Source organism: Triturus cristatus, chromosome 4_1 (genome assembly GCF_964204655.1).
Source record: "Triturus cristatus chromosome 4_1, aTriCri1.1, whole genome shotgun sequence".
NCBI classification, from domain to species: Eukaryota; Metazoa; Chordata; class Amphibia; order Caudata; family Salamandridae; genus Triturus; species Triturus cristatus.
The window spans coordinates 1,273,083,274-1,273,155,362 of NC_140585.1; positions in this window are offsets into that span (position 1 = coordinate 1,273,083,274).

Consider the following 72,089-nt stretch of genomic DNA (forward strand, 5'->3'; position numbering starts at 1 on the left):
GGTGTGCAGTTTTAATGTATACTCGTGCCACTCCACTTTTGATATGAATTCATCAACCTTTTAAAGATATGTTTTATTTTTTCATTGCCAAGGGGTGCTTGAGAGTCTCACTTTTTTCTGAAGAACAATTGTTCTCGGATGGGTGACTCTCCTGGATGGTGGATGTGTCACACCCGTGACACATGTTTGAGCAAGCCACTTGTTTGAATTAAATTGTTGTAAAGGGATTTTGTCTCCTTTGCCTCCCCTGCCAGGAAAGCACATTCTTGGGGCACCTCCATAGAAATAGAAAATAGAGAAGACAACTGGAGGAGGATAGAGTGTCCCCTCTCACAAGCACACTCTAGCATTCTTTGAAGCCTTCAAAAACATGTATAGAGACTGCTATGTCCTGTCAGTTGAGTAAAGGCTTTCCACTAGAAAGTATCCAATGCAACAGTCCAAACTCGCCATCACCCACAAAGTAATTTCAGAGTTTCTATCACTCTCAGACGCTCCTAATCTGAGATTTGATTCTAGCCTATTCTAATCTTTGTCCTAGCTTTGTTAGTTGCTGCTGTTTAAGGGACAGTGCATGTAAGATTGCCATACTTCACTCTCCATTTTCCCACCTTAAATAAAGGAAACGTTTGCTATGTTCAGAGACTAAGTGGGCCAGCACACTTTCTTTCAGTGCTTACTACCATGTGCCCCATCCTAAAATTATAACTATCCCAACTAGCTTACTTTTTAGGTCGAGCCTCTGCGAGGCATGCTGTATTGGAGTATGGACTTGCAGCCCCGCCCACTCTCTACCCATGTTTGTCATTGGCTTGTGTCATTGTTCTTCGTAAATGCTGGCCTCTGATTCGTTAATAGGCTTGTTAATCCCTCCTTAGTACCACCTTGTCTTAATTTTTAACCTCCCATGAGGGCTGGCCCTTTTAATTTGATTGTTGCACGGTATGTCTTATTTAGTCTGTAATTACTATTTTCTTTAATGAGTTTCTCCTACTGCAATCAGAACATGCTTTCCTGCAACATTCAATGCACCATTCATGCTTTCACAGGGCACATTTGCAAAAAAAGCTTTTGTTTGTCAACTTGACAAACCAATGCTTTTTCTGGTAAGAGCGCACCATACAGCGCTTTCACTTTAATAGCGTCCGCGGACCTTTCTTTAGACACAGCTCGTCTAAAGAAAGGGGCATACCAAATGAAGGGGACGCATGATCTAAATGAATACTAGGACAAGGCCGTATTGCATAGAGGGTATGGAAGCCCTGGCAATCATGATGTACAATGGATAATATAGAAACTGGATGGGGAGGTAAGGTCCCCCCGTCATGAATTCCCCCCATATAAGTGCCCGTTCCTAGTTGGCACAACCAAACACAAATAGTCATTATCAGACACTGAGTAGCAAAAGAGCACCACCCACTACCCCTACATCAACTGCACAAATTTGGTCAACGATTTGCAGAGTGGAGGAGCTCCATCCCAATTGCCCGGCAAGGATTAACCAAGTTCCAATATAAAAAATGTTTTTTTTTTTTTTTAAATGGATAGTTGAGAGGGACAGATGCTGGGGACGGTACAGGGCACTTCACTTGGGGAAATTCATCAAAGGAAAACAAAACCAGAGCTATCACACGTGCAAACAAATAAGTCAATCAATCACATTCCAGTCTTGTTATCCCAGCATTAAAACTGGTTGATGGCAGGAGAAGGGCATGTCGGGTTTTTGGCATGGACTTTACTGCCCAGTCGTCAAGGGAAGGTTGTAGGGAGTCACTCACCATGTTTAAGAAGCTGATGTCGAGGGGCTGGCCCAGTCCAGCCTTGCCCTACCGCAGACGGGTGCAGACAGGCCTGCCCTGTGCCCGGGCTTGGCCTGCGTGCGCCATGCACAGCGGAGCACAGCAACGCACCTTATATCGCCGGCAGTTGAGGGAGTCTGCAGAGACCACCTCCTGGGGACCTGATGCTCCTGGTCTTTGAAGTCCCCACGAGTTCAGCAGCAGTTCATCCCCTAGCGCTGAATGCAAACAGCTGAGGTTGTTGTCCATGGGCCTCCTCTGCTGGATACAAGATGTTCTTGGATATAGAGTTCCACACAATACCGCTACCACTGATAAGATACTCCCACACAGCAGGACTGCCAAATGCGCTTTTTAGCGCTGAGTGCGAACAGATGAGGAGGGAGTCCACGGGCCTCCACTGTCGGCCCCAAGATGTTCTAGGATATCGAGTCCCACACGATAGTGCTACCAATGATGAGATGCTCCCACCAGTGGCAACAAAACCTGCCTAATTCCCTCTAGGACTAATAGGCTTAAAACAAGCAAAAACGTATGGGAGCTCTATGGTCATTTACTACAATAGGGTGAGTTAGTGGGAAAGAGCAAGGTCAGGCAGATATTCAGATCATTGCTGTGCTACAAGCACCCAGAGGGCAGACTTCATTAACATACAAACCTCTAAGTCAGCCGATCTCGTTCATTCTGTGATGGGAGAAGGAGGAGAGGAGAATAAGAGGCAAAAGGAGACAAACAACAAGCAATGGCATAGACAATAGGTCTCACCTGTAGAATCTTAGAAGTCCTACACCAGAGTTATTTGCTTTGCCAATGTTTTTAAGCTATGTTGGCCGATGCTGTAAATGGAAGGTCCCCTGCATGGACTATAGTCGCTTTACCCTGCCTTGAATGTAAGGTTTACAGAAGCAGCAATGTAGCAAGCATGTCCCACAGTGATAAACAGCCAAAAGGAAATTGTGCAGCGTGATGTGTAGGTGTTGATGCAACAGCAAATGTTGTGTAGTTAAAATGATAATGCCTGCTTTGCCCTTCCAAACACCCCAGATGAATAATGTTAATTTTTTGCTGGAAGTGAGGGAAGATACATCTGTTGTCAAGTGTCTTTTCCAGCTAGATCATGCATTTACTATAAAGACAGATGACTGGACAGCGACCCAGCTCTGACCTTCAGGCCGCTGTGGAGGAACACAAGGTTAAACTTAGCACCAACTCCCAGTATTTGTGTTAGTTGTGTCATACAGCAGAGCCAAGGCAGACCTAAGGCTGAGTCCAGCTCCCTCTGAAGCGGCCAGTTATGCTCACAGGTTTTGGAAATAACATGCCCCTGCTGCACTCTGCTACATGTAGTCATCAAATGAGCATTTGCACCGTTAATCACAGTGATTGTCGACAATACAAATCCAGCAGGTGTGTGTGAATCGATTGGTGATTAGGCCATTACAGGTATTTATCAAAACAGGGGCAGGCTGTGCTCTATCTAATCTGTGCGAACAGGCTGGAAGGGGTCTGACAGGAACGAGCTGCAGGGGCATTGGAGGAATGGACCCTTGTGCAGGAAAATAAATGGGGGGGGGGGGCAGGTGTCCGACACCGGAACCAGATGAGGGAGTGGGACGGCTCCAGTAGATGGAGACCAGGGAGATAAGTTTCAGAGGAGGGAGACCTGGGTCAGGGAGAACAGCTCTAGAAGGATATATGAGTTATGAAGAGCAGCTCTAGAGGAGTGAGACCTGGGTCAGGGAGAGCAGCTCTAGAAGGATATATGAGTTATGAAGAGCAGCTCTAGAGGAGTGAGACCTGGATCAGGGAGAGCAGCACTACAGGAGCGAGAGTGAGTAAGTCAAGTGCAGTGTGTATGAGGGTGGGTTCAGTGGGTCCAGAAGTGGGCAACTAGGTCAGGGAAAAGAGCTCCAGAAAAGGGTGACCATAACCAGACCAGGGCGAGCAGGTCCTCCTGAGCAGGGAGATGGCTTCATCCAAAATCAGAATGAGGGAGCCAGAACCAGGCTGCGCAGTCCATCCATGGAACAACACATGCAGAATCAAGGGTCCCCAGGCCAGGATGAGAGGCACACAGCATTGTCAGCAGAGGCTGAACAAGAGGAGGGAAGAGAGAGGAACTGGAGAGTGAGGGGAGAAAGACTTAGCGAGGAGGGGCTAGAAGGAGGGATGGCCTGAGGAGGAGGGAAGAGGGAGAAACCTGAGAGGAGGGCGGGACCTGGGAGGGAAGAAATACTGAGCGAGACGTGTCTAGAAGGAGTGACCATGTGAGGAGGACAAAAGAGGGAAGAACAAGAGAGGAGAGAGCAGAGGTCGGACGTGGCGTAAAAGCCAAATCAGATAACTTTGAAGCTGGGGAACCAGGTTCGAGTCTTGGCTTCGGCTCGAGCATCCTGTGATTCTGCACAAATCACTTAATCTCCCCTGCTTGAAAATTGAATGTGTCAGCCTGTAATGCAACTGGTGGTCATGTAAAGTGCTCTGATACCTTTGAGTCAAGTTCGCGCTATATAAAACTTCCCCAAAAATGTAAAAAGCAGTGTTGTGTCAGGGGGTGGTTGGGTGGAACATAGAAACAATAGACAGGCCCACTGCAAGCAATGTACGGTTCGGATATTGTCTCTTAAACACGAACACTGTGTCCTTGAAGCCATCTGGTAACCGTATTTAATACTACTCCTGTAGAATGCGTTGCGATGGCTGACCAGAAACAGCAAATGTGTTGCAATGGCCTACAGGAAAAAAACAGTGAGTGAAATCCGGTGGGAGGGAACCAAGCACCCAAAGGAGGCACAATTACAATTAATGTACCAATCAAAAGCCAGCATTTGTGAATGGCACAATAAAGGACAAATGGAAATCGATGGGCGTGCTTGAAGTCCAAAGAGGAGTTTCGGCATGTCTTGCAAACAGCACATGGGCGTTGCCTTGGCTCAACCTACAAAGGGCTTTAATTGTTAACAACTAAAAAAATAAATGAGATGAAAATCTTCTCAAGTGTACCATAGGTTGTGGAAATGTAAGCAGTGTATAACAAGCAAATGTGATGTTATTGTAAGTACCTTGGAAATGGTTCTCTTCAAGGGACACATACCCATGAAACTCAATGAATGTTATGTAAAACTTAAAACCGATCCTCTCTCCTTATCAATACTGTACTTAGTATAAGATCACCTAATTTGTAGCTGATTGTAGGCCAGCATAAACAACCCCTTGCCCTAGAGTTTATGCACCTGCTGCTATTGGCATTTTTCAATGGGACTGCACTGTACCAACTGAAATAACAAATGCAGTGGCTCAACCTATTGTACTATCGAAAACTTGTAGGAGAAGTTATCTGATTACTGTGGTGTTTCCCATGGAAAGCAGGCGACACAGCTACTGCATTCCATATTACAGAAAATGTCACATCACTCTTTACTCAGCATTTGCTACTTGTATGCATTCTTGGCAGGGTGGAAACACTGTGCTACGTTTCAGATCATGTTTCGGCAAGGGAAACAGGTTCTGTCTGCAGCATGGAAGAGAGGGGAGAGATTGACTTCCCTGAGTTTAAAAATAAAATAAAAACATTGAGTTGCTTTTCATTGTTTGCACTGTTGAAATAAGAACAATGATACGGAGTGTCAGTGATGTTTGGTGATTATAAATGTAATCAAGCATGATGAATTGCAAGAAATGTATGTTTTAATCTTTGTATATCACTTGGTGTACAAACAGCAGATTTCACAGCATTTTATTTAAAAAGAAATAATAAATATGACTGACTTTTTATAAAACTGAGACAGAGTTGTAAATGTTTTTATTGTAGTAGAAGCGTTCACTGTATGTTATTGTTTAGTGCATCCTAATTGAGCCTAGGGCAGACAATACTGGGGTACATACAAAAGTAAGGTTGCACAAAAAGGAGCTTCTTTTGATTGTGGGATCCTGTGTCCCCACCATAAGACAACAAGAAGCAACAAGTGAAGACAAACACAACGTTGGACTGTGAGTGGACATCAGTTAGTCAGCCACTGTCCTTCTCAGTAATCCTTGATTCAACTGGCTCCAAAGGCTGAGGGGAAGCACCCCACAACCTACTATGGAAGCAACACCAACCAAAGTGTATGATGGTGAAAACTTGGGTAGGCTCAAAGCACTACAACAGGTGTGTTCCAGCCTAAGTATTCCCGATACACAATGTGCAACAGACAATAATAAAAGTTAATGTGTCAGGGACATTGGCTCTTTTTAAAAAATGTTTCCTGTTTGGGAATGCAAATTCAAAGATGTGGTACTGCTCTCCCTTGCAGGCCTCCATCCCTTCTTTTGCAGCCAATCACACAGGGTTGCATATTGCAACATGCTTAGTTAATATTCATTAGGCCAGTCATTTTGCAATCCCCCTATGAATGGACAAATTGTGCTCAAGCTATTTGTACATAGGTCACATTGTAGATTGCAAATTGATTGTGCAAACCAGCCGGTGTGCAAATTAAGAATTCTGTTATGTGAATGGGTGTTTGTACTTCTGGCCCTATGTTCATCCCCATTGCCCCATAGCATCCTCCATTCCACCGTTTGTGCACACCTTAAATCCCAACATATTGTGATTTTCCTGAAAAATGAATATCCTGATACTCAACAATAGCACTGCCTTCTCTCCTTTACAAATGACCAGATCGCTAATAATTTGAGTCCAATCAAAACAACACATTTTCCCCTAATAACACTGCCCCTAAGATTTGATGTATTGCATCAATTCCACTTTGTTGCAGTAAGCTTCCAAATATCATAAATGTACATTGTGCCCTCTTGCACAAGACTACAGCAATATCCTCTCCACCACTTCCAACTCCACTTCCCGACCACTTATATCTTCCCGGCTTCATGGGCACTGTAGGAACCTAGGATCTGCTTTCATGGTTACCCCCACTTCTTGTTGGTGTCATTCTGTTTTCTGACTAGTCTGACTGGGAATCTGCTAATCAGGACGCCAGTCTCTGTGCTTCTTACCTAAACTGGACCATGTTGAGTACTTAGGTACCCCCCCAGATTGGCTACTGGTGTACCCTTGTAAGTCCCTAGTAAATGGTACTAAGGTACACAGGGCATAGGCAAACCAGGCGTCCCCCATGGACTGAAGCATGTATTATGCCACCCGAGGGAGACCATACAAAGTGTGACTACAGGCCTGCCATTACAGCCTGTGAAGGCTGGTGCTAGCGCCACTTACAACAGAAATACGTTTTCTTATATCTGCGGTCACTACACTTAAATCCTATAAGTCACCCCTATGGCAGGCCTTTTAATACTGAAGACAGGGTGCTTGGTATAAGGGTGAGGGTGCTCCTACATGAGCAGGAAACCCCTACAAATGCCAGAGTCCATTCTACAGGCCTTGTAAGTGCATCTGCCATAACAATACATAGAGTGGCCATGTGCCATTACACGATGGCTAATTCTAGACTGGCTGTAATGAACCCTGGCATGTTTGGTAGCAAACATGTTAGAATCATACCCCAACACAGTAAACAGTGTTGGAGGTATGATTCCATGCACTATGGGGCTCCTACGGGAAGCCCTCCGTGCTCCTGGTACCAGTCTTCCAGATTCCTACAGCAAGCTATGGCTGCTGCCGACCACATAAACGATTTTGCCCACCTGCTGCTGAGCCAAGCTCAAGCAGGGGTAGGTAGGACAATAGGTTTCCTGTCAGAGGGAGGTGTGACTACCTCCCAGACAGGGCTTAGGGCCAGATGTAGGTAATCCTGAAATATCGATTCCTTAATACCGAATTTTACCGATTCGTTATTAAGAACTTGGTATTCCAGATGTACGTAAAGAATCGGTAAAAATTACCGATTCTGTAAAAATCGCTAAAAAATAGCGATTCGGAATGAATCGGTGAAAAAAAAAAAAACGAATCCCCATTACCGATTCGTTATTACCGAATCCCCAATACCGAATCGGTAAATACTGAAGCGGTAATTTAAAACAATCGGTATATGTGGGATCAGCTAATCCTGTGCATCCTTATTAACTCCCAAACAGGAAATGGCCACACCCATGCAGCTGCACTGAACCTGGAGCTGACTGTGAGGCAGGGAGCAGAGCAGAGAAGCCAGGAGCAAACCAACTGAATTTTGCAACCAATACTCAGCAAAATGGCCAACCAGGAGAGGGAGAAGGAGTCTGCAGAAAGAAAAAGGAAGCACAAATTCAGTGACAGTGAGCTCGAGGTCCTCATTGAGGATGTGAATAAGGACCACGATAAATTATTTGGAAAACAGTCCCTGCACGTGCCAGAGTCACAAAAAAGGCAGATCTGGCTTGCAATTCAGGGAAAGATCAATGCCATCGGAGTCACCCAGCGCTCCATTGAGGACCTTAAAAAAAGATGGTATGATTTAAGGAAGACAGCGAAGGCGAGGATGGCAGAGAGGCAGAAGCAGGCCGATCGTACAGGTAGAGGGAGGAGCACAGCACCAACTGCTCTGGAACTCCTAGTTGAGTCCACCCTCCAGCCGGAGAGTGTGAGTGGGATTGGTGATGCAGACAGCTCAGCCAGAGCTGCCAACAAACAAGGTAAGATGAATTCACAGCATGCCAGAACAGTCAGTCCAGTGTACCCAAAGGCATGTGACACCAATTAGCAATTAGCAAGCAGAGGGTACTCAGTGTGATTGTCAGGCATGAAATTTATTACAATGCAAATGCTGCCAGATAAGTACATTCTGTCTTCACAGGCGAGCCATCTCGCAGGGCAGCAGAGGGGAGCAAAGTAAAGGCACCCAGGACAGAGAGGAGACAAGAGGAGGAGGTCCAGCCACCTGCAGAGCACACCACCTCACCACCACCACCACCACCGCCACCATCACCATCACCACCACCACCACCATCACCATGACCACCACCACCACCATCACCATCACCATCACCACCGCCACCATCAACGCCACCAGCACCGAGAGGCAGGAGGCATCGGGTGGCCACCCTCCAGCAGATGGAGGTGTCCAAGGAGGACAGCACAGGAGGACAGCAGTCCCAGGTGGCTGAGGATGCCAACGGGGCAGGGTCACAGTCCCCCACAGAGCACGCCCACACACATTCCAGACGCCGCACGGCAGCCAGTCCTCATTCTCAGAGCGAAGACGAGAGTGTGTTCACTGGCCTTGAAGGGAACATGTTGAACGTCCAGCGCCTACAAGGAAGAGCAATTAGGCCAGTGCCGCGGGAGATGGCACACATGAATGCCCACATGCACCGTATTGAGAAGGGCATCAGTTCCATCAACACTACCATGGCTGAGGGCATGAGGGACATGTCCGAGGCTGTGAGGCTGCTGTGCAGCAAATTAGATGAGGACCGTCTGTCATGGCGCAGGGAGAGGCAGAAACTTGATAATTACACCAAGGCGGTGAACCGCCTCTCCACTGCCACCTCTCTGCTGTGCAGGCGCTCGGTGGCCATGCAGGAGGAGATGGCACACTGCAGCTGTGATGTGGCAAGTGACAAGGTGGCCACTACAGGTGATGGGGGTGAAAGTGAAGAGGCTACTAGCCGCAGTAGCATCACGCCCCCTCCCACAGAGTTCAGAAGGTGCAGCGAACGCCACAGCGCTGCCACTGGACAGACTGGCAGTGCAGACAGTGGGGCGAAGGAACGCGGCAGTGCAGCGTGTGTGCGCAGGAAGTAGAGCCAGCCATAACATGGTTTTACTCAATTGGGTGATGTAACTCATTTTTTTGCATGGACACTGCATTTGATTTAGGCCTAACATGTTACGCACTTCAAGTTGTGGTGGTGTGCTATGATCATTAAACACCATCACTCACATACAGTAACTGGCTCTGTCTCCTTACTTACTCAGAAATAGTTGCATGTTATCTCAGCCCCTCTGTGTCTCCCATCTGGTGCTGCTGCCACACCTGCTGCACTGTGCTCTGGCTGTGGACAGTCCTCACCCTCGTCCTCAGAGTCAGTTAGATCCACGGCTGTTCCTTTCTTTGTGGCAAGGTTATGCAGCATTGCACATGTTTCTATTCTTTTGCAGCAGATGATGGGGAGGTACTGACGTGCACCTCCACTTTTGTGGAGGCAACGGAACCTGCTTTTTAGTAGTCCAAAGGTGCGCTCCACAACGTTGCGTGTGCTTTTATGTGCCACATTGTATCTCCTCTCACTTGGGGTGGAAGGGTTGAGGTATGGAGTTAGGATAAATGACCGCACAGCATATGCGCTGTCACCTAAATGGGAAAGAAAGTGCCATTAATTGGAGTCACCAATACATTCATCCACGGTATACATCAGGGTGTGTCACATTGATTTACCTAGCAGGTATCCTTCTCTGAATTCACCAACAGCCAGACGTGTGTAGATCCCACTGTTCCTGAATATGTAGGAGTCATGGGTACTCCCTGGAAATTTGGCCACGATGTCAGTGATGATGTTGTCTGCATCACATATCACCTGCACGTTGATGGAATGCGTGGATTTGCGGTTGCGGTATATGTATTCTGTAGCAGCAGGTGGGCAGATTGGTATGTGGGTCCCATCAATGGACCCTATTACATGTGGGAACTGTGCCTTTTGGTAGAAATCCAGCTTTGTCTTCTGCAGTTCCGCCTGTGTGCTGGGAAAGCGTATGTAGTGATGCATTCTCTGCATCATGGCATCCAAGAAGGAGTTGATGAAACGGGACAGGCAACTCTGTGACACACCACCTGCTACAGCTATCACACCCTGGTAACTACCTGATGCAAGTAGGTGCAGGCTACAGAGCACCTGCACATGTGTTGGCATGGCGTGCGCCCTCGGTGTCTGATGCTCCAGGAATGGGTGCAGGTCCCGTATCAGGTCTAGGATGGTTTGTGGGTGTAGCCTGTACCTCTCATGTATTTCTGCCTCAGTCATTTGGAACAGTGTGACACGCAGTCTGTACACATGCTCTTCCCGTCTCCAGACCCTCAGTCCTGCTGCTCGCAAACGTAGCCTCCTTGCTATAACGTAGAGGGCCGCCATTGTGTTCACACTTGCATTTTGGGGCTGATTTTATGCAGTGCACCTGATTACCACCTGCTTTGATTCTGTGGTAATTACCGATTCTTAAATACCGATTTTTAGCAAATTCGGTATTACCGACTTTTGGTACATCACATTTGCGATTTATTACCGATTTCTTATTTACCGATTCGGTATTTTAGTGTTTCGGTGTCTGTCGATCGGTAAATAAGGAATCGGTAACTGGTTTCCCTTATTTTTACCGATTCGTTATTACCGATGGCGTTCGGTAATACCTACCTCGCACATGGCTAAATACCGGTCGGTAACGCTGAAATTTACCGAATTTTGGCGTTACCGACCGGTATTGAGCCACCTACATCTGGCCCTTAGTGTATTGGGCCAGGGTGGGGGTGCTTGCCAGCAACTTTAGACTGCTTTGAAGGGCACATTTGGTGCCCTCCTTGCATACTCCAGTGGGAACAAGTTCTGGGAGCAGTTTGCTCCTGCTCTGGCACAAAACTGGACAAAGGACATGGGAGTATGTCCAGCCCCTCCTCTGGAAGTGACCCCTGAAATATCTCAACCCTTTCTTTAGGGTACGTAAGGGCCTACCTGTGGGTGGTTCTTTAGCTTCATGGGGGACATGAATCAGATCCGAAACCACTTCATCTTCAACTGTCTGAGCACTTTGGACCTTGTTGGACTTCGCTTTGGGAACCAAGATTGCACTGGGAAAACTCGAGCTGCTCCTGGTCTCGTCGTCCTGTCAGTCTTCAGCATTGTCTGTGCCTGTGCTCCATATAGGTTCTTCTCCCGGCCTATGGGCATCCAAGACACCCAAAGGAGTGAAGGAGTCACTCCCCTGCATCTGCAGGCCCCTCAATGAAGCTGACCAGTCTGCTGTTCCTTCCCACAGACTCCGAAAGGTACAGCAACACAGGTGGTGGTTCTGCAACTCCCTCAAAGCCTGCACTGTCTTCACAGCACGTTTAAAGCCAGTATCCCTCGTCGGAACCGCTAAAGCAGTACACCTGTGCACAGCATCGACTTGCTGTTCTCCAGAGATCTTTGGACTCCAAGAAGGTCCAGCCCATGGGTCCTCTTAAGGATCTTGTTTGGCTCCAGTGGGCTCCCCTGTTTTCTCGGGCCTGCTCTGACTTACCTGCACTTGGCGAGTCTTTTGGACCTTGCTGGGCACGACACTGCACCATTTTTGTCTGCTACGTTTGTTTCCACTGCCAAGGCTTGTTGGTGCTCCTGTCGGACACCAACCCCCTGGCTCTTGACATCCGATGTGGGACAGCTTGTGAATGGCTCCTGGACTTCCACAGCATCGCCTGGTTCGCACAGTTACAACGCCAAGGTCACCATCAACTCTCCTGCATCTTCTGACATTGGTGGGCATTCCTCTTCCGTGCCTTCTGTTCATTCCTGAGTGGCATAGACTTTGTATCTCTCATCCTGAATCCACCCTTGGATTCCACTGGACTCTTTCAGCTTCTTCGCCAGCTGCATCTTTACTGAAGCCCTCCATTGTGGTCTACGGTGATTTGCGACTTCACTTCGCAACTACGCACCGGACTTCCCTGTTGTAGGCATCCTGGTTCCCAGGGTATCCACGAGTGGGGTGACTCTCCAACCTTTCATCTTCCATGGGGTTTGTTGAGGGTCCTCTGGGAAGGGTTCTTCTTCTTTAAAACTGGAACTGCAACTTACCCATTGACTTGTATTGAGTACATAGTCGTGTTTCCACTCTGCACACAGCCTCCGTGGGGTTACAGGGTACTTACCTTGGGTGGTTTCTTGGGTCCCAGGCTCCTCTAAGTCTTTTGAGTCCAGTGTCGAGTTAGGTTGTGTGCTGCATTCCACTTTATACGTATATAGTTTGATCTTCCCCTGGAGACCACTGTGTATTTATGCTACTTACGTGTTCTATTACTGAAGTATTGTGTATATTGCGATTATATCTCCGGGGAAATAGATATTGCAATGTGTTAGTGAGTGTTTATAATAAATAAATCTCTTTATAACTACACTGTGTGTTTTTTTTCACTTAACCTACACTATATGGGTTAGTACTGGTAAAACAAGCTACTTCACACTCACTCTGGACTAAGCCTGAAGGCTGGTCTCCACAGCCACCACTTAGAGAGCTTTCTAAGACTGTCTAAGACCACTAAAATCACCATAAGGGTTGTCTGGATTAGTGCAGGGTGATACACTTGAATGAGTGTGCACCATTTACTGAGCCAGCCTCCTACAAGCACCCTGTAGTATTACCCTAAAAGAGTTCTTCCTTAACAAAGAACAGGAACGGAGAGGGACCAAAACAGGACTTAGTAAGTGGGCAGAGCAAAAGGATGTCACCTTTTTCTGCACCTACAAACATGCTAGCCCACGGCTGTCACTGATTGGTTCCCTCCTTTAGCTTGATTCACAGTTACACGTATGGCAAGAAAAGTGGGGCTGCTGAGCAAAATCTATCACCAGTAATACATCAACCATATTTTTTGGCCTGATAATTCCTTCAGCCAACAAAGCATGTGAATGGATTCTGGCCTGTGCAGTAAGTTAGTGAACTCCAAGTGGCTCCCCCAATTAACACTCTATTTCTGATTACATTTGCAAGATCAAAATGAACAGTTAACACATATATCCTCAACAGCAAATCCAAAGTTGTAGTTAAAAGGGTGATCTCGAAAGGTTTTGTGCAGATTGGTCTACGATATTGAGATATGTTTTCCATAACAGAATTCTAATTCATTTACAACATCAAATTCAGCCCCAAACCTGATAGGAGATACGCATTTGTTGTGCCATTTAATTTTGTGTAAATCCATTTAACAGTTTTTGAAAAGTCTCAAAGGAACAAAGAGTCAACAAATGGATTGAAAGAGGGTAACTAGTTCCCTATGCTCATGACCCCACCCTTAATTAAACAGAGGAGTCTACAAATTTCTAAATGATATTTCAGGTAAGATCAGATGTCACCTGACGATTATTATTATGAAAGAGAAGAGTATGAATTTAGTATTATTTATTGATTTGTGTATACATTGTTATTTAATTACAGTGCTTTTATGTGTTTTATTTATTGGTATAAATACTTGGAGCTCATAAAGCTTGCATCTGGTGTGCAAGTAATTGATTTTGGAGCTAACAATAAGATGAGAATTTCAATACATTTTTAATTTTAATCTATAACCTTAACTGTACTTTAGCTGTATTTTACAGATTTTTTTACACACAGTTTCAAGTATTAAAATTAATCCTAATCATAACTTCACATTAAATATGTTTTTTTCCCAGTGAATATATGTAAATATACTTATTGATGTTGTATAAAACAGGAGGATTAGCAACAAACTGTTGGGAATAATGTGCTGCACACAAATAGTCAACATTCCTCACGTAAGAATCATCCCATATGGGGAATTGATTGGATCCCTGCATCACTGTAGCACAGAAGGATTATTTCAATAAGAGAAAAACAGTATGATTTGTAAATTTAAAGCTGGAGGATATCCTGATAAAATGTAAAGAGACAAGCGTAAATGCTGAAATGGGTTATTATTTTATAAGGTAATCACAAAAGCAGATAGGGAAAACATTGATGCTCGTTTCTTCACCACATTTAACTTACAAGCACCTAAATTGAGGGATATTTTGAATAAACTTTTGAAAGTTTTATAGATAGGTACTTTCTTTGGGTCTATCATGTCTGATTATCCTCTCATTACTTCCCGTAAATCAGTATCCGTCAGCGGTTGCCTGATACAAAGTTTGACAGGGAAGGCTAAAGGCGATACCTGCCTTGATGAATAATACTGCGTTAGGAAATGTGCTTTCAGTTTAGTACATAACCACAGCAACAATGTGGAGTCTTACCATGTTCCATATCAAGAAGGAAAACATAAAATTAATATGTGTATCAAGCTCTAGTTTTATTTTACAGGGTACATGTTAGACAGGGCATGTCCAAAGCGATATATAGGCTGTGGCATGTTTCCAGTGACGAAAGTAATACTATAACTATATATAATTATTATTATTATAATACTGTGGTTATATTCCTACTACTGAGATTAAAGTAACGTTATAGATAGCTGAATTTGTCCATGACAACATTAACATTTTAAACAACAAAAAACCCACAAAAATTCACTGGTTATAGTTAGCAATACTAACTGTAACTTAAGCCCCTGCCATGCACTGCTTGTGACCTCACATTTGACATCACTCATGACATGCTCTATGACATCATTAATGAATATCTCAAATGACATTATGGATGACACCACGATGACATCATCCAAACTTCGTTTTCCCATACATTGTTCTATAAATTAATATGACAGTAGAGGCTGGACAGTAATTACAAAATAGCTCAGGAGAATATCAGTGATCATTAGTGCCGTCACAGATGGAACTCCCTTGGGTGTTGAAAACAAGCCTTATGTGCAACATTAACCCTATGCCACACAGTTTACAACTAGCATAGTTCATACTAACAATTTACCACAGATATATAGAAAACCCTCATTGAGTACAGTGTTCAGTGTGTATACAACTGTCCACAGAAAGCCAAATTCCTATAAATAGAGCAAGTCAGTTCCAAAACAAATGACCTACTATGGACAGCTGTTCTCTGTCTCAAATACCTGGATTTCACCAAACCCAAATTGAGAAATTAGGTTGACATCAGTAGAAAACTGGATACTTTAAACAGTGCTGTCTCTATGGAGAGTTTGTTCTATACCACACTGTTTGCAAAAAATATAAACTTTCCTGAGAAATACACCACAGAGTAATAAAAAGTATCTACTGAGAAAAGTGTACACCCTATGCAACACTTGTCAGAACATCCACTATTTGCTACAAATAACCAAGATCTGAAGGTGCTAAACATCATTCCTATCTGCACCTTTCAAACTGTGATGAGAACTGTACAGGTAACCCATCTTCTCAAATAAATCACGCTTATGTACATAGGTTAGTACCTGGTGCACACAGTCTTCTGTGCTAAGTAGAAACTGTTATGCTGACACGCTTCTGTCTAATAACTCCAAGCTACTTACGAAACTTAGTATCTACTATGTAGAATCTTACTCCTGTTGAAACATTTTCTGCAAAACCAACACATTTGTGTGGAACATAATGAACACAAGGCAACTCTCATCTGCACACAGAGGTACTCTTGAATACATTTATAAAGTGTTCAATACAAGCCTATGGTGCATTGGGAACATTTGTTTCCTAAACACTTTCATCCATTAGCTGGGCTCAGGCTGTACAAAATTTCGTAGACAAGTAATATAGTACGTACTATGTAAACTATTAAACAAGCTCACTCATTGGATGACCTCACCAGTGATGTCATAAATAATGTCATTTGAGATGGCATCAGTGATGTCATAAAGGATGTCAGCGGCAGGGTATCGATATTCAAGACTGAATGGACAGGGCCGGACTGGCCATAGCGGGCACCGGGCTTTTCCTCAGTAGCCCGCTAGGGTGGGGGCCAGTTTTAGGCCCCTGGGGGCCGTTTTTGTTACCGGGGGTCGGCAATCGTAGCCCCGGTAACAAAATCGTCCGAAACCGGCCCTTGCAAACTGCTCAGCTGCACTCCCCCTCACCCCAGAGAGGGGGCGGCTGAGCAGTTTGCCAGGGCCGGTTTCTATTCCCAGTCCGGCCATGGGAGGTTTCGCCTCTCATGAGTCATGACCCCGCTCTCCACTGAACAATGGCAATAAATAGTATAATATACTTTGCACTTCCACATATATACTATATATCCTGAAGAGTGTGCACGTCAAGTAACTAGTCTCGTCCCAAGCGACCTTACAGAGCTGCATTTGAGCTATTTCTAGGGCAATCATTCTTACCCTCACTCTGGCTGCCCGCCTGTTTACTAAAGGGAGGGAACCCGAACAATGATGCAGCCGACTGAATTCGACGAGTAAGAGGACGGAATATAGGTTACAGTACTTGGAATATGTAACTGGCGCTTTTCAGTAAGTCGTGGGTAATCCTGGCAGCTAAACGCAACCTGAGAGGAGTTATCAGTTCAGTACCGCAGAACAACAGGTGATGCTACGCAGAAATAACCACCTACGCAGAGATAACCACCTACTGTTAACAATCAATAGGCAGCTAATGGCTTAATTGCACCCTAGAGCTAAAAACGACATGGGATACCGGATATTGCAAGGAGCATCTCTATAAATGGGTCACATAGTGGTATTGGTAGCTATGGTAACACTGAGTAGAAAAAAAAAGATACATTCTTTAGGAGAACCTACACACAGCCACCTGTAGCCTTTTTCTGTAGCTATTTTAACTCAAAAAAGCCACCCGTAACATTTAAAAGCATTCATTATATTTTCGCATTGCTCACAGACTATAATTAGCAACACATTAGGTCATTTTTAATTTTAACTTGTTTACGCAGGAACACTGGGAGATAATAAAACGGAATGTCTCTGATTTATGGTTGTTCAGGTTCCAACAGCAGCATTAACCAGTTCAACATATATTTACCGTCCAACGCCGCTCCATTTTTATTATATAATCATGTTTTGTGGAGACATTTTTATAATTGTATACGTCATTTGTCTATCGCTTACACGGTGACCTTATAAAACCCCATTTTGTTCCAATTTATTGTAAAATGTTTTGTTTTATACATTTTATTTACTGCACTTGTATTTTTTATTTTTTTGCTGAAAAATAGATGTTTAATGTGCTGTTGAATAGGCCACGAGTTGTTTAAATACGAATTTTAAGTAGAAATGTGTTCCAATTCATGCCCCGGTTCCACACTGAGAATGTTCTTTGTCCCATTCTTTCTTGGTGTAGCCAATTATCTTTAAATTACTTTACGGGATGCACGGTTTATTCACTTTTTGAAGCGTGTGGACCCATGTATGATTTTATGCGTCATGACAGCAGTTTCAGTTTGACTCACATTATAAAATGTAGCTATGATTGATTTCTAAGAATGTGGGAGTACTAGGGAATTTAAGCCTGCGCATTGTTTTCCAATCTACAAAGTGTTGATTTTTTGTAATGGTGAGTGCAATGTTTTAGGAAAACCAAGTTAAACACTGTTTCCACGGCTGATTGTTATTCCTAAAATTGATCGCATGGTCTTTTATTGTGAACGAGGACAATTTGTCGTTTGTGAGGGAGGTTTAAGAAGTAATAGTTGTTTGAGAAACTTGTTTGATAATCTTTTGCAAGTTCAGCTCAGATTTCACCTGTAGTGATTGGCTGTTCCTCTTAATATAGATGGGGTTGAGTCTGCCATAAAGAAGTACAACAGAGTAGCTGAGTGCATGTGCTTTTCTTGATCCAACTAACTTGGGGGCATATCAACAAGGGCTTTATCTCCGCTTTTTTGGCTTTAAAAGCCAAAAAAGCAGAGATAAAACTAGCGCCCTATCAACAACAGGGTGCTAACATGCAAATTTGCATGTTAGCACACTTTTACTCTACGCTTCCTCTTGCATCTCTAATGAGTTGCAAAGGGGGCGTTCCAGAGTAAAATAATAGGAGAAATGTCGCTAAGCGACATTTCTCCTATTATCAAGAATATCGCTAACCCTGTTAGAGACAAAAAAAGCAATGCTAACCGCGGTTAACGCTGCTTTTTTACGTCTGCTAATTTTCAGACTTATCCATGATATCCTATGGAAGGAGGATATCATGGCTAAGTTTGCCTGTCCCTATCAACAAGGTAACGTGTGATTATCGCTGGGTTTCCAGCGATAATCTCACGTTAGCCTGTTAGCGTGTAGATTTTTATCGCTATTGAGATAAGCGTTGCTAATAGCACGCTATCTCAGCGATAAAATTTCACGCTAGCCGGCGATAATTATCCAAGCGCCTAGTGCGCTTTGCGATAATTATCGCCGGTTGTTGTTGATATGCCCCCAAGTTTCTGTTTTGTTGATGTTGAAGACAAACCAAACCCAAGGACCAAAACCTTGTACAAGCAAACAATCACAACAGGGCCACTGCAGGACAATTCATTTGCTCAACAGAAACATGAGTGGAAGCCCTAACCTGAAACACTAACCAGTCTCAGAGCACTCCTTCTCTAATCAGATTAAGACCGCACCCTTAGACCCTCAAAACCTCTTTTGCTTTGCAAACACCCACACCTCATTCAAACAACAAGTACAACACCACATATTCCAAATTCAGAAGATCTTAGCGCCTGAAATGTACAGTACGGCCATATCCAATCGTACTTACATAGCAGATGTTATTCACAGTGACAAATTGCTCCTTCTTACCTTGATCAGACCTGGCTTTTCCATACTCCTCAGAACACATTTTAATTCTGCAAATACAACAAAGGCTCCGGCAGTGACTCACATCGGCATAATTAATCATGGGCTAGACCACATGACAGTTCTTCAACAAAGACTGTGACATGCGAACTTATCGTACAGAGGGCGAGGACATTAATTTTTTGAATAGTAGTCATAAAGCCTTATTAAAATGATCAAACCACAATGTAGCTTAGCCTATTTGTAAGGGCATCCCCTTTCGTGACAAATCAGTTCTTCTATCAGGGAACACTTATCCACTCACCTAAACAACATCCAAAGAAGCTGAAGCTGACCTGAAATAGTTAGTCATATGGTTCTCGGTCAACAAAAAGAGCACCAAACCAATAAGAGAGCGGGCACCTCGAGCCTAAGCCCACCCCTCCTTAATACCCAGAAGGGCAATCTGGGGCACAAGTAAATAGGTCAGCCCAGTGTCTCATACAATGTAAGGAAGACACTTAGCTAGGATTTCCAGATTACCCTACAATCCAAGATAACATGATACAACTCCAGTGTGAGCTTGGTAACAAAAAACATTTGGAGATGACATCCTATCCATAGTACAAAGCTGGTTAGGTGTGTAGACTACTCTATGAAAGTTTTGGATTGGATCAAAAAAAGCTTAGAAAATATTGCTAACTCTTGGGCTGCCATCATAGCCTAATCTTTTGATACCAGATCCTTTCTCAAGTGTGTTGCTACTCTACAAACCTATCCGAGGAAATAGAAGCAAATAAGAAATATACACTGGAGATCTTCTGTACCATCAGTAGACCAGTCACCAGTCTAGTCTCCAGTGTGTTAAAACTCAGGGAGGCAAGTCAAATCAGACTCATTTGCCTGTGATGCATAACATATTTGAAGGAATCAACAGAACTGGCATTTTGTTGAGCCTGTGTCTCACTTAAGGCCTAAAAGGATTTCATAGGATTATGTTCCCAAAAATTTCCAAATTTGGATATGCCTAGGAGGTCTCGCTTTTTGAATTGCAGAAGCCTGGTCATGTGTGCCAGCCACGTCTTGGGGCAGAGTGGTGTCTAGAAGGGCAATCAAAGGTCACAAACTATCCAGCACCGCCCCTTATACCAGCAATCAAGCACTAGCAAAATTAACTTGAGTTGAGATTATCTGGCGACCACACATCATAGAGAACAATTATGTCCCCACAAATTTAGCCACCTATATTTGAAAGACTGGGTCCCCCTTTTGTCCTAAGTGCACTATTGACAACAATAATTTGAGATGCCAAGAAACATAACTGTATGTTCAACATGCCTAGTCACCAATCACACGTGAACCGGACACATTTATCAAAGGTTAGCTGGGAAGTTTATTGCCCAGATGAAAGCCAAGAAACACTGACAAACTTCCTTAAAGAATTAGCCTAGGACTGTTTTGTAGCACAGACAACAATCGTAGGTGGGTCACCATCATGTATATAGAAACTCTGCCGCTAATTAATTGGGTTATTAGTTGAGAGGGGTAGAAACCCTACTCAAGCAACAAACACAATCCATGTCAGGATTAACAACAGAAATTCACTAAATAAACAAACCTTATGGTAGCGTGACACAAAAGTAGTCAAGCTTAACGTAGAAGCAATATATGTCATTGTAATTGTCATTGTATTTATATAGCGCTTACTAAGCCTTACGAGGCATCGAAGTGCTTTTCCGCGAGTAGCATGCTACTCTGGAACACAAAGGTATTAGTGGTGGATTAGTATAGGGAAATATGAGTTAACTTGAGCGGCAGACATGTGAGTCTGTTAGCTAGATTAAATAGGAAAATGGAGATAGAAGAGGGAAGAGTCTAGAAAGTGTTATTTGAGAGATCATAGTAGTAAGATGAGTTTTGGGATGAGTAAAAGGAGAGATCATAGTAGTAAAATGAGGTTTGGGATGAGTCAAAGGAGGGATAAATGAGGGAAGAATTTAGAAAGGGTTGTTTGGGAGATCATAGTAGGTTTGGGATGAGCCAGGAGGTATAGAGGAGAGAATAGTAGTAGAATGCGGTTTGAGATGAATCAGAGAGTGGAGGTAGAGGATACATTGAGAGAGGTATAGGGTGAGACAGAGTAAAGTATTTATGAAGCACACAAACAGTAATTAAGTTAAAGCACAACTCAAGAAAATCCCAAACCATTAAATTGTAATAAATAAAATGACACAAAAAATATAATTCCAATCAGAAAAACTAGAATTAAAAGCACCAATCCCGGGTATCTGGTTGCATGAGACTGGGACAAAGTCTCAAATTCAGGCCAAATAGGATGGAATGCAGATTGGATACAGGTTCCAGGTCCACTCTGGTCAAGTGTTACCTTTGGATTTAGATGACATTCTGAAGATTTCCTGGAGAAGACAGAGTCCTCAGTGGACAAAGTTTCAGTGTAGCCGTCAATGATGTTAGGAAAAGCTCTGAACAGCAAAAGCTGGATTTTCAGGCCGAGGAGGTTGTCAATTGCATGCTTGTTTGCAAATATTTCACAAAGTGGTAGTAGTGGTTCCACAAAAGGAAATTACTGCACAATCAAAAAACAAATGTAATACATCTTCTCCACATAATAAGGTGTGGAATTATTATAGAAAATTGAGGTGCTATATTAGTTTACAACACCCTACTACCAAAGGGTGATATTAGCATATCTTTAGAAAAAATATGCCCAAACCATGAAATAATAGAACCTTGTGTCAGCACTCTCATAAGTGAACCGAATAGACTATGAGGTCCTCGGATAATATCCAAACAGTATATGTAGCTATGTAAATGCTCCAACTCCTCCAAATTTGAAAACATCTCTTCTTCTTAATGAAAATACACAATAAAAAAGGTTCATGGATAATAGTAAATCCACTGTTTTATTGATTTCTTTATGTCCACTGTTGTTTTATTGATTTCTTTTTTCTTTTTTACAACAAACAGCCGACACGTGTTTCGTCTTATCCAAAAAGACTTTTTCAAGGCTGTAATAAATACAAAATGCACATTTGTCTTAATTTGTACACGTTGTGGGACCAGATCAAAACAATAGAAAATGCAGTACTCTAGATTTGATAAGAACAGTACCAATACAAACAAGCGATTTTCACTTATCCAATTAGAGGATATAGATAATAATAAGTATTGAGATACATAAAAGCTCTCATTTGAAGACCCAAAGAAACTATTTCAAGGAAAGTTCCAAAGCAGAAAGAAATCCCGAAAAGGAATAGAAAAAAGTACAAATTAAGACAAATGTGCATTTTGTATTTATTACAGCCTTGAAAAAGTCTTTTTGGGTCTAAGGTGTTCTGTCAGCCTCTGAGGATCCAGCAAAACTGGTGCATCTTCTCTGCTGTGTGGCACAACCACCCCAGTGAAACAGCTGCATCATCGCCCATGCGTGGACCTCCACCATTGCAAAGACTCGCATCACAGCCCACCATCACATCGGAACTGACGCTGCGCGATGTATCTTTGGCATAGTCCCCCACATACCTTGTCGATGGCAGCCTCGATGATGAGGGTGGACTTCGCATCGCAGCAGTGTAGCACTTCAGAACTGACGTAGCACCCTGATTCCGCAACTCACACTACTTAGTTTAGCGGACCTAACTGGGTTCCTGCAGCTGGCCCCCACTCAATCGCTGTCGGCCTCAACTTGTGACTATGTCCTGTTCCGGTGCGACCAGATATCCACAAATGGCGCTTTGTGCTTTTTGGCACTTAAATCTTTAAACTTGCATATCTCCAATTCTACTCATTGTATTTTTACCATTTTGGTCTTGTTTTATTTATTGCCACTCTATTTTTCTAACTTGTTTGTGGGATCTTTTTTGTGTGGTGTTTCTTACTTTATTACTGTTTGAGCAAAAACTTTACACTTTGACTCTAAGTTAAGTCAGACTGTTCTGTGCTAAGCTGCACCTTGCCTGACAAGGATTGTGGAAGCTGCTTGACCAAGACTCACACCCCAGTCAACCAACAATCTAATTTCTTAAGTAGGTTTGCAGCAGGACCTGCATTTTTCCATATCATGTAAATCATGCCTGTTTACTCTTTGTGGCCAATTTTTATTTTTTTGTCAAGCTGGTCCAGTGCAGAATTGCTTTCGCAAGGACATTAGTGAGGGCACTAGCAAGGATTTTGAACTGTACATTGAGAAGGGAAATTGCCAGTAGGAATCACATTTGCTACTGGAGTGGTCTAGTATTGGTATTACCTCTATAATCTCCATATGAAGGTGGCAGGGAAGGGAGATTTCTTGGGATGACTTAATGATTCTGGAGGCCGAACGTGGCCAACAAAGAGTTGCCATACATTTAAAGAGTTCGAGTGAGAAGCCATTAGGTCCCACCTTCTTTGCATTCATGGAAGATAGGGCCTCAGTCAGATCTTCAATCATCAAGAGGGGATCCAACTCTGCACAGGAGTTCTCATTGAGGCATGGGATGAAGAGTTCAGCTCTGTCACTATCCACAGAAATTGCAGAAAGTTGTGCTGCAAAGAGACAGTTGAAGTAGGCCTCAAACATGCTGGCAATATCCACGGGGATGGCAAGCAGGCTATCACATAGATTTCAGATCCCAGTGACCAAGATCAAGGGCTCATCTCTTGAGCAAGCCGGTAGAGCAATTTGCAAGTTTTATAGACAGATTTGTATACCCAGGGCTATGAGTCTATTCAAGCTGTGCATGTAATGTACATGAACGTCTGCTTCAAAGCCAGGCAGGTCATATCTGGATGGTGGATCAGGTATAAGTAGAAACAACCCCCTGTTCCAAATGGCTATTTCAGGACTAATACCAGCAACTGTCTCCCCTTTGGATCTTTTCTTATTCTGGAGATATGCCATTGCCCTGGAGTATTCCATCGCTGCAATCTTATTTTACCACTTGAATTTCCTTAGTTTAAATTGTTGCATGTATTTCATCCAATCCATGCAACACTCAATGCATTCCTCTTGTGGCTATATGCATTTGAATTGACAGTTTATTTTTTATTGTTAGAGGTTGTACTTCGGGCTATTAATTTAAAAATGTTGTTTATAATGCAAAAATCAGCATGTACAAACTAAATCATTCAAAATCTTTTTCATTATACTTTTTTTTTTTTTTTTCAAATTTTTTTATTGAAACAATAAATCAGTTACAAGCATGGGCCTACAACCACCAGGGCCGGCCGCTAGATTCAGAAAGGATCGTACATTAGTTAAAGCAGTAGGCGACACCTGGGGCCCAGCCCCGTAGATGGCTCAGGATAGCTCGAGAGAAGCAGGAGACATACATTTAACATAAATAACAACAAAAAACAAAAGGCGAGGCATACGGGCAAAAAGCGTGGGTCAGGCTACATCCGGGGGACTTTTACTCCAAACCTTCAATTAGCTATCAACAGGAGGGAGTACTGAAAGGTCAGGGGGGGGTAACGGGAAAGGAACATCTATATTCGATTATTACAATCAGTTGCAAGGAACCATCAAGGGTCAGGGGGACAAGGCAATATCGGTGTCCACTAGGGGGGGCGTACAGATACCCCCACGATACACGTTCCATTGCCCCCAAATTCTACCCCATGCCCCGGGTTTACCTCGGGCCACATATACAGTCTTCTCCCTGAACATACACCAGTCCATGTTTTCCTTCCATACTGACACGGTGGGTGGCCGCTGGGAGCCCCAAAGCTGCGTTATATCCCTCTTAGCAATCATGTAGCCCAGGGCCGCCCACCGAGTCTGCGCCGCGTTATAATCATTGGGCTCCCACACATTCAAGACACAGCGACGCACCTCCGGCAGCAGCGCCACCCCGGTGACTTGTCCCATGACCCCATGAACCCGACGCCAGTATTCCGCCACCTCCCGGCACTCCCAAAGGATATGGAGAAAGGTGGCACTGAGCCCACACCCCCGCTTGCAGAGCCCATCTTCCGAGAATCCCATCGAGACCAGACGGGGGCCCGTCACATACACCCGGTGGAGAATCTTTAACTGGACCAGGCGGAGACGGGCTGGAATGGCAACTTCCTTGGGGGACGATAGTGCGGACTGCCAGTCCTCGTCGTCCAATTCCACCCCGTCCCCCGTCCACGTCTCCCGAAGGCGCACCAATAGGTCAGCCCGATTATTAATGAGTTTTTTATAGATTAAGGAGATAGTACTGTCGGGAACATGACCATCAAGTATGCGGTCCTCGAGGGGCGAAGAGGCCGGGATCTTGGTCCCCTCCCCAAAGACAGAGAGCAGGGCATGCCGAACCTGGGCGTATCGGAAGAACTCCTTTTCCGTGAGTTCGTATTCGCTCTGGAGCGCCGCGAAGGTCTTAACCGCGCCCTTCACCCATAAGTCTCCCACTCTACTGATGCCAATCGTGTCCCAACGGTCAAACCCCTTCGTTGTCCAGAGGCTTCCCAGTCGGTCGGAGGCAAATAAAGGAGTAGCGCATGTTAGTCGCTCACTCCAGCCCATGGCTACATTGGCCGCCTTCCAAATCCGTACCGCGATCTTAGTGGGGCCCGTCAGGGTCCGTCCAGCCGAGCGGGAGTAAAGCGCCCTGCTATAGTTGCCGCCGGGAAGCAGGAATTTATCCATCTCATACGCCGGGTTCAAGCCCGGCGCATACGTGGCATGGTTAATGGCTGATAGCTGTGAGGCCCAATAATACCTGCGAATGTCGGGAAGCGCGATGCCCCCGTCGTACCAGGGGAGAGTGAGTTTGGCCAGGGCGATACGCGCCCGTCTGTCCCACACCAGTCTCCTCTGCAGGCTCTCTACTTCCCGAAAGTAGGCCACTGGAATGATGTCGAAGGAGTTCTGAAGTGCATAGAGGAACCTGGGAAGGGACATCATTTTAAACAATGCGGCCCGACCCAGTGGGGACAGGGGCAGCCTACACCACCGAGCCGTGTCTTCCCTCAAACGCCGAAGTGGAAGCAGGAGATTGTGCTCATAGCGAGCTACCGGGTCCAACGAGATGTGTATCCCCAGGTATTTAAAGCCGGACAGAGATATTTGGATCGGAAGCCGAGGCGGCAGGAGAGGGGGGCCGCCGGAAATAGGATAGACACAGGATTTAGACCAGTTAATCGTGAGACCCGAATTTCTCCCGTAGGAAGTCAGAACATCGAAGAGAACGTTAAGCGACTGCCGCGGCGAGGTAAGATACAGGAGGATATCGTCAGCATATAACGAGACCCGATCCTCAAAGCCCGGGGCCCACCGGATCCCCCTGATCGAGGGCTCCCAGCGGAGCCAAGCGGCGAGTGGCTCCAGGGCGAGAGCAAAGAGCAGAGGGGACAACGGGCACCCCTGCCTCGTACCCCTACCGAGAGCGAAGGGCCGAGAGACCCGCCCATTAACCACCACCTGAGCCATGGGTCCCGTGTAGAGAAGCTTCACCCAGCCAAGAAATCCCTCCCCAAAGCCGAATTTGGTCAAGACAGCCCAGAGGAATGGCCACTCGATGGTGTCAAAGGCCATCGTGGCATCTAAAGAAACCAGCACGGCCGGTTCGGAGAGGTACTCTGCCCTGGCGAGGGCGCCATGGAGACGCCGCAAGTTGAGGGCGGTGTTGCGATGTGGGATGAAGCCGCATTGATCAGGATGAATCAGATCGCAGATGACGCTCAACAAACGATTGGCAAGGACTTTAGCCAGGATTTTAGGCTCTGCATTTAGCAGTGAGATAGGCCTGTAAGAGGCACAGCGGTCCCGTGGCTTACCTTCCTTGGGGATCACGACTATCGTGGCCAGTCGCTGGTCGACCGGAAGGGAACCGGCCTCAAGGGACTCCTGAAACATACGACGGAGGAAGGGCGCTAGTTTATCCGGGCGCAACTTATATAATTCGATAGGTAGACCGTTGGGACCCATGGCCTTGCCCGAGCGAAGGGACCGAATCGCAGTCGCGATTTCATCTACCGACAAGGGAGCGTCCAGCTGCTCACGGTCCTCGGCAGAAAGGCCAGGCAAAGCAATGTCCCTCAGGAGAAGGCGAGAATCTTCCTCATCCCTATCAGTCACCGGGGAGTACACAGTCCGGAGGTGGTCGGCAAAACATTCCACAATCTCACCAGGCTCAGTCACACACACTCCATCCGAGACACGCAACTCCGGGACCACGCGATTCACTCTCTCCTTCTTGTCCAGCCACACAATCAGCTTTCCCGCCTTGTCCCCGGCATCATACAACCGACCCTGCTGCTCCCTATACATAGTTTTGGCAGCGTCGGTGACAAGAGATCTGTATTCAAACTGTTTCAGGCTGAGGGCATGGAGCCCGTCCGGAGTGACACCCGCCTCCAAGGCCGACTCCAGCCCCGAGATGTCAGTCTCCAGCTTCACCACCGCCTCACTCCTGAGCTTCTTAGCCACCACTATCTGGGAGAGGGCGTGTCCGCGGATTACGGTTTTAAAGGCTTCCCACAAAGACATTGCAGACAACACAGACCCCTCGTTTTCAAGAAAGTATTGGTCCATAGCCTTAACCAGACTCTCGCGGGTCGTAGGGTCTCGCAGGTACCACGGGTTAATGGGAGCGATCCGCCCTGCAGACCGCGACTCGGTGTCAAAGAGAAGCCACAGCGGGGAATGATCGGAGATACCCCTCGCCAGGTGCCTCACCTCTCGAATTCGACCCGTCTGCGCCGCGGGCATAAGGAAATAGTCTAACCTAGAAAGACTCCCATGTGCCCCAGAGTGAAAGGTGTATTGACATTGGGTCGGATGCATTAATCGCCAACTATCCACCAGGCCGAAGGTCTCCAACAGACCACCTAGCCAAGCCTGGGCAGCGGGGAGGGCCCTGGGTGGGTGACGATCCAGGTCACCCGAAACCACCGAATTAAAATCCCCGCCCATAAGCAAAAGGCCATCCGGAAGTTCAAGCAGCATTCGACCCAAGTCCGCGAAGGTGGAGTTCTGGAGGCCCGGTGGGACGTAAATTGAGACCAGGGCAAGGGGATGCCCCTCCCACCTCCCAGTCAGACAAACATAACGCCCTCTGTCATCTGAGACCACCCTCGTGATCTCCAACGGAAGTGAGGATCGCAGGAGAATGCCCACCCCCCTGGAGCCAGTTGTGAAACCAGAGTGAGCCACGAGGCGGTATCCCCCCCTGTTCATTGCATGGCAGACATTACCAACCAAATGCGTCTCCTGGATAAACACCACATCAGGAGTCAGACGACGCAAATACTGCAGAACTACACCCCGTTTGATACGGTCCCCCAACCCATTGACGTTCCATGACATCAGCTTCAACCCGTCTCCCCCCATCCCCTCCAATAGATCAGAGGTCCCCCCGCAAGTAGCACAAGTCCCAAAGGTGGCAGAAAATCAATACCTCGCCCTGCAAACAAAAACCACACTACAAAACAACCCCTCCTTCCCCCCCACCCCCCCCAACACCCAACTCCCCCCACCCTGCACCCCTGCGGGCCAAAAAAAAACCCCAAATTGCAGTGTGCCTGTCGCCCAACTAACCCCAGTCTACAAAAAGACCCCGGAGGAGGAAAGGGACCCGTCCCCGCCCGCCCCCCATACAGGTACTAACAAAACACACTGAACCAAAGAAGTACAACCCAGCTGAGCCGTGCAAATTGGCAAAATCAAGGACCAAGAGTCACTCCAAAGGGGACCCGTCACCGTTGGCACCTGCAGAGGGCCCGGGACGGCCACCTCTGTCCGGCAGCGAGTCCAACCAGTCACTCACGGCCACAGGAGAGTCAAAGAAGGCAGTCCGATCCTCATGTTCCACTCGGAGTTTGGCAGGGTAGAGCATAGAATACTTTAGGCCCAGCTCACGAAGACGACGTTTCACCCCCTGGAATCCCATCCGCTGTTTCTGGACAAGTTGAGTAAAGTCCGGATAAAAGTTAATGGATGAGTTCTCATGTCGAACCGGGCCATGGACCCGCGAGGCCTGCAGAATAGCATCCCGGTCTCTGTAGTAAAACAGTTTGGCCACGATAGGCCTCGGGGGGGCCCCCGGCCGTGGCCGCCCGCCCGGAACTCGATGAGCCCGTTCAACGGCAAAAAATTTACTCAAGCCCGCAGGGGTCAGCTGTTGGAGGATGAGTTCCTCGACCAGGAGGTCAACCGGGCGGTCGTCGGAGGACTCCGGTACGCCGATGACACGGATGTTGTTGCGTCGGGCCCGTCCCTCGAAGTCCTCCAGCCGCCGGGCCATCTGCTCATTGACCACCTTGATGTCGCCAAGCGCGGCCTGCAGGTCCGACACATCCGCACCCAGGGTGGAGGTCCGCGCATCGAGAGTTTGAACCCTCTCGTTTGTTTTGGAGAGGTCCGCCCGTATTAAGGTGACATCAATCGCCACCGTATCGATCTTGCGGGCCAGGGCCTCGTATTGCGTGGCGATGGTCTCCCTGATGCCATCAATGGCACCCATGATGTCCTGTAGGGAAAGTTCCGAAGAGACGGATGTGCCACCACCGGCGACGTCTGAGGGGGGACCGGCCGTTCCAGGAGAGCCTCTGCCCTGAGTGTAGCGGTCCATGTTGTTGGTCTGGACCGATCCTCCACGGAGGGAGGATTTAGTCTTACGCCCCTCGGGGCCCCCCTTGCCCCCCATGCGGCCACGGACTCCGAGGGGGACCGCCGATCAAAAGTAGTTGGGATACCGGCCCTGGAAACCAGCGCCTCACCCGAGGCCACAATATGGCGGTGCGGGGGGACCCAAGGCGATAGGCACTCTAGTGGCAGGTGGTGACAAAGCTTTGTGCAGAGGTCAGGGAAACACCCCGCCATCTCAATCGCTCCAACGGCCAGCCCCCTGAGGTCTGAAAGTGAAACCGAAAGTGGCCGAGCGGCCCCTGGCACCGCGCCGCAGCCGTTGTTGTTCAACTGCGACACGGCCCCACGGCTCACCTTCGCCCCGGGCACATCCGTCGGGTGGGTCCCAGAAGTTCAAACAACGATAACTCAGGATTCCCGGGTCCGATTAAATTTCTGAAAAGAGATACGTGCTCAGCCGGTCGTCATCTCCCAGATTCCATAAACCAAATCAGGATATTGTCAGGATAAATTCCGAGGAGCAGCGAGGGTCCGGGGAGCCCTGTGCTCACGCGACCATCTTGGATGCGCGCTAGGCTCCTCCCCCCTTCATTATACTTTTTGATTTATTTGAATCATTTCAGCTTTGCAGTTCCTATAAAACATGTATTTTTCCATATAAATAATTTTCAAAGGTACACTATGATGTCAATTCATTTGTAACTCCTTCTTCATGATAGTTATCCCTAATTATGCTTACGGGAGCATGAAAGATCAAATATATTCACTAACTTTATCCATTTCAAAATCTTACTTGTTTACTGTAATAATTCTTTTTTTTTTATTGTTTTCAATGTAATACCTTAAAATCAATCTGATCACAGTATCTAGTTAAATGTCAATCTTTACATTTCCCTACTGTGGTCCCTGGCTAAATAATGTCCTCCTACTCATTCACTGGATTGGGAAGGAAATGTCCCCTACTCGGTCTACAGTCATGTTCCTGTGTGCTGAGTGCCTGACTGAGAGCATCTGGTATCCTGGTTTTTTATTTTGGCCCCAGGTCCCTGATAATCTGGTTTGTGTGTGAAGGCATAAGCTTATTCTTTGACATGAATGAGATTATGGACAGGTACTGTGAGTGACCTGCAGGGGCGCACCAAGAATGCCCTCATCTGACAGTGGGTTTAATATGTCATGGGTTTAACATGTAGAGAGGTTCTTACTACGTAGTGCATTTTGTAAATCAGTAGTTGTGACCAGATATTTTTTTATCTGTGTCACTATAGTGGATACCTAGGGCCCACTTGTGTAAAGTTCTGCTTCTTTGCACTAACCCAGATTCTAGTGCTAACATCCTAAGTGTATTTTATGGGTATTTTGTCTTTATGGTATATACATTGTGTGAATGAGTGAACCAGAGTAATAGAAGCCTGTCGTCACATTTTGGAAACCTCTTGCTTGTTTATGTGCACAAAATGGAAATCATGTTATTTTCCCAGACAGTAGAAGTGTATTGTTCACAATAGGAAAGCTGAAGAGAGGAGACGTAGACTTGGAAGTGGTAAAATAGGAGACAGGTCTTCCTTTAGAAATTCAGTTAAGTCCTTTTGCCAAGAGCATCTGCTGATTAGCCTTCCTGAGCACTGCTATTTGGTAGGTGGTGGGAGTGAAGGGCAGGACTTTAGTCTCGGTTGTTTAGTGTGTGAAGGGTCATGTAGGTGAGACCAGCCTTTTGAAATTCCTGATTGCTGCTCAGTATGGCTGTTGATCACCAGGTGCAGAAAACCCACTCTTTTTAATGTCTCCGTTGTGGGGTCTCAAGGCTGGAGACTACCCTTCTGTAAGGAGCATCTGTGTCCACAAAGGCTATGTCTAAAGAGCAACCTAGAGAGGCCAGAGGAAAGAGGATCTGACCCAAACTAGTTCTAGAAGTGCAGACAGAGAATCTGCATCCCATGTCTGCTGTGTGTTTACAAAAGCGAGAACCACTGACAAATAGAATAGATTAATTAAACACAGTCATTTTTCCCTACAGCTTACGGGAGATAAGGAACTCTTGGTTTCAATAAAACATGGAGACAGGTTTACAATTAGAGATGTTAGAATGTTGTATGGGAAAGTTTAAAGGCATGCTAAATCCAACTGGAAAAAAAGGACTTCTTGAAGCCGTCAAAAACAAAGACTCTAAACCTTTTGTCACATTGTCAGCCAGGGTGGCAAACATTTAACAAAGACCCTTGAGGAAGACATTGAGGTAGACATTCAGCCTCATTCTTCTCTGTGCACTCTTGCATCCAGATTGTTTTGTGCAATGTTAGGAATTGACCAGTTGCCAAGGTATGTCCCCCATTATCTATGTTTTGCGTATGATATTGTTGTGTCCCATAGCTTGGGCATAGCCCTTAAGTTACTCAAGGTCCTTGCTGATATCTTTCACTCTCACCCCGTCATCTCGGTTTCCTATATCAATCTAGTCTCTAAAGTGATAATTGCTTGAGCCCTGATATCCTTGACCTGCAAGGGAGCTGAGATTGTTCCTGTCTTTAAAAAAGCGTTGCGTAACCTTCCCAGTAACTATCGCCTCAACAGTTTTTTTAATAATCTCCAGAAGATGTTTTGTAAACTGGTTCTTACAAAGCCATCTGACTGGATTGTGGACAACGATGCTTTAACTCAGTCACAAGCAGGATTTAGAACAAAAACTGGAACCGTGGACCAGGATTTTCACTTTTTAATGACCAAGTAGAAGATCATTGATATCAGAAGGAGGAGACCTTTTTGTCACCTTCATTGGCCCCTGCCTCTCCTTTGACTTGGTCCAGAGAACTAAACTCTGGGAAGTACTGGCAAACATGGGCATTTCAAGCTGCCTTTTTAATGTCATAATGCATCTCCAAGAGGGTAACTATGTGCAGATCTGATGGGGAACCAGTGGTAAACTCATGGAGAAAAATTATGTTAAGATTGGAGTCCACCAGGGATGCTTTTAGGCCCCAACTCTCTTCCATCTGTTTATTAATAATTGCATTTGTTTTCTGACAGATTGAGCAAATTATTCTTCTATTTTAGATGGTCAGAAGGTGCCTGTGCTACTTTTCGCAGATGCTCTTTTAATTTCAAACACTGTTGTGGTTTTGCAAAATCTTATTAGAAGATTCTCATTATTTTGTCAGTGTCACATCCTAGAAATCAATGCTGTCAAAACTAAATTCATGGCCCATATTAAACTAAAGACCTTCGGGGGAATTATATGATTGGGACCAAATATTTTGAAAAGAGTGCACATATTTGACTAATTAGGGATTAGACTTTCAGATTCAGACTAATGGGCAATCCAAATTACCAAGAGTTGATTGTTGATTAAACACAGGGCTGCGGCCTTAATTAGTTTTGCGAATAGGGCACCGTTCCACCCCATTTGTCCAGCAGAGGAAATTTGAAACACCCAAGTCAGGAGTGCTGCACTGCATGGTGCACATCACTGAGGCCACTGCAACACAACCTCTCTGGGTTTAGATGAAAACAATTTTTGGAAGGACCCTCTTGAATCTTGGTTGAGGTACACCTTTAAAGCCCTGGAGACTCGATCTTGTTCTAAAGATTATCACAGAGCTTGCCGAGTTATGTCCTATTTTATATTGGATCCGAGTATGGAGTACATCTGATTCAAAACCGTATGGAGACTACCTTACAGATATTGTTAGTTGCCACAACACCCAGAGGATCACTTGGCTGCCTTATGTCAAGCAGTCTTTGATTGGCCTGGGACTTAGAGATATTGACACCATCCATCATACACCCATGTGTCTAAATTGTTGTTCTCAAGCATAGATTCTGGGCCAAGTACATCGAACTAAGCAAAGTATCTGATAATGTAGGTAGCTGGTTTAAATCTTTCCTTCTTTACAGACATGTATTCAGGGCTGAAGAGTTTTAGGACTACAATAATTCTGTGCTCGCAGTATCGTATTACTTGTAGTTCAGTTATGGCATTTTACAAATGTTGTTTTTTCTTCATCTTCGCCGGCCCTTATGATTAAATCTGAGTTGTGCCTGGTATGTTCTTACCAGGAGAAAATGGAAGAACACTTGTTGTTCTTCTTTCTGGCTTACTTCAAACTTAGATTTAGATGGATTGTGCCCATGTGCCATTTATTGGGGCTACCAAATTAGGCTATTGCCCTAAGAATTTGTAAAAGCGATACTAACAAGATTGTGGGATTCGCCGTATGCACATTTTTGTACGGGGGCGTTGTGAATGTGGTAGCTCACATTGAATTCATTACCCTAACTGTCCATCCCATTGTCTTAGGATGATTAAGTACAGGCCCGTAGCCAGAAGTATATTTTTAGGAGGCATGGCCCTCAGCTATGACTGAACGTTAAAGCTGTTCTCTATAGGTGCATTATTTCCCAAATACCGGTTGTCCTACTAAATAACGACCCCAGAGTATCATGGTACAAGAATTTTGAGAACAGAAAGGTAAGTGAAAATAGGAAATTATAGATTTGCTATCCTTACTCCACATACACATACCTAGAATATATATATATATATATATATATATATATATATATATATATATATATATATATATATATATACTCTATTGCATAGGTACATATATATAGAGTAAGATATAGAAAAACTACACTTACCTGTCGACATTTTGAATTCAATATTCAGTCTTCATAAGTTTGTGCCATCAATATTCTGGTTTCGCTATTCAGCTGCAGCTATAAGAAGGAATATGTGGATTTGTTAAGGTACATATTAAAGCACCTGATGGCTACATATGGGGCCAAGATTTGGGGTATCACCAAGTGCAATTCAATTCAGGCAGAAGAAAACAGATTTTGTAGAAGAATTTTAGGGGCTCCTGTTTCCACAATCAATTTTATCTGTCACAGTGAACTGAGTGTACTCTTTGTCGAAGACTATATTAGTGGTCGCACTTTTTTATTATGGGTAGCAGTATGGAGAAATACGGAGGCCAGTCTCAAGAGGCATTATTTCAGTTTGCCTCAATTGCGCCAAAGGCAGAAGTATCCCTTGGTTGGCAATGGTGGAATCTCGTTTGCGTAAGGCTGGATATCAGCATTTGTATGAGAATCCTGGTGGTTCTCAAGCCATCAGCAAAAAGCAGTTGCAGCTAGTTTTGTTGAAATCTTTACAGGCTGAAAGATTGGCGATCAAGATCGCAAAGTAGAGTGTGGCGGCCTACATGAATAATGTAGCGAATAGATCGATCGCAAGGGATTTACCAAAACCTATAGGTCGCTGGGAGTGTAGTCTATTTAAATTTAAATACTTTACCATGCCCATGTGGCATTCTTGAGAATCAATGCTGATTTCTTTTTGGGCAGTTTTTACTCATTATACACAAAGCGTATTCTGCTGCCCCTAATTAAGAGGTACAAAATCACTGATTTTAGAGTAGCACACAGTATGCTGCTACAACTTAATGATGATGAGTGTACTTTCCATTCATGCACATTTTTCGAAATTGCTGTTTAGGCTCGCCTCACAATGAAAACTATGTAGAATGATATTATATTTTAACAGCTCCACCTCTGGTGTGTCTATATGCCATAGTTGATATGCTTTGAATAATTCTTATGAAAAGTTTGTTTTAAATGTTTTATTACACACAGATGTGGTTTTTCGTGTGTTTTTAATGGACTTTTATCGATACTTTTGCACCCAAATAAAGAGGAATTTAATTGAATATTAATGCACACTCAATCAACTTTTCACAATCCACCCTTAAATCCTACCAATTAGATGGGATTTAAAAAGAAGGGTGTAAAGTTGTAAAGTAGTTTGTCTGTCTCGCAACTATGTGTATTTCCTAAACTGTTCAAACTTTATCTAATGCAAGTTCTTAAAAAACAAAAAAACAGATGAGCAGAGACTTCCCTCTCACACCTCTTACCTCACGTGGTGGAGCCTCAACACTCAAAATGTTTTTTGCCAGAGGATGTTCGGCCTGGGACAGTATTTATCAGGAAATCATCACACCTGGAAGGCCCGATAGGGTAAATGTTACCTCACGTAAATTAAGGAAACTTTATATGCTTCATAAAGTGTAGAGTTTCATATTTCCGAACCACTTTGGAAGTGGAGTAAACTTGCCACTAATTTAAAATAACTTTACAGAGAGCTTGGAGTATATCCATCAAGAACAATTTGTGAAATTAGTCGTGAATAGTGTGTTTAAACATTTTAGGAATGCAACAATGGTGAAACCCAAATAGAATTTAAATGTCACTTTGCAGGGGAAGTTTCCACAATGAATTTCACTATAAGGTTGTGACAAAAGATGGACAGTTAAATTACATTTCATCAAAAGCTCCAGTCAAAACTGTATGGACTTAAAACAAGCTCAGACATTGGCAGATACCCCTCATAGTTACAGGTAGGTTGTGAAAAAGGTGTTGTACAAAAGGAGACTTTGTTGGACATCGACCAGCAAGACAGATAAGCATGGTAAAGTATAGGAAATTGCGTGAGCCCGGAATCAGTCCATATGAGGCCTGTGGCCTGGCTGAGGACACTAGTTTCATCTCCAGTTAGAAGAGCCAAAGATGGGCAGGCACCAGCGCTGCTTCTAATCCTCTGAGTGGTGGTTTCATGGTTTGCACCCAGGATCTTTTTCTGTGAGAACATCTCTAGTTGATGCTGCTTCTCTGGTACCTCCCATTTGGATACTACAGAGTCATCCGCTTCTAGAATTATGGACATTCTGACTACTTCACAAGCAGTAGACTTGTTGGATAGGACTAAAGGTGGCACCCTATATGTGGCTAATATTGCTTGGATGAGCATTCACTTTTCTGAGTGGTGATTGTAGAAAGCTTGGAAATCTGCAATGCGTACTAGAAATGGAAAATATGTACTAGCTGAGGGAATGTTCATTATTACTTCAGGTGCAGTTAAAAGTCAAGCTTCATGTTATGAAACAGTTAATATACTGTTATTTTTAAGTGTACACTAGAAAGTCAAACCACCTAGCTAATAGAACTTGGTTTTCTCAGCAAGTAGATTGTACTTTCCAGTGACTAAACTAGCAAAGGTAGACATGGCTGATATGCATTAAAAGAAAGAGCATCAGCACATCTCATCAAAGGCAAACAGTAACAATTTACAAGGGGTGTGCTGACACTCTCGTCTGGCAGCACAGCGCTATTTGGGAGATTCCTGTTATTTTATCCCACTGGACATCACTAGAGAACGCTTTTCCTGCCACCCTGACGTTGTTCTAGGCATAGGGGAGAGCCGCTGTGGACTACACATCCTATAACCTCCTCTGAGACAGTCACTTGCACTCCAAATCAAGGTTAGTTAAGTGTTTCACAGCTCCACTGCCCGGGAGCTGCGAGGGCCAAGGGTGAGCCTGTCCACGCCAGTCAGAGCCATAAGGAGGCTGGGCTTGGACCACCCTCTTGGTTCGTACATCTGGACTTACTTGGACTTTGATGTACTGGCAAAATAATCTATAAGTAGCTTGTTTTAATATTGGATTTCTTTTGAGTTTCATCTTTGCAGAATTGGGGATTATAGTGGCACTTCAGATTACTACATGATGGCTTTTGTGATGCACTGCTAGTTACTAAAGCTGTGATTACACTTTAAATATCTCTTCCCTGTGGCCTTACTTATCTATTATGCGTCTCTGCCCTGATGATTCTGAGACAATTGGTAGTACAATGCATTTGTACAGGGTTTTTTCTCACTGAATATTGCCTTAGTCATAAGAAAGTACACATCGGACTTTAATTCAAGGCACAGCAAGCACGCAAAATGAACGTGTAAGTCATCAAGTTGCAAACTTTAAGAGATCGGCCTACTACTAGTGGAGGTTGAGTGTCTTATTAGTACAGACCCACAAGGGCAGACTCAAAATATATGAGTCCATTAAGATCCCAGGAAACTCGGGAGCCATACCCAAGAAAAAACACATTCAGGCCTCACAAGCGACAGCTAAAGTATCATCGAAAGGCAAGAAAGATGCTCCATTCATTTCAAGTTTCTTTAAAGCTCAGCCTAAAAAAGACTCAGCTGTGAATCATCCCCAGCCCCAGATTCTCCTACTGTAGATCTAATTAGTGATTTGTATACACAAAACATGGCCGAGCAGATACAGACCCTTCCACTCTCTGGACCAATGGAGTTTCTGTCTCGGCAAGAACTCCCATGCTTAGCTCCTCTGGTGACACAGTTAATTTTTTGCAGCAAATAGCAATCCTTAGAAATTAGGTGGGGGACACCTTTTTATTTGTTAAACCAACTTAACATGAGCAAAGTCAATTCTGCAGACAAAAGTATTTTCATTACACACGATCGTGTCAAACAGCTTCTGAATAAGGTAATAAGATCCTGTGAACCCCAAAATGTGGTTTTTCCAAAAGAACCCTTACAAGAGATTAAACACATGGAAGTATCCAGAGGGAGTGGGGGAATTGATAATAAGGTCCAGCTAGTGCAAACCGCAAAGCCCAGGCATTTTGCTCCAAGCTCTAGCGAGGAGTTTGGTTCTATTTGACGACCTGTCCCCGTACAGAGATTGATTCTCAACTCGGGCATTCGGTCACAACTCACAGCTGCACTATATTTCAAACAAATGTCTTGATAAGAAGGCATCTGATGATCAATGGAGCGGACGAGGCCCTAATAAATAAATCCATTAATTGGATTTGACAGGTGAGAGGTCGTCGCTGACTTATAAGAGAGGATATTCTAGGAGCCACAAGGCACTTGTAAGCCAGCACCAACTTTGATAGCATTGAGTTAACTCTCGTAAATAGTATATAGTAAATAATGGCCTTTGATATGCGTAATTGTTCACTGTTCAAAACGGATATCCGCATTAAATATAGGCAGCCCAAGCATAATTACTGCAGTGACTGCGCTAATCTGCCCAATCACCTTCACAGAGAATCACCTACTCATATGGTAGATTGACAACCATTTTCTATCATTAATCTTTCACATTCAAGGAATAGTCCTTATCTGGACAACTTAGAACAGGGCATGGTTAAAGTCTCCTCGATTATTTTCAATTATTTTGCCACTGACACTCTTCTAGTTGTCAACTCAATGGATCTATATCAGTTGGATCCACATCCCTACCAACACCCCAACCCCCTCCCCACACACAGTGATTGCACCAATTTTGAAATCATGGACTCTGGCACTCCACTTATGCTCTATATCACTAGCGTGGTTGGAGAAAGGGCCACCATCATCTCCTGGCCTGTTGCAAGCCTTAAATCCAAATTTGTACTTCCTGATTGGAACAATTTTATAGAGCTATATGACATTTGCCTACTCAAGGAAACATGGTGTATGGATCCTGTTTTCAAATCTGGGTACCTAAATTATTCAATTCCCGGACATACACTCTCCTGGTGGGAATCCCTCAAGAGGATTAACGATTTGGATTAGATCAGATTTGGATTGTAAAATCAAAAGGTTGCACATTGATTGCCCCAATATTCTGGCCATTCGGTTAGTGATAGACAATAGGAGAACCACTGTTATTTATAACATCCATGCTAGACCGTTTGGGGGAGAACTGAGGTCTAAGACCATTATGAGTATTTAGAGGTGCATCACAATAATTCACGTTTGATAAAAGCGGGAGACTTCAACACCATGTACGATCCCTTAGACAACAATGATATTATTCAGGTTAGAAGAGGAGGATGAGACGTGGGGTATCCCTCAGCTTGATCTCCCTCATACAAAGTTGAACAGAGGCTGCTCTGCAGTTGAAGGTATTTTCTCTGGATATTGGGATAAGATCCACAAATGGCAGAACTAAATCTGACTGGAAAGGGTCTACCACCTATAGGAGTCCCATACATTGTAGTCAGGTAGATTACATTTTGATGGATTTACAACTATGGCCATCTCTTATGATAGAGATGGTCATAGAAAGAATTGAGAGTGACCATAACCCGCTATGCCTCCTTATGGATTCTTTCTGCCCTAAGCTAGAAAACAAGAACTACATAGCTGTTCACACCTGGGATATGAACCCCACAAATGGCACGCAATTAATTAAATGGCCTCAGGTTGTTGAGTCCCCAGACATTCTTCTGATAAAAAATGGAGACTTGCAAGACTGCCTATCGGCATTGTCTGAAAGTTATTTTTCTGCACCGAGTGAGAAGATCACTGATATTCACGACAAAACTTTAAAGAAAATGTTCTCTGGTTTCACCATTTCCACAGAGAGCTCTAGAAGGCACCTACCTAGAGCTTATAGTTGGTTTAATAAGGATTACAGATTTTTTAATAGACACCTAGGCAAGGTACGGAGAATGAAGGATACCCAGCAAATCTGAAAATGAAGGATACCGAGCAAATCCATTTGGCCAGGAAAATGTACAAACTGGCACAGGTTCAGTCTAAAAACAAATGGGATGATGGAAGGTGGCGGGACCTGTAACTGGTTTGTGCCACTGAGAATTCTAAGAGATCTGTGCCCTAGTCAAGTGGGGAAGGGATGCCTGAGCCCCCATTGCCCAAAATAATATCACTCCTTCAGCTCGGTTCGATCACTTTATGAATCTTTATTCAGTAACTCCCCCTCCTATTAAAATGGATGAAGAACCAAGGACTCTTTGTACAGATTACTTTATTGCCTGATCCAATGTTTAATTTGATTTAGATGATGTTTCCCTTGCTTTGGATGCAACTGTCTGAGATAGGGCGCCATGACCAGATGGTATTCCATCAGATATATTTCTGCAGGATAGAGTGAACTGGTCCTGGTACATTCGTACTCTGTCAAATGCCATTGTTTGTGGAGTCTCAATACTGGACTCTTGGAAGGGAGCTGAGGTCATCCCAATTTATGAAAAAGGTGATAGATTGCTCCAGTGTATTTACAGGCCAATCAGTTTGATTTACTGTATACAAAAAATCTTTGCCTGTCTGGTTTTGGGCATAATACACCTGTGGAGCTGATCCCTGTATCCTTTGCAGATACTCAGTCCTCCATCTCCAGGGAGTCCAAGTTATGCTGCACATGCTGCTGTTGCTCAGGGGATGCTTTGAGGACACTTCCATTTGGCAAGCTCCTTGAGTCTCTACAGGTGGACTGTGCAGAATTTACTATGTCCAATACATTGGACTCCTTGGGCGCTTTGGGCTTTATATTATGATTTTCAGGAACCAGCCCAACCAGACCTATCGTAGCCCCAGTCGCCATAGTGTCCCCTTCAGCTCCCTGTAGTCCCCCAGAGATGGCAACTCGTCTGGGTTGCACATGACGTGGGCGGGGTCAGGAGACTCCAAGTCTGACTCCTACATTGCTCCATGTAGGCTGAGTCAGTCATCCCCCTTTGGGGCCTGGAATTCTCTCTTCTGGCCTCTGCGGAGCTTGCCGTCCACCATCCTGCACTACAGCCAAGCACAGGGTCCCAGGCAAGATGGCCATGACAGCTGCCGGAGACTGTGCATGCCTCCCACCAATCACGGTATGAATACGGGGCGAGCCCACAAATCCGACTTCACCAGTGAAGATAGCTTCGCAGGCAGCTGAATGCCTTGGGGAGTGCCTGCAGAGGCGAAAGTCCCACACAAGCATCTGGGGCATTTTTACTAAGTCACAGGTTCATGCTGTCTGCACTCAAAATCTGTATAGTCTGGTTAGGAGAGTTGTAGCACTCTCAATCCTCATCATGAGGTATAGAGGTACGGGGCCAGGATAGTCAGCCACGCACTGCCATCTCGCTCCTTGAGACAAACAAATCTTGATCAGACTCCACAATGTCTACAACACTGTCATCACACTCTTGCTTGCCAGCATCCATTAACTGTCTACCCCTTGACCCAAGAAGGTACCACAACCAACTCCTCCAAATCTTCAATGATGATTTTCTGCTCCTGCATTAAGAAATTATCTAGCACCCACCCTTCTAAAGACAAAAACGAGCAGATCACCATCATAAACTGCGGGAAATGGCTACACGTAGGCACATGAATTTCAAGCTGACATGTCAAGCAAAGAAAATGAAAACTCAGACAGATAAGAAGCCATCAATAAAGAGAATGCACATAGAGAGATCAAGATATGAAACTAAATACCAATGAGGATATAGTTCTATATTCACAATGCATGCTCACACTTTTTTCCCTAACCTATCCCCAATTTTATAGTATAAAGTTGTTAGAATTGCAATATTGTTATGGTTTTAATTATAATATCGTTAAGGTTTTAATTAACTGAAACAATAAAGAATTGATTGATTTATTGATTGATTGATCGATCCTACCACCAAATGACTGTATTGTTTCAGCCCCAGCCCTCTTCACACACTACTCAGTGAGCAGCCTGGTGAAGGCTATCAAAGACTGGCCAATCAGAAAAGGCTGCTACAGGGCTGCTTTAGGTAACTTAAGGATCATAAGTTCTAAAACTACTTTACTGTAATAGTTACATTAAATCTAACCTTGACAAGTTGTTGGATTTGATGTGACCATTAATATGATACTTTGAATGATCTTGCTAGCTAGCTAAAAATCAATTATATACTTTATTGAGTTTAATCAAGTCTTCCCATGATAGCCTATGGGTCCAGCAGTACTTCAAAATTGAAAAACTACTTTAGCGGTTCTTCCTTACCAGGGCATATAAAATATTTTTTGTACTGTCCCTGCTTTTTATAACTAAGCTCCCTATGCTTGGGGCATCTAGAACCAACCTTAGGGGTGACTTTTAAGTAATAAAAATTTAGTTTTAGACTTTGTAAGTACTTTTAATTATTTTAAAACCAGCCTAGAAGGCAGGCCGCATTAGAATGACACCAGACACCACAGCAATGCACTCTTATGTGCATTAAGTCCACTGAGGTCTCTAAACCTACATGCCATTCAATATACTAGGGACTTTCAGGTAGGTTGTCTTTGCCAATTAGAATTGTACCAATTACCTTATACCGATTAGAGGACAGAGCACTGCCCCTGGGCCTGGTTAGCAGACCCATGGCATTTTCAGAGTCAGAAACCTTCAGCATCTAATAAAAAATCAGGGGGATCAGGGCAAAAAGGATGACGTTCCTACACCTGCATTTCAAGGTACAGTGCTTAATTATGTAAAGGACGCAGGGTCTTTCAGGTGCTTCCTCAGATAGTCTACATTGTGTGGTGAAATACTAGATTCTGAGGGACGGCCAAGAGTCCTTTCAGAATTTACCTCCAATATCCCTGCTGTCCAGTGACTTCGCACAACTTCTGCAAATACTGAGATACCATCTATGTTTCCTCCACAAGACATTTTCACCACACACATTTCCTATAGGTAGGCACATTAGTGGACTAGGACCTTGGTAAAGACTAAGGAGCTTATTCCGAGTAGGGCAGTCCTGAGACCGCCATACTTGTGGTGGCGGTCTGACCACCGCCATCACTGCGGGTCCACTTGTTGTATTACATGTGTGGCAGTCGGACCACCACAGGACCTCTGCCTGTATTTGGAGCCAGGCACCTGTGCCTTTGGCAAAGAGGACAGGGGCAGGAATATGCTGGCGGACCTGATCATATTCCGACTTGCAAATCCAATGGCCATTTCATGGTGGACATGCAAGTAAGGGGGCCCTACCAGGGCCCCCCACAACCTGTGGGTCTAGGGGTGTATGCAGGTGTATGCAGGTGGGGCACATGTTTTGACTTACTGGAATTGCACCCCCGTTCCTGCACAGTGTGGCATGCACAACATGGTGCATGCCACATTGTGCAGGAACGTGCTAAAGACACTGCCACAGCGATGGTCTGTTGTTCAGGCTCTCCTATGAGCCTAACTCAGCCGCCTCTGTGAGACAGCCACAGCACCACCCGCCTGCCCTGGATTCAAGTCGAAATCTGGCATGCGGTAGCACCACAAGCTTGGCAGTCCTCCTGTGGAACTTGTCATCAGGTCCTGTAGGACCGCCACCGCTGAGCCCACAGGAGGGCCACAAACGCCCATGGTGCATCAGCCTGCCAGATTCCGACTTGAATCCAGGGTGGGCAGATGGGCGGTGATGCTGCGGTCTCATGGTGGTGGCAGTGTTAGGCTCATAGGTGAGTCTTAACAGCAGACTGATGCCATGACAGCACCTTCAGCATGTTTCTGCACGTTGTGGCATGCACCATGTTGTTCATGCCACACTGTGCAGGAACAGGGGTGCAATTCAAGGGGAGCGCAACATGTGCCCCCTGCTTGCACCCCTGGCTCAGAGGTGGTGGGGGGCCCATGTCCGCCTCCCTTTTCATGGCGGGCTCACCACCATGAAATGGGCGGTGGATTTGCAAGTTGTAATATGCTTGGTGGTGCCACATTGGCACCTCCGGCATATTCCTGCCACTTTCCGCTCCGCCACCGCAGATGGATCCTCGATCCCAGCAGCGGTCTTGGGGGAGTTCAACCAACATACTCGAAATACGGCGGGCGTGGTCGGACTGCCACCATGAGTCCAAGGATCACCGTACTCGAAATAAGCCCCTAAACCCACACAGTTGGCAAGCGATGCAAGCACCCAGCACCACAAAAAGGCAATCATAGTTGTTCAATGCTCCATTTATGTTTTACGCTGGTATTACTGAGGAGGAACATCTGTGAAGACAGTATTAATGTTCAAAAATCAAGAACTGGTGAATGACTTTTGTGTGCAGCGTAACATAACTCCTGGCATATTCACATGGAAGTGAAATAGAGTGGAAATAATGAAAGGTTGTCATGAAAATGTTTTGCTTCATTAAATGTGCTAATCCTTTATATACCACAGAAACTGTTCTCAAACAGCAGCTATCTCGAGTGATCACCGAGAACACAGAAAAGTCCTAAATATTTTATTTCTCTTTTATCGGTCAGGTGTGTTTAGTCTTACAGTGCCTCCGAACAAGACCCGTATATATATTTAATGTAAACTACTATTCTATGAAGGCTATTTCTAAATGGATTGTATTGCTAGAGGAGGTCCTATTTTGTGGAAACAGACTTAAACTGAAAGCTAAAGACAAGATATACAATATTAATATAATTATTACAAGAGCTGTGCACAAGTAGATTTTCTATTGCTGGCTGCAATATTGTGTGTTGAACAAAAACTCTTTTTCTTAGAGGATTTAGAAGGAAACATTTAATAAAAAGAAGATCCAGTGCTTCAATGCAATCTATAGAAAATAATTAGTTTTGGTGAATAACATATCCAGTAGTATCTGGTGAACGTGTATATACTTCTTTTCCAAGACGCCTTTCTACTTTTGCATGCTGTTTGGATTTCTTTTTGCAGCAATGCGTGCTAGAATGACAAAAGGCGAGAACACAGTTACAGAATGTTCTGCATAACGCTGCATAATTAGTCTTTTCTAAACAACGAAGAGTCCTTCACTGCAGCATAACTTCAGTGACTTGCATGTGCTCTACAGAGACACAGAAATATCAGAAAGAAGTGCTACATCTGAGCATATCTAGTTTTATGAAATGCTACTTTTCAGATCAAACTGAAATATCAGTTAGTGCACCTAACGTGAGCTCACTTCCTCCTTCCTTTCACTGTCTACAATATATTATTACTATTTTTGGCCAGGCTTAAAATGGTGTCAGTCCAGCAGGGGCAAATTCATTGGGGATATGTATGAGAGTTGCATCACATTTGCACCATGCAATGTGGTACATGTGTGACGCAAACTTCTAAGACAGATTTATGAAGCCACGCAAAGCCATGTTGTGTGGCTCTGAGTGTCTTAATAAATTTGGAGTAGTGCAAATCGCTGTGTTGCGCTACTCTGCCCTGGGTCGGTGTTCCATTCTGCGGCATACATAGAAAGATGAATATACCTCAGGGGTTGTTTTTGTACAGAAAGGTGCCCACTCATGCACAGAAAAAATCCTGGTTCACCACAGGAACCCTTGCAAGGGTGCCTGCGTTGGCGCTAGGCTGCCAAAAGGGCACCAGCGCAAGGGAAGGGACAGGAACCGTAAAATACGGCACATTCCTGTCCTTTCCCTATGGCACAGCACAGCACAGTAAGATGACTTGCTGGGCTGCGCTGCACCATAGTTTCATAAAATTGCGCCATAATAGTTCTCATTGTAGTTCCCTCAATGAGGATTCATGTATAGTATTCCTATAGTCAATATACTTTATTCGGTTTTTGTTTGCAAAACCATAAAAGTTACACAAATACAATACATAAAGACAATAAAATATTAACACTATAAATAATTTAAAGACATGTCTAAAAGAGAAAATTCTACATGTCCATAAAGTGTTGAGATTTCAAAGATACTTTTAAAAACCCTACTATAAAAATAATACAATCATCCTTCAACAATTGAAGGTACATAAGAGCTGGTCTGACTTGGTTAAAATTTAATTTCTTTAAAATAGGAACTAAAAAATACCTCCTTGGGACTTCATATAAGTTACAAAAAAACATAAAGTGCAGCAAATCCTGAGGAGACTTTCCGTCGCAGCCACAGGACGCTAGCACTTGACCTCTGGAAGCCCCCTTAGGTCTTTCTAGCAGGAGGTGAAAAAGGTTGAGCTGGAACCTAGTTAAAAGAAATTTTTCATGTGTCGTCAAGGACCCCATAATATATGGTTCTGACAAAGGTGTTGATTTAAGCGGTAGGTATGCTCGGACACTCGGTTTCTGGACCTCTACTGAATCCCGATCTGCTTGCCTTCGGCTCAGAAAGGCAGACTTAGTTAATTCCACATCCTTTCTTACGATAACATCTGGGTTAACAAGGGTGCCTGCGTTGGCGCTAGGCTGCCAGAAGGACACCAGCGCAAGGGAAGGGACAGGAACCGTAAAATACAGCACATTCCTGTCCTTTCCCTATGGCACAGCACAGCACAGTAAGATGACTTGCTGGGCTGCGCTGCACCATAGTTTCATAAAATTGCGCCATAATAGTTCTCATTGTAGTTCCCTCAATGGGGATTCATGTATAGTATCCCTATAGAAACCCTCACTCTGGCGTTGCCCCTCCAGGTGCAATCTGGCAGCCACAATGCAAGGGCGCCCAAATACCCCGTGCAGCCTCTGTACCCCCTTGTGTCCACAGACAGTGCTGAGAGCAGCTACTTACAACCAGGCTCCTTCATGAGCATAACGACCCAAAGAACTGACTGACAGCCCAGGCTGAGAATAACAAGACCATTATTCAGAAGAATGCGGTGTGTGGGCGGCTTTTCTATCAGTCACAGTCCCACTGTGGGGGCCTGTTCCATCTCACTAATGCTTCTGCTTATGGCTGAGTGTCTATAAGATTACTGTCACAAAGATGTGAATATGATTAGTTCATTGAATCATGAGGCACATTTTCACGGTAAGTGCGGGTGAAATAATGAAATCTAATGTAGATGCCTTTTTGTCGTTGGGCTCGGTGGTTTGCTGTTTTTATGTGGTATGGGATCTGATAATTTAAAGCTGCCGACTTTGCGTAATGGATAGCGTTATATATTGTGTATCAATTCCCCTTTAAAAAGAAGATAACCTTTACATTGCTTTTAAGATACATGCACTTAAAAAGTATATTGCATGAATGACCTTGTGGAATGTACAAACCAGAGGTACTGATAAATATTTCATAATGCTTTTCTACATTTGATGCACAGCCATCAACAGGACCGAGACGTCCATCAAATTATTTTTAATTTTCAAAACCAAAATCCTGAAGCAGGATTTTGTTTTTTAAAATAAAAAATGAAATGCCCCTTTCTCCAAGGAAATTATCTCCCATGGCAAAGGGAAGCGTTTGATGGCTTTCACTGCCCTTTGCCACCAGGGTTTTCCAGGTGGTGATGGGCAGTGAAAACTGAAATGTATGCTCACCCATCTAAATTGGGTTGGGGAATAAACTATGCCGAAGACTTAGTGTTTGCCATGGTACACAAATGTTCCTTCTGTTAATAAATCGGATGGGCAGGCCATCACCTTGGAAGCAAGTTAACTCTGTTGCTATTCCGATGAAGTATCCTTACTGCTATAGATATCAATCTATTATTAAAGACACAGAAGGTCCCTGTAGGGGAAGTGTAGCCCTTGACTTTCACGGCAATAGTTATCAAGGACCCTTCTCACAATTAAGTTTTATTATGCGTTTAGTGCATTTATGTTTATTCTCACATGCATCCTGCATGATCAAATTAAAAAACTGTCCACAGTAGAGATTTTGTCAGACAAATCTCTACTGTGGACTGTTTTTGAATATGATTTTGGATCTCAGACACTGGTAGTACAAGTGCTGCATATAACATCATACGTTCCGTATCAGTCACATGTATATATTTGTATATAACACTTGAGCACTATTTATTTACCTTGTTCATTTTCACTGCGCCATCACCAATTTGGAGCACCTTGTTATGGTATTGAAATTACTGAGAATCCTTGTTCCCTATTCATGTGAAAATAAACTACCAACGCACTAAACACATTTAGAACGCTGGCTCTCTATATAGTGCACTAAAATGAAGTTCACTGTGCAGAGACTGCAGGGTGACCCAGATTGGTATACAGAGGCAAAAGTAGATACTATTAACACACTATTTGTGGTAGTGTTGGCGAACTGTTAGGCTTATCAGATGGTAGTGTTGAGCATTTGTTGCACTCACAGAGGCAATAAATGATACACACACTCAAGAATAAATCAGAGACCAATTTATAAAAATAAAAACTGATTTTTATGTAATTTTTAATACCAAGAACTTTGTTCTACAGTAAGTACTTTTTGAGATATGAATTTTTCAAGTTCGCAAAATTTTTGCGTGCAATTATGCACCAATAAAGTCAATGGGTAAGGTAAGGTAATACTTTATTGTAAAGTTAATAAAAACCATAACAAACCAACATCAATAAAAACGGTTTTGTGTGTCTGTAGCAGCATAGAAGATTATATTACTACTGTGGTAAGATGTAAAAAGCTACAATTAAAAAAATTACTAAGTCTAAAACTATTAAAAAAAGAAGCGGGAAGGAAGATTGGCCCACTGCTAAGTCAGTTCTACCTTACCATTGAGGAGCTTTACGTAATTGAGCTGACCTACTTTCCTCTTCAAGATGCATTTAATTATTGCAGTTCATAGTCCGCATGGGTAACAAGACGTTCTCATCCCCATATGCTTATTCTTTGTAGCGTTAAATTTCAGTGGGCTCCTAGGTGCCAATTGGGCCATCATTATTATCCGGCTATTTTAGCTCTGAGGATGCAAGTGATGCACCGGGTTCCATCAATTTTGCTTTTTCGGTTTGTTCTTTCTTTTTATTAAGGCGGACTTCTGCGGCTTCAATATATTTTACTAATCGGCAGCTCAGTTGAACTTCGTCACCCGAAAAGCATGCCAGGACAGCTTGCCGGCATGACCTGATTCGTTTTTTGTTAAATAGTGGTCTCAGAAGGTTCCGGCGGACTTGCAACAGCTCCTTACAAATCGTAATAAGGTGTATGATGTTATCTTCGTCATTCCCACAAAGACGGCACTTTGCTGGCATTGAGGGACGCAGCCAAGGGGCCATATGGTCTGCAGAAGGCAATAGACCTAGGCGATAATTCAGAAATTTCTCTTTTGTGTTTTTTGGTTAAGCTGGTCTGAAGATATAATTGTGGCCTAAGTTTGGAGTAAGATTGTATGGTTAGCCAACCATGAGCTCGCTCCGTCAATAAAGCTTTGTCCTGCAGGAGATATTATTTTCTAATGCTATTTTTTACTGCTTTTTTAAAACCTGCCAGAGGCCCTTGTAGATCCCACAGTTGACGCACCCCCAGATGTTTTATTGCGTCCGCCAGGAAAAGCCTTGCGGGGCAATTTTCTTTGGTTAGCAGTTCCTTCCAGAGGAGAGCATTGAGTGTGTTTGCTTCCCCCCTGCTTATTTCATACCAGCTTTTTAAGTATACACCTTTACGTGCCAGCTCTTCCTTTACCAGCCCAAATTCAAGTCTAATCTGCGCGGGTGAGGTGTACCTTGGCAAGCCAAAGATCATGCGCATGGCTCTTGTTACTGTTCCGTCTACCGTTTTGGCATCCCTTCCTCTGATCGCTTCGCTTCCATAGGTGATAGATGGGATCAGTTTTGCCTGTATCACCTTTATTAAAGGAACGAGGTTTGGTCCAGTGATCTTATTTTTTAAGTTTCTTAGGGATACCGCTGTCATTAGTCCTCTCTTTTTTATTTCCTCGCATTGTGGCTTGAAGCTGCCGCTGGGGTCTAAGATGACCCCCAGATATCTGTATTTTCTTGTAACGTCCAGCTTCCTTGAGTCCAGGAACCAACTAGTTAATAATTTCTTTTTGCTATTAGTTATGCACATGACTTTAGTTTTTTCTTGATTTATACTGAGTTTGTTTGTTTTAGAGTATTGCGAGATGAAATCTAACAGTCGCTGTAAGCCTATCGGGGTCCGGCTGATCAGCACCAAGTCATCCGCGTAGAATAAATTAGACAGCTGAGTGCCCCCTAACTTGGGTGCATGAGAGTTGCTTTCATTCAGCAAGATTGCCAGTTCAGCAATAAAGAGATTGAATAGTGTTGGTGCGAGCACACATCCTTGTTTTACCCCTGTGCTTGTGGGGATCTTCTTGGATAAGAATTCCCCTTCGCCTAGTTTGACCTGAACCCATGTGTTGCTGTGCAGGAGAATTAGTTGGTTCAACAGCAATGATGGAATTTTCATTTTCTTTAATTTTTGCCACAACATGTTTCTATTAACATGGTCAAAGGCGGAGCTGTAATCAATATAGCACAGGTATAAAGGTTGTTTTGCCACTAGAGCTGAGTCAATCAAAAGCGATAGGGCTAGAATATTAGTAGTCGTCCCCATGTTTTTACGGAATCCAGTTTGATTGTATGGAATTGCTGTTGTGTCTTCCGCCCAGGATGTTAACTCCTGGAGCAAGAGACCCGCGTAGTATTTTGCCTCATTATCAAGTAAGGCTATAAGGCGATAACTTCTTGGATCATTTTTGTCTCCTTTTTTGAAGATTGGCGAGATAACTGCTCCCCTCCAGGATCGTGGGATTGATGAAGTCTGCAAGATTTTTTCAAACATTGGTTTGAGAACGGCAGCCCAATATTCCGGCTCTTGTTTGAACACGACTGGGGGAATGCCATTTGGGCCTGGTGCTCCCTCGCGTCTCCCTTTCGAGATTCTTTTACATATCTGTGCATTCGTGATTGAGAATTCCTCATTGTGTACGAGAATTTCTTTATATTGAGAGTTCCACGCTTTGGAGACACTATTGGGTTTGTAGGATTCTTTTACGCGGTTCTTGGGTATCGTTTAGATGTGTACCAAGGAAATTTGTCCAGGCCTCTTGAGTGGCATAGGATTCAATCCCCTGACTTTGCTTGCTGATCAAACTGTTAATCTTTTGCCAAAACCACGCGCTGTTATTTGTTTTGGCGTCGTGTAGGAGTTTTCCCCAAAAGGCCTCATCAGCTTCTTTTTTAAGTCGCCATATCAATTTCCTGCGAGTAGCTTTTAACTGTCTAAGCGCTTGACATGCGGCAGGATCTGTCCTTGCTCTTCGGAGAGTGTTGTTAATCTGGGTCTTTAACTTTTTTAGCTGGATATTATTTCTAAAATTGTGATGGTTCTTGTGTTTCGGGGCTTTGACCGTTCCATCGGTCCTTACGTTTTTATTTGTATTGAATTTATCTCGTAAAATTTTGGTGAACACCTCCCAACTTTTGATTGAGTCTGTTGTTGCTGATTTTGCCTCTCCTAGTGCTTGTTTCGCTTGAGATAAAAGGCTTTGTAGGTCATTAGTTTTGCACTTTATCCGCCTTTCATTTGTTAAAAATTCTGAGCCTAGTCTGTTGGCGGCGGGAGGGCTTGGTGTTATTGGAGCCTCAATCGCGATTTCCTGGGGAAGGTGGTCACTGTAATCCATCGAACCGATGTGGAAATCTCTTGCCGTTTGATACAGGCCTCGAGAGAGAAATGTGAAATCGATTGTAGAGCTAGCCTTAGTGCTATGAAATGTGGCGGATTGAGGACGGTCCCCTGAGAATCTACCATTGAGTGCTCGTAGGCCCAGCTCTTCTAATTTTGAGAGTAGGCTCCTAGCTGTTTTCGAGCTTCTGCCTCCCGAGGTGTTATCTTGGTGGCTTGGTTCCCATGCAAAGGGATCCTCATCTTCGTTAATATCTGAGGCTAAATTGCTGAGCATATTTAAGTTGAAATCCCCGGTGATGATCAAGCTGTTGGATGTCTCAGTTGTTATTACTTTTGTGAGTTCTTCCTTCAGCTGTTGTGCTCCCTTGGTTTTTTCCTTAGGGTGTAAATAAAGGTTTATTAGGACTATGTCCTCTTTTTTGTTCTGCTCTCGAGATGTCAATCGCAGTGCTCGCATTGCATTTAGGGGAGGTAGCTTGTAAGCCAAGGGTACTACTTCAACAATGGATTTTAGCGAGCTGTATATAGGAAGGCCTCCCTTCTTATGGCCAAACAATGAGCTCTGTGTAGGTGGCAGAGAATTTAAATTGTGTCCCGACAGTACTGGTAGGATATCGGTCCAGGTTTCTTGCAATATGATGATGTCGAATCTTTGCAAGTAGGTGTTTAGTTCTGGGTCAGAGAATTTGTCTCCTAAGCCATTGATGTTCCAGGAGCACAGGTTGAGGACATTAGATGTGTTCCCTGCTTTTGTTTTATTTTGTCATTGATTTTTTACTTTGACATTTAGGGTCCTGGATAGCCAACTCCAATTTTGCGAAGTTGGACTGCAGTTGGCAGATAGTCTCTTATTGGCCTGTTCTCGATGAACTAAGTTCTCAGGGGTTTTACTCCGTGCCCCTCTTAGGACTGAGTTCGAATTAGGCTGCCTGTTCTCTTTCTTTTGCTGGCTTTCCAGGGCTAGAGGATCTGGATATCTTGGTTTAAGAAATGGTTGAAGTTTTATTCCCCATGAGTCGAACTTTGCTTGTTCTTTTAGCAGTCTCTCCGGAAATTCTACTGTGGTCCATACTGTTTTTGTTGCTTCTACCCCCGAGTGTCCTGACATTTCTATGAACTCTACTGATTCCAGATCACTAGAGGATATGTTTTTAAGACTGTCGATTGTTTTCAGTAGGCGTAATATTTCCCCCTATTTAGAGTATCTATTGTGCCCCTTGATTTATACTCCGGGTGGAAGACTATTGTGGTAGTGCCTATTTGCCCCTTGTCTTGTGTCTGGCTGTTGTTCACAATATTAGGGTCCTCCTCTGAGCCTTGATGTTCCTCATTTGCTTCTGCATGTCTTTTAACACTCGTTTCACTTTTCTTCATTAGTTCTGGTCCAGTAGGGCTTACTGCAGTTGCTGCCCATTGAGGGCTTCCTCAAGGGTGTCTTTCTTCCTTTTTATGGGGGGGGCTGGTGATGGACCTTCTTTTTTTAGATGGTTCTCTTTCGGGTTTTTTCCTTTCATCTAAGTTTCCAGTTTCTTGTGGGTTGTGTTCCGTTTTTGTGTCGTCTCTCATCTCGATCAGCCTGTCTTGCGATAAGCCAGATGTCGCTTTTATGGGGGGAGCTGGTAATAGGCCTTCTTTCTTGTGACGGTTTTCTTTCGGGTTTTTTCCTCCCTTCCTGATTTCTGATTTCTTGTTGGTTGTGTTCCGTTTCTGTGTCTTCTCTCATCTCAGTCAGCCTGTCTTGTGGTAAGCCAGGTATCGCTTTCTCGCTAGGAGTGCCCTTACCCCAGGGTATTACCGCTGTTTTTTTCTTTTGATTTCTGCCCTTTCTTTTCTGTTTTCTTCCCTGTTTTCCTGGTTGAAAATGTTCCATCACAGCTTCTATTTGTTAGTTTTCACCCGGTGGCACTATATTTGCAGTTAATGTTGTTGTTGGGGTTCCTTCATTTTGTTGTGTATTACTGACCGTTCTCTTCTTTGCTTCTGCGGTTCCCTGGTCGAGTGTAGATCTTGGGTTGTCTTTAAGCTCTCCTGCATTGGTGACTGCGTTCCTTCTAGCAGTGGCATGCTTATTTCGCATCTCCTCTTGACGGGGTTGGTTGATCGGTTACTTTTTACAACCTCCCTAATATCAGAGAGGAGATTGTCCATTGCCGTTGGGAGTGTTGCCAATTTGTCCACGATTGTTATGCAGGAGAAATTAGATTGTGGAAATTGGGTTTCTGCTTGCGCTCTTTTGACCAAGTTTTTCAACCCTGCTAACTTTCCGTCAATATTGGCAACAAATATTGACAGCGAGTTGAGGACAGAAAGTTGTAAATCCATCTTATCAGACTGATATTGAATGGCGTTTACCGATAATTGCAATGTGTGCAAAAGTGATGACCAGATGTCTTCTTTTGCTTTTGGTGTTTCCTTACCCAGATTTGCATTGGTTACACTGTTGGGCCCTCCTGGCAGTTCCCCTTGATGGCCGCCAGGTAAGATACCACCAATTCTTCCCACTCCTCTGCGGTGAGATACGAGGTTTCAAAGTCGTTGATACAAGGTGATATAGAACGTGCTTTGGATGAAGTGGATGGACTAGGGGGATCGATGTCTGATTGTGTTGGGACACCTCCTGGCTTAACTTGCTCCTGTTGTTTCTCAGGTTTTTCGGGTTGTTGGTCATTTGTTTGAGATGGATGCTGCCCCTGTACTCTGACTTCCTGTGTGATTATGGAATTTGATTGCCGCACTTCTTCAGTGTCTATCCTTATTGTTGGTTCTCTTGTGTTCCTGGGTTCTTGCCTTGCCGGCCTATCCTCTAGCATTGTCGGTGTGTGTTTGCAGAATGTCGACTCTATTTGCGCTGTTAAGTCTCTGTACTGAGTGTGTTCGCTGTTTTGCATATCACCCTTGCCCTGCAGGGTGTGGTTCCTAGGCCCCCAGTTGGCTGAATCCTCCGGTCCATCTTGCCTCTCAGGGTTTCCAATTGGTCCTTGTCTGCCTTTTGCAAATTCTGAGGATTCGAAGGATTCTTCATCTGTGTGGTTGTGGAGCCTTATGGGACTTGTGGGACTTGTGGGGCTTGTGGGGCTCCTCTTCCTGTTTTCTATTGGAGCAAAGTTATAACTTGGGGTCACATTTTGGCCCTCTTTTTTATTCGCCTTTATGACTTCGTGCCCACAGCCATTTGGGTCTGTTTTTGGGCTTGAGCCTGCCAACTCCTGCCTTCGTCCCTGATCCTGCGCAATTTGATTCCAAGAGACCCTCCTTTCTGGTCCCTTGGTCAGCTTTTCTTTGCTTACAGGTGCAACCTCTTCTGCGCTGTTCTTCCCTTTTCTAAGGTCGGCTTGATCCCTTTCCGACCGAACCTGTAGTTCTTGAGTCAGGGGGGTTGCCTTGCTTGGCTGTAGCGGGATGGCAGATCACTTATGTTGCTACTATTTAGGCAGAGGGCAGAGCCAACGTCTTTGATGAATGAACATTTTGAATAGATTTTAGGTTGAAAGCTAGATTTGTTCACTGAGAATACGTTTGCGATCCCTCTCACCTTTGTGTCTGGCGGACATTTGGGGCTTGTGAGCAGGGGGGAAATCAAAGGAAGTTCTCCCTCCTCAACTCCATTCCTTCCCTCGTCCGTCCCCTTATCTTCGTTGCTGACATTCATTAAATCTTTCTTGAGGTTTTCCTTTATTCTCCTTGGTCTTTTAGGGGGGTTCACGGGAGCCATATAGTTCCTTGACTTCCCTGACCTCATTTCTCGGCTTTATTCCTTATTCCTTTATTCCTTCTCGCCCTGGGTTGCTGCAATTCTATTTTGTTTGCTTATTAACCGTGCATGTCTCGTACCAGCACTGGGGGTAGACTTATCAACGGTCTAACAGTGGTGTCTCTAACTCCTGCTCCTAGACAACACTGCACCACACTCAGTAGGGTGTGACGGGGGCTCCGTTGGTGGGGGTTGACGCCACTCCCTCTTGCGGTCCCTCTTGCGATGCCACAGCTCCCCCCTCGGGCCCCGGGCGCAGTCTTTTGTGCAGGCCCTGTGTGAGCTTGCGATTCAGTGCAATAAGTCCTGTCACAATGCTCAGTGTTCACGATTCACAGCTCACAGGGCCCCCAGGGCTTACCAGGTTGCAGCACCGCCGCGCTTCCCTCGGCCCAGATGGCGGTCAGCTCCAGTGGTGTTTCTCAATTATCAATTATCAGGCAGCTGGGCTCGCAGTCAGTAACTAGAAAGCACTCATAGCCCCTGCCTCGTTGGGGTGATCGCTGGTGGCTCGCTGGTGGCTCCTGCGGCTCCTTCCACGTTTTAGGTAATCGCTGGCGGCTCCTGCCCCTTTAAACAAAGCACTACCAGCTCCTGGCTCGTTAGGGTGGTCACTACTGCTTTGAAGAGGAGTGATTCAGACAGTAAGCGCCTCAGCAAGCAGTCAGCAAGCAGTCAGCAGTCTCAGACAGATCACAATGCTGTACCTGCTGACTGCTGTGGTGGTCAGTATGGTGCAAGTAGATGGCTGCAGTCTCAGGGTATAAGTGAGCGAAAGGGGGGACAAGGGGGGCAAGGGGCGCGAGGTCGAGAGGCACAGGGGTTACAGAGGTTACAGCGAAATGCAATGCGGCAGCAACTCACCAACTCTGCTGCAACCCAAAACTCTGTGCCCATCATGCAGCCTCCGCTCTGCTCCGCCCGTTCTGCCTCTGCCCTTGCTGCCTTGCTGCCTCGCTCCACTTAGCCTGCCACACGGCCGAGAAACTCCCCGAGCACAGCACAGCACAATGCCTCAGACTGGGGCTTGAGCCGGGAGCCACGGGAGCGCGAAACAGCAGACAGCAGATTCAGCGTCCTTCCTTCCTCGCCTCAATCACAATCTCAGTCAGTTGCGGTCAGTCAATGGGAGCAAATAAAACAAGCATTGGCAAAGCCAATAGGCCTCGCTTACGTGAGGGATGGGCTTGGTCAATTTTTTTTAGGCATTATGTACAGAAGGATAGCTGCCTGGTAAAGTCCCCCCCAAAAAAACACCTGCTATGTCGCATCCAGTGCTGTCTATGTTATTAATTTTTGTTTTTATTGCGTGGGTGAGGGCAGGGCAGGAGGTAACATGGAAGTGGATGGAGCCAACAAAAAGGTTGGGTGGGAGGGAAGTTCTATAACGCAACCAGCTGTGTCCACACCATTTTTTTTACGGGCAGGGGTGGCAACACGGACAATGGAGAGTGGGCTTGTGGGATAGGCAACACAGAAAACGGAAGTAAGGAGGGCGGTGGAAAAATAAAAATCACTATCACATGGCCAGAGGTGTCTGCATCATAGCACTTCTTTTTAGATATGGAGCATAGGGGCAGCACGCACAATGGTAAGGCAGTGAGTGCTGGGGGCAGTATGACCCACGGCATGGAGGAGTGGGAAACAATGACAATGAGAAAGGATGCAACATGGGCATTTGGAGGGGCAATGGTGGGAGCAAGGAGGCAAGACTGACAACTGGAGGGTTAGCGTGGGAGCAAACAGCCAGCATGAACAACAGGAGGGCGGAAGCAAGCAGGCCACACGAACAGTGTGAGAATGGATGCAACATGCACAACGGGAGAGGAGAGGGCGGGAGCAGGGAGGCCATGCGGACAGTGGGAGTGGGGAGGGGGGGTGCAAGGAGGTTTCAAGGACAGCGGGATGGGGAGGGTGGGAGCAGGCTCACACGAACAGCGGGAGGCAGGATGGTTGATGGTAGGAAGCTGACTTAGACAATGGGAGGAGAGGGGGCAGGTGGGGCTAACAGACAGACAGGGGAGAACACGGAGGGGTAGAGATGCACGAAGGAGCTAGCTAAAAACTACAAGCACTCTTGTAGAGTGCTTAAACACATGAAAAAAGTAGCGTCTAAAAAAAAAACAAGTGCGCGCGCCTCGGAACTGCCGCGGGTTGGGGATAACGCAGGGAGGGAGAGATGCACGAAGGAGCTAGCTAAAAACAACAAGCACTCTCGTAGAGTGCTTAAACACATGAAAAAAATAGCATCTAAAAAAATAAAGTGCGCGTGCCTCGGAACTGCCGCGGGTTAACAAAGTGGGAGGCACACAAAGTGTTTCCCTTGCAGGAGCGAGCAACCATATACCGCAAGGGAATCGCTAGACGTGCACGCATTGCCATTGAAAGCAATGCAATGCGTGCACGTTTTTGGCTGAAAAGCCGAAGCGATTTCTATATGCGTAGGCAAGACCTAAAAATGTATATAAGATCAGACAGTTGGATTTCGAGGTTCACCTTCGGGAATTAGGTAAGTAGCAAAGCCAGGCCCAATGTTCCACCAGCGGATTCTCAGAAGTGTCCCAGATTTGGCTGGGAGCAGGGTGCTGAGTTCGTCGGTAGCTGGTGCGATATGAAGAAGGGGCCACCTGAAAACACCCTGCACAAAAGGACGTAAAGGTAAGTCCGAGGGGTCCCACTTGAGAGAGCAGGTCGCAAGGGTCTCAGAAACACAGCTGGTTTGTTGGCACCCAGGCCGGGCGGGCTGGGTGCAGAGTAGATAGGTCAGCGGGGCAGGCGCATGTCAAGATGTCCTGGTGGTCAGGGGCAGGCAACTTTTAGAAGTGATTCCAACACAGCTGGGCCACTCACGAAGTGGGTCTCAGGGATCTCGATATCTCTTGATGGGTCCTTGCTCTCTGGGCAGTTGGAGTCCAGATTGCGCTCTTCATCTTGGTGAATGCTGCAGAGGGTCCGGTACCCTGGGTATTGGTGCTGCACGGCTCCGGTAGATCTTGGTGTCTCCAGACTTGGAGGGGAGACAGATTTGATTCTCCAAGGCTAATGTTCCACTTTTGTTTTGGGTGCTGCGTCTGAGTCGTCGGGAAGCAAGATAGGTGCTTCCAGGAAGAAGCTTGAAGTAGGGGAGGTGCTGTCTTTGAGAGGTGAAAGCAAATAGAGGTGCAAGTAGGGAGAGAAGTGAGCAAGTAGAGATATGGACAGAGAGAAATACAAGCAGGGAGAATTTTGGGCAGGGAGCAGGGCTGACTTTTGCACTGATGGCGCCTGGTGTGACAATGTTTGTTGCCACCTTCCCATCTATGGTGGAGGTGGTGACCACCTCCACCACGGATTCCCTCACCAACACCTTTTAACAGTGCACCTCAAGTCTCCATAACCACTCTCTTTCAGATGCATTTAATTAGTTATATAGCGCCCCTCATACCAATCAGGGCTGGAATGGCTGTAGCGGGCACCCAGTTGGCCGCTAGGGTGGGGGGCAGTTATAGACCCCTGGGGGCCATTTTTGTTACCAGGGGCCAGTTTTGCACTTCACGGTCCCCCAAAACAAAAGCGGCCCAAAGCAAGGAACTGGACAGCAGGTGCTTTTAACTTTTAAAACCAAAATAAACTTGCAAGAACAGCGCCCCCTGAAGTCGCACCACCCTAGATCCAGCCCTGGCAGGGAGAACTGGGTTTGGGAGAGGTGCTGTGTGGGAGAAATACGGGGAAGGAAAATGTGTGCTAGGAGAAGTGCAGGCAAGCACAGGTGCCGGCACAAAGAGGTAAGGCTGGGAAAGGTATGAGGGTAACAGACTAGTTATGAGTTATTTGCAGGGTGTCAGAGGTACAAGCATGGACAGGTAGGAGCAGAGAGGGATGTGGACAGATACGGATGAGACCTGCGAGAAGCTCAGGCTGGGAGAAGCATGGGTAGGGAAATATTGGATTAGATAGTTAGGTTTGGGAGTGGGAGTAGAAAGGTGCAGGCTGGATCAGACGCCAAGTGATTTAGAGGTACCAAAAGGGAGGGGTATGAGCAGGGAGTGGCACAGGTGGGGGGAGGGGAATGACGAGCGAGGCATGAACAGTGAGAAATATGGACAGGCAGAATTAGGTGCAAGGAGAGGTACAAGAAGCGAGAGGTACTGGCGAGAAGAGGATGAAGGAGCGAGAGGTGCAGACTGAGACATGCAGGCCGAAGAGGTAAAGACATGCATGGCCAGGGAAAGGTACAGGGATCTGTGGTGCATGTTGGAAGAGCAATGGACTGGGAGAAGCTAAATAGAGATATGTGCGGGTTGCGTGCATGCTGGGAGAGTCGCTAGGGCAGATAGAGGTACGGGCTCGAAGAGGTATAGGCTGTGCACAGACTGGGAGAGGAGCAAGCAAGCAGGTTGATTTGTGGGCTGGGAGAGGGTGGACTTTAGAGAGGTGAGGGCAGAGAGAATGGTGCAGGCTTTGAGATATCATGGCAGGCAGGGAGACAGAACGGAAGGGTGAGTTGGGAGCTGAGAAAGGTGCAGCGAGGGAAGGGTAAAGACAGAGATAGGCATGGAATGGGTGCAGGCTGACAGATGTGACAGCAGGAAGAAGTGCAAACTGACATATGTGCGTGATAGGTGCAGGGCGACCTGTATGAGGGCAGGGGGAATCAAGCAAGGAAAAATAACAGGTAGGGAGAGTCACAGACAGAGAGAGTGGAGCATGCAGGAAAGATATGGCCTGAGAGAGGTACAGGCAAAAAGGCAGAGCGAATTTGGCAAACTGGTCCCATTAAAGAAAAAATAGAAATCAGTAACCAAAACACTTCATCATTGTCTTAAGGTGAAAGGCGACACATGTGTACAACATCATGGATTCCAGGAATGCAAATCACAGTAATATTTGCATGTTAGCTGGGATATAAACGTTTGTACTATCTCAGAAAAAACCTGGACAGCATGCCTTTTTCTGGTGCCTCTGTGACAGGCTGGCTCCATGCACGGAGAGGTGCTGTGGTCTCCACCGTTAAACACTAGGGGGCAGATTTATGACGACTGGCGCATCCCTGCATATCAGCAGGGATGCGCCAGTTATTATGCGCCACAGCTGCGCAACCATGGATGCGCCGCAAAACGGCACAGATGCGTGACGCATCTGTGCCGAAAAGTGGCGCATTGCTGGAGTTGCGTCGCAAGCGCGACGCAGCTCCAGCAATGATCTGGGGGGCCCTATCTTTAAAATGCTGCGTCAATCTTTACGCCTGCTTCAAGCAGGCGCAGAGTTTTGACGCAGCATGGGCCTAAAAGTGACTGAGTGAAATCTTGTAGATTTCACTCAGCCACTTTTAGGAGGCGTTCCTGCGCCGGAACGCCCCCACCTGCCCTGGAACGCCTACATGTGGCGCAGGGCTTTACAACGTGACGCATCTCCCAGATGCGTCACGTTGTAAATACCCCGCACCATGGCGCAGGATTTGCGCCGCTGCTGCGTCACAAAAGTGACGCAACGGCGGCGCAAAAGTGGCGCAAGTACAACATAAATCTGCCCCTAGGGGCTCTGGAGTCCCTTAGGCGGCTCGATTATTACTATGCAGGGGTAAAGTCAGTCATATTGCTGTGACACGTAAGATCTGCGGGCCTCAATATTTTCTTTCCCTTTTCAATAACTGACTGCAGATTATTAATGTTGCACCTGGAGGAAAGGGTTGATTTACTAGGGACCCATCCTGATGAATGCCCCCGGCCTGAGAAATGATGCATTTAGGGCAGAAACATGTAAAGGAGTATTATGAGGACTGTTGAATTGTACCCTTTACCTGTTATCTTTTAACTATACACTAGAGAAGTTCCATTATTAACGAGGACAGCAACCATTTTCCACACATGTTTAAAAGTCTTGGTCCTTTTCACTGTAAATGGCAATGCATTCCCTCTAACACTATGCAGTGTCTGTAAAGACTTTATCTCAGGAGTTGTATATTGAACAAAGTTTCATGAAGAGCTTCTGAGGGAGCCCACCACATAAACTCAAATTGGTTTAATTTAGGAGTAATCCAGTGATAAAGCATGCCACGGGTAGTAGGTGATGATTCCTGTATAACATGATGAAGCACGGGCCGGGGAAGGCAAAGCCGGACCCTATGGAGGCCCGGGACAAACTCCTCCCGGGGGCAGTAAGCAATCCCCCCTGCCCCCAGGGCGAGAGCCCGCGAAAGGTGGCCGACCAGGATTGGTCTTCCAAGGGTAGTAGATGCCTCCCCCAATCAGGGGGCGTGTTAGGAAGCCACGAGGGGGTTAAGAAGGGGGTGAAAGGCAACCCTATGCACATACCCCGCCTTTGCCGAAGGAAAGAAAACGTAAATTCCACCCACCCACTCCAAATGAAAGGTGGGGGTTGCAGCCTCTGGGATAGAGGTGAGGCGTAGAAGACACTAGAATGATAGAAAAAGGAGATAAATTGCTAGAGGTAGATAGACGGCTCACACAGTGTCCTTGGAATGCCTCACGGCAGAGGTACTGAGGGAGCCAGTGGTAGCAATCAGCCACAGACAGAGTAGAGGTGATGCTCCCGCTGGGCCCTTGGGATGCCTCAAGGCAGGGGTACCAGAAGGAGCAAGATGTCAGAAATCAGCAACAGGCTGCATAGATGAAGTGCTCACACAGGGTCCTTGGGATGCCACACGGCAGGGACCCAGAAGAGCAGGGAGGGGCCAAGAAGGGGGTCAAAGGCGAGCAGGACGGCACTTGCAGCCCTGGCTGATCCTGGTGGACACCCACCAAATCGGTAGCAAGTTGAAGCCTAACACCGTGGAAACAACGGCCCAGGTGGTTGTGCCCATCCCCGGAGATTGGCCTGCCTGAAGGCAGACAATAAACAAGAATGGACTAAGAGGACTATAAATGCAAAGACAATATAAGGTCAACAGAATCAAATCAAATCAAGGGATATTTCTTAAGCGCACATATCACTACAAAAGTCTCATGGCGCTGGTGGATAACTCTGAGATAAGATAGATTTAGTGCAGTTTAGGTGTCAAACAGCCATGCCTTCAGCTTCCTACGAAAGCCATTATGATCCATTGTAGTCCGTAACTGGAGTGGCAGTTTATTCCAGAACAAAGGGGCAAGAAAAGAGAAGGATCTACAACCATTGATAGCGGTACGAACTCTGGGAGATACAAGAAGAGCTGTGTTACTGTATCTCAAAGTTCTGCCAGGGAGATACCAGTTTAGCTTTTCAATCCAGAAACCCGGACCTTTTATATACATGTTCTTATGTGTCAAACAAAGAATCTTGAATTGAATACGCTTCCTTACAGGCAACCAATGCAAAAGTTTCAAGTTGGGAACCGATGAAGATCTGGGTGGAAGAATAAGCACCAACCTAGCTGCAGTATTCTGCACGACCTGTAGCCTTGACAAAAGATTCTCATTTATGGCTGCAAGCAAGGCATTGCCATAATCCATACGGCTAACAATTAGTCCTTGTACTAAAGGCCTTCTTGCCTCAGTCGGAACCCATTTAAAGCATTACACAAGTTGCGCATGACACCAAAACAAGTGCTCACTGTCTTATTTATATGGTCTTTCATGGACAGTTTATTGTCCATTTGAAAACCGAGATTGCGCACCGTTGACGTTGGAGTAGGACAAGGGCCAAGGTTGGAAGGCCACCAATCATGGGACCAAGACTCTTGAGCCCTACCATAGAGCACTATCTCAGTCTTTCCTCCATTTAGCTGCAGGTGATTTGCACACATCCAATTATCAATGTGAGACATACAATTCTTACAACGGAGCCTAGTTTCAGTTGGGTCAGGACCAATAGTGATCAGAATCTGAGTGTCGTCAGCATACGATACGACATCAAAGCCATAGGATCTAATCACTTCAGCCAGAGGTGTCACATAGAGATTAAAAAGAGTCGGGCCCAAAATAGAACCCTGGGGCACTCCCATCTTGACTGATCTACTACAAGAAATGGTGTCTCCTACCTGAACGATCGTGGTACGATCAGTAAGATAATTTTTAAGCCACTGCAGAGCTTTTCCCCTGACACCAATCTCCCACAGTCGACGTTCAAGAATGCTGTGGGAGATGTTGTCAAATAATGCTGATAAATCCAATAGAACGAGAATGGAAGACTGACCTCTATCCATAGCCCGTCTGATGTTGTCTGTCACTTCCAACAGAGCTATTTCCGTACTGTGGCCTGCCCTAAAACCAGTCTGTGAGGGGTCAAGCAGTCCATAGCTATCCAGATGGTCAACAAGCTGTTTATTAACCAGAAACTCCAGCATCTTACCAAAGTGAGGGAGCAACGATATTGGGCGATAGTTGGAGAGAATTTTAGGGTCTGCAGTGTTTTTTTTTTAATATAGGCCTAACTCTGGCAGTTTTCCATATTCTAGGAACTTCTGACCTTAACAGTGACTCACTAAATAAGTCAGTAAGACTGTCCAATAAAGCAGGAGCCAAGATTGGAAGAATTCTAGCCGGTAAAGGATCAGTAGGAGAGCCAGATTTAATTTTCATGATAGCCTTTGTCACTTCTTCCGAACTACAGTGAGTAAATTCATCCATGATGTGAGGAGGATCAAAGGTGGTTGAGGAAGTATTCCCCAAAACATCAACAGTGTTTTGGGGGGAAAAGTATTTGTGGATAGCTGCGATCTTATCATCAAAAAATTTAGACAGACAATCTATCCACTCCTGGGAAATAGAGGTTTGCAACTGAGCGGCTGGAGTAGAGAATTATTTTAAGATTTGGTAAAGCTCTTTGTTGGATTTGGCTGCCTTCTCAATACGATTTAGGAGAAATGATTTTTTTGCCTGTCTGATTTTTTCCATATATTTATGGTGAGCATCTTTGTATATTATACGGTCATTAGAATCTTTAGTTTTCCTCCATTTCCGCTCTGCCGCCCTACAAGAGAGCTTTGTTGACCTTAACTGACCGGTAAACCATGGAGCTGCTCGAGTTTCAACTCTGACTTTAGTAAAAGGGGCAATTGTATCCAACGCCTTAGATATTGTCTTTTCTAAAAAAACTGCTCTTTGATCAATAGTATCCTTTGGGCTAGGTTGAGTCACGCTAAAGTGGGAGGAAAAGAGGGGTAAAGTAACTTTGCTCCAGGATCTCCGCCAGAGTAATTTCTTCCTAGAAACTGAATTAACAGTATGGTCAAAAATAACAAATTTTAATAGGCTATGATCCGACCATAGTAATGGCTGTGGGGGCTCAACCTTAACCTTGTTAGAATTAGTAAATAACAAGTCAAGCGTATGACCAGCCATATGTGTTGGCCCAGACACCAGTTGCACTAGTTCCAAAGTGCTAGTACTAGAAATTAGCTGTTCCGTATCAAATTCAAGTGATAGTTCCGCATGGTAATTAAAATCCCCCAAAAGGAGAAAGTAATCTGAAGCTAGTACATGTGGAGCAATTGTCTCCAACAGCTTATGCGGAAAATCATTTTTAGGGCCAGGGGGTCTATATACTAAAGCTCCTCGCCAAGTTCCACCTAACAGACCCTCAATTTTAAAACACGCATTTCCAATAGATTAGTACAGATAATTTCTAAAGAGATAATACTCACATCCGAGGTAGTGGCTATGAGCAGGCCGCCACCCCTGTTCAGTTCCCTATCAACTCTTGTTATGGTATATTGTGGGAGGAAAGCAATGACAACATCAGGGGAAGCATACTTATGCAACCACGTTTCCGTAATAAAACAAATGTCAGGTTGTTCTGAGTCAATAAGACTCCATATTTCCACAGCATGTTTGGGAATAGAGCGAGCATTAAAATAAAGTGCTTTTAATGATTTGGAGGTTTTAGGAAGATTGATGGTGCATGTTTCGCAAGGGGATCAAATGTTTCAGGGCCCAAACTCCTTTGAACACCATTTGATATGATTGCCTCTGGTATTTCTAGATATTTACAAAGTGGAAGATCAAAATCTCTAAGCTCCTGACTAGAGTATTTAATCAAAGTCATTTTGGGGTTTTACAAATGTCCAAAAATGAATCAAACAGAAATCTTGGCAACAGGCGGCGGTCAGGCGTGGACGGGCGCAGAAGGGCTTGCCTTTGGCGTGCCTCCGGCACGCCGCCGGCGCGCCGCTGCGCGCGTCCGCTGCCAGCCCCGCCTTATATGGGAGAGCAAAAAGAAAACAGCTAGAATGCCACCGGCAGGTCCTTTCAGCAAGCCGGAAGCCGGAAGTGAGGATTAGCACCTTATCGTCCCTGTGCACAACCGGCACTTGCCGTGACGGACCGGGGACACAGGCGACTACAATGAGGTGAGTGCAACACAAATTGAGATATATTAAAATAAGAAGAGCGGCGCAGTTAAAATTTAAACAAAGAGAAGTGACAAGCACTACTAAAAACAAATTCTAAGTCCCAATCGTTTCTAATGCCCCAAAAGTACAAGCTCCAGTCACATTACTTTCCACAGTTCGTGTGTAAAGATAGAGCGGTCTGCACTGACAGAGTGTTATGCATGAGCATGAAATTGGCAATATGTATAAATGTTGGTATAACAAACTGCGACCTTTTAAGGCACCAAGCACGTGGTTACTGGTGTATGTCAGAGGTGAAGAGGGACGCAGTTGGAAAGTTGGAAGGGTGGGGTAGGCAACTCGCCACCTGGGAGGAGTTGGAAAATATCATCATAAATTTAGAGCATCTCCACAGTCTCCCTAATTGAGGATGCCCCAGACTCTAATCCTTTACCTTGCTATCTCATAATTGTTTGGTTTTTCAGAAGCCTTTGCGCGTGCATTTCTTGTCAAACATATGCTGTATATCTGACTTAATTTAACTCATTGTCAAAATGTTTTTAGTTCAAGCATTTGTTTATTGCAACATGTTGATATTCTAAAAATTATTTTATTTAGCTTCGATCAGTGTATACTAGGGAGTAAGTTGGAGCAATATCAACATTGGGCTTCTTGGGGACATCAAAACTTTTGATGGCAATATCTTTATAATGGACGGATGAGGCTACAAAGCAGTTGGCTCCCAGCTGGAGCTGTGTAGTAGAATTTGTTTCAGGTTATTTTTAAGAAAATTAATATCCTTAGATACATGCCATTTTCTATTCTGCACATATGTTAGTATCCACAAAATACTGTTTCCTAGATGTCTTAGTGCATATGTAACCAACAGGTGTTTGGTTTTTCTGAATCCTTAAATGATTCACATGGTTCTGAAATAGGTGTGAGCGGTCTCAGCAATCAAAAAACCTATAGGTCCTACAGCGATAGGGGTTGAACCTTAGATTTCCGCTGTGGCTTTGAGAGCGTGAATAAGGACTCCCATGAAGATAAGCAGCTCAGGAATCTGATCATATGGCAGTCCTTCACTTGGCCAATCATGTCTATAGTTGCTCCTCGTGGAGGTTTCAGCCAGCTGGGTCTGGCACTTGTGCTCAGCGAAGCTCCTCTTTTCTACGGTGCGATGTAAAAGAAAAAAAAGTGATGGACTGAAAGCTTGAATTAAGCATTCAATGCAGCCCCTGCCAATCGCTCAGGCTGTATTCCAGTCCATTGTTTTTCCCTCACTAGGCCATTCTGGACAGCGGGCCACCTTAGGCAAAACAGTACCTCTCATAGAAAAAGCCTATTTCGGGAGGGGACCATGTTCTCACTGTGTCACAGAACATAAGCTACACCCTGTTAGGTTGAAACCAGTCTACGATTGCGTTTGTCCCTGCTCAGAAGAGCTCAGGAAGGACAGTTTCCATTAGAGCAGAATAAATACTGATTTGCACATTGCTGGTTACCTTCTGAGGTGAAATGGTGGGCAAAAGAAGAATGGATTGGAATGAGGTCAAGGGTAATCTCCAGTGGTTGAGATTAATTTAAACATTCCACCCATTACTTTTTGTGTAGGTACTGTGCAGTGAAGCAGCTTATTTTTCTAAGAACACCCTCAACTGAATTTCACCTTGAAAGAACAGCAACACAAATTCCAGGTCTGACTTCTCTCCTAGGTTTTACTATGGAGAATTGTTAAGGTTTTAGGTGAATTCAGTGTGGAACATTCACTGGCACATATTTTTCCAGTGAGTTCCTTATTCTGATCTGCCTTGCCTCTCTGCATGCTGGGTTGTGAAGATGCTGAACTCTCCTGAAAATTACTCAGTGCACAGTGAACACTTCCAGCAACAGCCTTCCCTGTAGTAGGTGGAGTCGTCAGTGAGGTGACCGATGAAGCCATTGATAATATAGAATGTGTGATGTCATTTGTGAAAGCACAATCTTGCCTGGAGGTCAGAGTTAGGTCATGTAGCCTTTAAGAGAGGGATCCAGTTGGTCCTGTGTACTCAGCAGCTCTACGGAGAGGTGTAACAAAGCTGTGATAACACGAATCAATGAGAAACTTCGACTTAGGGTACGTGAAGACTGTGTGTGTTCTTACTGCAACTTCTACAGAGTTTTCTAGATAATTCTTCAGTGAGGCATACTTTGGTTGTGGAGATGAAATAAAAAAGCATGAACTACGGGCGTGGGGACTAGAACAACCCAACACAAATGATAAATAGGAAATAAAGCATAGACCCCTGCAATGAAGTGTATAAGGGGCGTGTTAGTATTGACATTTAAAAAAGGACAAACCTATCTGTGAGTAGTCGGGAGAGTGGTCTACAAGGTATATAGGGGCAGATTTATGTTAGACTTGCGCCACTTTTACGCCGCCGGTGCGTCACTTTTGTGATGCAGCGGCGGCGTAAACCCTGCGCCACGTTGTGCCCTATTTACATCGTGACGCATCTATTGAGATGCGTCACGGTGTAAAGCCCTGCGCCACATTAAACCTGTGTCAGGTTTAATGTATGCAGGGTGGGCGTTCCATCGGAAAAAGCCTCGGAAAAGTGACGCAGTGAAATCTACAAGATTTCACTCAGTCACTTTTCCGACGCTGCTGCGTCAAAACCTTGCGCCTGCTTGAAGCAGGCGTAAGGCATGACGCAGCATGTTAGGTATGGGCAGCCCCTAAACATTGCTGGAGTTGCGTCGTGCTTGCGACACGACTCCAGCAATGCGCCGCCCTTATGCCATCAGATGCGTCACGCATCTGTTTATCCTTGCACCACGATGCGCTGCATTGTAAATGCGGCACATCTGTGGTGGCACAAGGGAAAACTTGCGTGACACATCTTTCCTGGTGCATCCCTGCTGATTTGCAGGGATGCGCCAGGAAACATAAATCTGCCCCATAGTATATCAAGTGGGGAATATACAAGCACTTTTTAGGCATATTAAGGCGCAGGGAGAAGAAGTGATTTGTCCATAATTAACGATGCGCACTCTAGCAGGGTTTCGAACCTGGGCCCCCAGGTGACACGGCTGCTAGCTCGAGCCACTTGGCCACACCTCCTCTCCTAACGTGAGAAGAGAGGGAGTGATAGGAAGGATCAGAGACATGCGACACACGCCAGATATGAGCAAAAGTGTGCAGGAGTTTGAAAGACGAAAGAGGAATCAGACACAGCGAAAACAAACAGGAACAAGGAGTTGGGGAGAGGCGACAGAGAGCAACAGCAAGAGAAAGGTGGAAGGAAAACGGTGCCATAGAGGAGGCAGCGGGCGAGACAGACAGAGAAAAAACAGACTGAGCAGAGAACAGAAAGGATCGCGCACATGAAGTCAGGAGGGGTTAAAGAGGTGAAGAGAAAAGAACACAGACAAGGGTGCATGAGCGAAATCGCAAAAGATGAAACAGTGAGGGGTGGAAAGGGATCAGACTACAAAGAGCAGGGGAGAAGAAAGAAGGAAAGACCGAGCGAGGCCGAGACATTGAAAGACAGGGACAGAACAAACCGCATTGATAACAATCCGTATCTAGACAAGGCCCTCGGCAATTATGCTGAAAATGTTTAATCAGAGGCAATATCCGGGCACAGGCAATCAAAAGCTGTAAGTAGCTTTCCTTTTTCCCTGATTCCATCTATGGTTGCCATGCGCGAGCACTGAGATTAGAAAAGACGATCCCCTTTCAAACAGCAGCAGCACCGATTACTCAAAATAGACAGACCTGAATTGCGTCTCCAGATTTTATGGCAGAAAGACTCTTAAGACAGATAATTTTCCGACATAAATGTCGAGCACGGCTGTGGTTATCTTTCTGTTTGTGCCTTAGGAGGCGGTGTTGTGTACTGTATGGTGGAAGTACACTAAACAGGCCGGAGTGCAGCCTACCTTTGGACTTCTATAGCATCTATCCACATGCATTTGAAATAGCGCCAGCAGGAGGCAACACTCCCCACCCCCACAATAGCATGCATGTTCTACGCATAAATAAAACACACCACACAAATTTTGTTTGGGTAAGAAACTGCTGCAGGTTTATTACATACACCGTTATGTAATATGGTGGGTTATTTTACGGGCGATCCAAGGGCAGGCAACCAACTGGGCGCCTGCCCGCCTGATGAGCCAAGCAGCACTGGGGCGAACCCCATCTGTGCTGCCCCTTCGATGATCTTCTTCCCGGATCACGGTCCCTTATTACTCACGCCCCTTTCAGGGCAGAGCATAGCAAGGCAAGCCCCCGGTTGTTCAGGTCCACAACCTCCTGAAGGACTAACGGGGCGCCGACACTGTTTTCCAGGAACCTCCCATGATGCTCCTGGGCTCTGGCACCCCCTATGGTGCCACGCAGAGGTACCCTTCGGTACCCATTTGCTTCCAGATCGCCCTGTAATGAAAAAGGAACAACATTACAACATTCTATGCCTCCCCCGCTGCTTCCATGCCGGGTAAGCGGTAGGGTGGGAGACGGCGTGTCCAGGGCGCGCAAAGAGGAAGGTTAGAGGGTGGGGAGGCCTATATACCCCCCTGCCCCCCGTTCCTCGCACCCGGAAGTGACGCGCCCTGCGCGCCGCAGCCACTGGCTGCCAGAGTGGGGGGACTCCTCCCCGAGGGGTCCCCTAGAGAAGGGGGGTGGGCTGGTGCCTTGCTGGCACTAGAGGCCCGCCCTTCTAGGGCACCCTGCGGGCGCCAGGGCAGCCGCATAGCGCCAGCAGGAGGCAACACTCCCCACCCCCACAATAGCATGCATGTTCTACGCATAAATAAAACACACCACACAAATTTTGTTTGGGTAAGAAACTGCTGCAGGTTTATTACATACACCGTTATGTAATATGGTGGGTTATCTTATGGGCGATCCAAGGGCAGGCAACCAACTGGGCTGCCTGCCCGCCTGATGAGCCAAGCAGCACTGGGGCGAACCCCGTCTGTGCTGCCCCTTCGGTGATCCTCTTCCCGAATCACGGTCCCTTATTACTCACGCCCCTTTCAGGGCGGAGCGTAGCAAGGCAAGCCCCCGGTTGTTCAGGCCCACAACCGCCCAAAGGACTAACGGGGCACGGCACAGTTTTCCAGGAACCTCCCATGAGGGTCCTGGGCTCTGGCACCCCCTATGGTGCCGCGCAGAGGTACCCTTCGGTACCCATTTGCTTCCAGATCGTCCAGTAACTCCGCCACCGCTCTGGAGGTGGCCACCGTCACCGCCCCCCACCAAAATAGCTACAGTCTTGCCTGCTAACTCTCTTGTCTACAGCCTCCTGCAAATCTAGATGAAAGAGAACGTCCCTACTGGTTATCGATGCCCCATCTATATCCCAATAGCCCTAGACGTTAGCTTGGATCAGCTAGTGTCTGATGAAACAAAACATCCTTTATGCCTGTGAAGTTGTGCCATGCACTATTTACCTCATGCGGCAAAGTTCCACTGCGTCACATGACTCAGCCCCATCCCACTCTGGGCAGGACAGTTTCAGACACCCTGGCACACGATGCCCCACCTATTTACTGACCACACTGGCAGCTGCCCATCTAGCACCGTGTGTGACGGACACAACACTGGGACAGCATCTCACATGTTAGAAGACCGTTCCAACCCCCGCTTGCCAATTAGGCTATACAGGCGAGGGAGATATGCTTAACCCTGGCACGGTCCCTTTACTTGCTAAATCCATGCGCACAGGAATGTCCATAACAGGCGTATGAGACAATGAGCACGGCTGCCCTCCAGCACTTGCCCTGCATCCCTTAATCCTTTTTGGAATTTCGAACGCTCAGCTCCCTCTGGTGAAGCCCCCTAGGCATTCCCGCTCAGGGACTCTGTCTGATTCGATACTGGGCACACTGTCTGTAATCCAGTGCCTAACACTTGATGTGGGAGATGCCACACACTGCCTAGGTCATGGGAACCTAAAGGAGCACACCATATTCTCCCGGGCATACCTCTAGATGGGACTGGCTCAACCCAGCTGGGCCGCCAGGGACACCCCTCTTTACAGGTCTAATGCCACTCTGCACCCTTGTGGTTGCAGCTCTGTGTATTATGTAAAGCGTGCATGCCCCCGGGGCACTGAGCCGCTGACTATCCGGTGTATGTCACCCACTCGCTGATAATTATCTATCGCTAACTGCCCTTACTTGGATTTAATGGTTTCTGGATGCTACCCAAGGACTGCAGACTTAATGCTCCAACCCCGTTTGACCTCAGAACTAGGGGGTAACCCAAATAGTGACCATGCCTTTCGTGGTACATCTACCCTAGTGCTTGACTATCCATGTGTTCGGGACCCCAGTCCCAAAAGATGCCCCTTCTATCGTCTGGTTCTAGCCCGCAGAAGGATAACCCAGGGGGGCAGACAAGTCTGTGGAACCAGGGGGAAAGTTATGTGCAAATACCTGCCCTTTCCTCAATTTGGGACGCCAAAAGGTCGACAATACCCTGTCGCCGTTTGGCACTACCGAAGTGTTACCAACAATAACTGTGCTGCAGCACACTGTTAGCTGCCAACTACCACCCCCCACCTGCTGCCCCG